Source organism: Grampus griseus (genome assembly GCF_964374135.1).
Source record: "Grampus griseus genome assembly, chromosome: 19".
NCBI classification, from domain to species: domain Eukaryota; kingdom Metazoa; phylum Chordata; class Mammalia; order Artiodactyla; family Delphinidae; genus Grampus; species Grampus griseus.
The window spans coordinates 39,794,756-39,849,072 of NC_139013.1; the positions used below are offsets into that span (position 1 = coordinate 39,794,756).

Genomic DNA, 54,317 nt, shown 5'->3' on the forward strand with positions numbered 1-54,317 from the left:
GGTCAGAGGCCGTGGCGACCTGAAGCTCCTGATTTCTGGGGTCAGCCAGGCTTCATGGGCTTGTCTGTTGCCAATGAAAGGGTAGGCTGGGGTCAAGCCAGGGAGAGCAGAGCATGGTTCAGGGCCAGCTGGTGGATGGAACAGCCCTTCCCCTGACTGTAAGGGGGCTCAGGCCCAGAGACACTCCTTCCCCCTCGGGCCTTGCTCTAACTCCCTCTTCCTCTCCCTCCACAGGCCTCCCCTTCAGTGCTGGTAATGGGCCCTTTATTGGGGTCCCCAGAACACCTGAGCTGTGGCTGGAGCGCTCAGATGAAATTTCACAAAAGGGACAGGGAAAACAAATAGGCCCAGCCAATCTGACTCATAGGATGTGACTTGCAGTTTGGATTCATGGGCCCCTCCAAGGTGGCAAAGGCCATCCTAAACGCCAACTTCAACCCATTCTAAAGACATCTACAACCCCTAGTGTCCAAATCTTAAGACATCCAGAGAGGTAACCAGTCCCTCCTCCTGCCTGCCAGGTCCTACTTTTCTGGGTGAAATCTTCAGTTTCTGGAGGTGTTGCAGGACCCTACCTTCTGCCACAGGGTATCCATGCCTTAACATGTCCAAAGCAGGACATCAGCACCCACACTCACAGGAAACCCACCAAAGTGGTGCAGAGCTTGTTCCATTCCAAGTGATAAGAGGACTCTTGGGTATAACAGAATTTCTGGGGAGTGAAATTGAGTCCCCAGCAACCCTCCACAGAGGCATGGCACTGTTGGGCTAGGGAGAGGCACTTGGGATGTCCCCTAAATTGTTTCTAATCCATCCCCATAGAATGGAGCAACCTGACTTCGTGAGGACGTTCAGTGGCTCAGCTGGAGCCCCAGGAACAAAGGTGTTTGCACAACAAGAACCACTGGACTGTCTGGAAATGACTCTCAACCTAGAAACTGCTCTTCCTGCTAAAGACCCAGGAGTTCTCAACCTGCTCATCCCTGCCACTCATGTTCTGTGCAAGTAAGAAGAGAGGCTACAGGAACTCTGGACATAGGCAAAAAGGTACAGCCTAGGACTCCCCTGGTGGCGCAGTGGTTAAGAATCTGCCTGCCAATGCAGGGCACACGGGTTTGAGCCCTGGTCCAGAAAGATTCCACATGCCGCGGAACAACTAAACCCATGCAGCACAACTACTGAGCCTGCGCTCTAGAGCCCACGAGCCACAACTACTGAAGCCCACGCGCCTAGAGCCCGTGCTCAGCAACAAGAGAAGCCACCGCAATGAGAAGCCCGCGCACCGCAACGAAGAGTAGCCCCCACTTGCCGCAACTAGAGAAAGCCCGTGTGCAGCAACGAAGACCCAATGCAGCCAAATAAATAAATAAAAAGATACAGCCTAGGGTAATCGGCACAGAGGTGAGATAAGGCGGTACCTGGCTTGACAGGTTCAAGGTGAGCTGAAGGTCAGCTCAAGAAAGGAGAGAGGGCTTCCCTGGTGGCACAGTGGTTGAGAATCTGCCTGCCAATGCAGGGGACACGGGTTCGAGCCCTGGTCTGGGAGGATCCCACATGCCGCGGAGCGACTGGGCCCGTGAGCCACAACTACTGAGCCTGCGCGTCTGGAGCCTGTGCTCCGCAACAAGAGAGGCCGCGATAGTGAGAGGCCCACGCACCGCGATGAAGAGAGGCCCCCACTTGCCGCAACTGGAGAAAGCCCTCGCACAGAAACGAAGACCCAACACAGCCATAAATAAATAAATAAAATTTAAAAAAAAAAAAAGAAAGGAGAGAGAGCTGCAGCTGCTCCCAGAGTTCTCTGGACTCACTCCTTTCTGTTTTTACCCCTCCTCATCTCCTATGCCTCCAGCTACAAAGAAGGTCTAGGAGGTGGAGGTATGGGAGCTGGGAGGGGAATGAGTCCTGTGGGGGAGCCATCATCTGGGGGTGTTGGATGGAAAGGATAACCTTCCAGCTTAAACCAGTCCCCCTGGGCGCAGTTCTCACCCAGGAACCAAGCCTTTGCCCATATGGGAGAAAGAACTCATAGGATGGCCCCTGCCAGCAACCCCACTTTTGCCCCTGTAGGCCCTGCATAAACTATCTCCACAAAGCCCTGGGTAGGAGTCCTCCTCCCCAACTCTAGCCAAAGCCAGACTTTGTGTCAGGATCTGTCATAGAGGTAAGTTTTCCTCTCTGCCTCATCCCTTTACCTGCTACAAGTTTACCCAGTGCCCCATAGCAAGACTCCCAGTCCATATATTTAACTCTCAGTAGAACATGTAACTAAACATTATCATCCCCGTTTTACAGATCAGAAAGCTTTAAGTGACTTAGCTTTGATTACTCAGCTAAAAAGGGGTTGGCCTGCTTTCCCTCCTTCCTCGCACGGCCCAGGGTTTGTTTTAGAGCTGGAGAAGAGGCATGGTTGGTGTGTGTGTGGGGGGGGGCACGCGTGCGTGCGCCTCGGGGACAGGGCTCAGCCCTAACGTGTCTTCCCACACACACCTCCTGCCTGTGGGAATCTTTCACCCACCCACAGAGCTCCCAGGGGTACAAAGACAAAATTAAGCAGCTGCTCCAGTGGGCTCAGTTGGCTGGTAGAGCTGTGCTGAGTGTCCTTATGCTTGTGGCCACATTTCTAAGTAGCCCATGAATCAAAGGAGAAATCACAAAGGAAACTAGAAATGTTTCAAACTGAATGATAATGAAATACATCAAAACTTAATGGGAGGGCTTCCCTGGTGGCGCAGGGGTTGAGAGTCCGCCTGCCGATGCAGGGGACAAGGGAAGATCCCACATGCCGCGGAGCAGCTGGGCCCATGAGCCATGGCCGCTGAGCCTGCGCGTCCGGAGCCTGTGCTCCGCAACGGGAGAGGCCACAACAGTGAGAGGCCCGCGTACCGCAAAAAAAAAAAAAAAAAAAAAACTTAATGGCATGCAGCTAAAGCAATGCATATTTAAGTGGATATATTAGAAAAGAAAAATGGTTGAAAATTAACTACGTAAGATTCTTCAAGTGGGGTGAAAACATTTTCAATAAACAGAGTGGGAGCAAGTGACTGTTTTACCTGTACTTTGCAGCCTTCACAAAAATTAATTTGAGATGGATCATCAACATAATTGTGAAGGCAAAACAAATAAAGATTCTAGGAAAAAAAAACAATATCTTAAAAAACAAAACAAAACAAAACAATATCTTTATAACCTTGGAGTAGGTAAAGATTTCTTAAATAAGACAAAGCGCTAACCATCAAAGACTGATAAATTTGACTTCATTAAAACTAAGAACTTGGACTTCCCTGGTGGCGCAGTGGTTAAGAATCCACCTGCAAATGCAGGGGACACGGGTTCAAGCCCTGGTCTGGGAAGATCCCACATGCCGCGGAGCAGCTAAGCCCATGCGCTACAACTACTGAAGCCCATGCTACCCAGAGCCTGTGCGCCGCAACTACTGAGCCTGCAGGCCTAGAGCCCATGCTCTGCAACAAGAAAAGCTACCGCAGTGAGAAGCCCGCACACCACAATGAAGAGTAGCCCCTGCTTGCCACAACTAGAGAAAGCCTGCACGCAGCAACAAAGACCCAATGCAGCCAAATAAATAAATAAATAAAATTTTTTAAAAAAGAACAAAACCAAGAACTTCTGGGAATTCCCTGGCGGTCCAGTGGTTAGGACTCAGTGCTCTCACTGCTGGGGCCCCAGGTTCTATCCCTTGGTGGGAGAACTAAGATCCTACAAGCTGCAGGGCCAAAAACACCCAAAACAAACAAACAACTAAGAACTTCTGGTCATTAATTAAAGATAATTAAGAAAGTGAAAAGCCACAAACTGGGAAAAGAACATTACAATGCATAGACTCAAAAAATGACTCATGCAGAATTACATAGTCATTAAGGAAAAAGGACTTGAACAGACCTGTCACAAAAAAGGATTTCCCAATGGCCAATAAGCATGTGGAAAGGTGCTCAATGTCACTAGAGAAATTTAATTCATAGAGAAATGGGAGTTAAAACCACAATGAGATACTACTATACGCTGACTAGAATGACTAAAAGGTTGACAGTACCAAGTGTTGGCGAGGATATGAAGTAACTAGAACTACTATACACTGACTAGATTGACTAAAAGATTGACAATACCAAGTGTTGGTGAGGATATGAAGTAACTAGAACCGGTAAGAGGTAAAAAGAAAACTGTGGGGACTTCCCTGGTGGCGCAATGGCTAAGAATCTGCCTGCCAATGCAGGGGACACAGGTTCAAGCCCTGGTCCGGGAAGATCCCACATGCTGTGGAGCAGCTAAGCCCGTGTGCCACAACTACTGAGCCTGTGCTCTAGAGCCCGCGAGCCACAACTACTGAGCCCATGTGCCACAACTACTGAAGCCCGCTTGCCTAGAGCCCATGCTCTGCAACAAGAGAAGCCACCACAATGAGAAGCCTGTCTGCCACGACGAAGAGTAGCCCCCGTTCACCGCAACTAGAGAAAGCCCATGTGCAGCGATGAAGACCCAACGCAGCCAAAACTAAATAAATTTTTATTAAAAAAAAAAACCGTGGTACAGCACAGGGAATATAGCCAATATTTTATAATAACTTTTTTTTTTAATATTTATTTATTTTTTGGCTGTGTCACGTCTTAGTTGCGGCATGTGGACTCTTAGCTGCGGCATGTGGGATCTAGTTCCCCAGTCAAGGATCGAACCCGGGCCCCCTGCATTGTGAGCATGGAGTCCTTCCTACTGGGCCACTAGAGAAGTCCCTATAATAACTTTAAATGGAGTATATTCTGTAAAAGTATTGAATCACCATGTTGTGTACCTGAAACTAATATAACATTGTAAATCAGCTATACTTTTATTTTTAAAAATCTCCTATAAGCCACTCCTGACCTGTGGGAATATAAACTGCCTGTGACAAGTACTAAACTCTTGATAAATATGTTATTATAGGTTGCAAGTTGAGTTTTCTGAGCATGGAGCTAGCTACTGGGAAGGCTTAGTAGGGCATGCATGGATACTAATTCCCCTAGCCAGTGTTGCTGGTCTGTATTGTATAGTATTATCTATCAATACATGTATACGTTTACAGGATACCATTAGAATTCACTGTATCTCCAACCTTTCAATTAATGTATTTTGGTTAGTAGTGATCTTAATACCTTAATTCAAAAGGAATCAGCAGAATCACTGTTGGGTAATTATAAAACCAAACTTTCTCAAGCATTCCGTTAAAAAATCTCAGAGGAGCTTCCCTGGTGGCGCAGTGGTTGAGAGTCCGCCTGCCGATGTAGGGGACACGGTTTCGTTCCCGGTCCGGGAATATCCCACATGCCGCGGAGCGGCTGCGCCCGTGAGCCATGGCCACTGAGCCTGCGCATCCGGAGCCTGTGCTCCGCAACGGGAGAGGTCACAACAGTGAGAGGCCCGCGTACCGCAAAAAAAAAAAAAAAAAAAAAAAAAAAAAAAAAAGGTCCACATCAAAAAAAATCTTTAAAAATAAAATAAAATAACATTTCCAGCACTGCAGAAGTCTTCCCAATTCCCCTCACTCAGTCAATAATGCCCCCAGAGTTAACCACTGTTCAGAGCTCCATCACCATTTATTACAGTTTTGTCTGGTTTTGAACATCATGTAAATGGAATCATACCATATTCACTCTTCTGTGGCTTGCACCTTTCAATGGCATTGAAAATGGTCGTTTCCCCAGCTTGCTATCAGGATATGTGTTCGTCTTGTCTCTTGTGACACTTGTTTTCTTCCCTGTCCTTGGGGGTGTCTTCAAGCTGTTGACTTCTGGGATTTGCAGATTTCACAATGTGATACTACTTATTTTTTTGTCTGTAGGTTATTTCTCCAGGGGCAAAGAAAATAATTTCCTAAAATCCATATGAATGTAAAGAAAAGCAGTTTGTTATTGGTTGTTGTTGGTTTTTTTTATAATGCAAAATAAAAATAGTAAAAAGAAAAAAATGGTATCAATGAGATGACAGCAGTTGTAATGAACAGAAAGCTCGATTCAAACTGTCTTAAATTATAAACACAGTTTATTGGCTCATTTAATTGAACAGTCCTGAAGTAGGGCTGGTTTCAGATGAAGTTTGATACAATGCCTTTTGATTTTATAAGGAGTTGATGTGGCAGACACAGCCGGTTGCCTTCCTAATACCTATTCCCCCCTCCTCCAAAAAAGAAGGCCATTTTTGTTTGGGGAAGTGCCTAGTTAAACAGACTAACTTTCTCAGATTCCCTAAGAGTTCATGGTGTCCCTGGGATACATTGTGACCCACAAGACTTACGTTGAGGGCTTCTGGGAAAGTTGCTTCTCTGGCAGAGGTGTCTCCCTTTTCTGCTTCTTTTCCCTTCAACTTTCTGCTGAGAATGTGAGTATAACGCTTACAGCTGTAGCCGCCAACTTGTGACCGTAAGGCAATGAGGCAACAACCTTGAGAATGGACTAGCTTGCTAAAGATGGTGGACAAGAGAAGCAGAGCATGCCTCCGCAACATTGTAAAGCAGTGGCACCAACCCTGGTCTGCCCACCTCCTGATATCTTATTGCATGAGACAAACATGAAACAAATATTTGTTTAAGCTACTGTTAAGTTTTTCTTTTACTTGAGACTAACCGCATTCCCCACTGATATCTTCAGTTTCTTTACATCTCTTGTGTACATCTCTTGTGGTAAATGCTTCATTCTAAGGCTTGTTTCCCTTTGTAGACACAAACTGGCTTCCAGCAGCCTCAGAAGCCTCCTGCTTCCTCGCTTGCATCCTACAGGAGAGATCTTTATCCTAGAATTCACTGGTCCTGGTTCTGAAAATCCTGCTGGCATCTACTGCTGGAGTCTGTGGCTAGAGAACTCACGGTGAGTTCCTCTGATCTGGGCAGGCCTGTTGGTCCTCCCTTGACCCCAGCTGAGCCCTTACAGACCCTGAGCATCCCTAAGATCAGCCTGTGAGTGACAAATGTCCTGACCTCCAGAGGCCTTGCCTCGTCTGTGGCCTTGGAGGTAGAGTATCACAAGGGACAGCACCTTCTGCCAAGGTCAGGGCCAAAAATCTGCCCTTGTAAGCCAGGTTTGGCTTTTGGCTTGGGCAGGTGTTGACTCTGGGCAAATTGCCAGCCCAGAAAAGAATGATTTTGGGTGTGAGATCTCATTCTTCCTCAGCACAGCCTTGAAAGCATGTGCTCAGGGTGTTCTGTTGCTAAGATAGCAGTTGGGCTGTGTTCAGATGGTGCAGAGAGAGCTTAAACTGCAGAGGGTCTGGGTATCATAACAGTCTTGTCTGAGGTCACAAAGTTTGTAAGTGGTGGAGCTGAGTCAAACTGAGAAGTGTGACATTCCACCGAAACCCCTCGCAACCAACCATGATGCTAAGACACAATGACACTTAGGGTCATATATATATTTTTGTTTGTTTGTTTATTTTTTAACTTGACTTTAAAAATATATATTTATTTATTTATTTTGGCTGCGCCAGGTCTTAGTTGCAGCACGTGGGATCTTCTTTTTTTTAGTTGTGGCATGCGGACTTTTTAGTTGCAGCATGCGCAGTTGTGACAAGCAGGATTTAATTCCCCAACCAGGGATCAAACCCAGGCCCCCTATATTGGGAGCATGGAGTCTTACCCACTGGACCACCTGGGAAGTCCCTATATATATTTTTAATACAGACCTCCTTTGATTGCATTGTAAGTACACAGGAATATTCTTCAGTTCCACAAAGAAATGTGCCTTCTCCCATTTTCCCTGAAGCGCATGACTCTTTGACCTCTCTTTTATTGTTATACTTATTTTGGAGACATGGGTACAGAGAAATAGTTCTCAACTTCAGCGTTGGCAATGGTTCAGGAGTAAGACTAAAAGCCACACACATACTCAATACTGGGGAGGTGTGGGGCGTGCTTGGCCTGAAAGGGGAAGCCATGGACACCAGGTGGAGATGTAGCCCCAGTGTTGCCAGAGCTTCAGATGTTTCAAGAAAAGCCAGAAAACTGAATTTTTATATGTTGCTTCAATGCTGGCTCAAAAAAAGCATTGTGCAGGTTCTCAAGTTCTCACTTCCAGTGTAACGGGAGAGAATTTTTGTCCTGGCAGTGGTTCTTTCTAGCCTGAAGTGCTGTGAGAACAGCAGTCAAGATTTCCTTCTTCCTGCACCACTGGTAGGAGGAAGGAAATACCACCTGGAGGAGGTGGTATTGGTATTTAAAGAGGGTTCCTAAAGGTGGATGGAGCGTTCTGAAAGGAATAAGGTAGGGAGTGACCTCAGTGCAGCTTTTGCCCAGTTGTTCATCACAGGAATGCTACTGGGCCCTGCAGTTTCCAGCATCACAACCCCCTGTCCCCCACTTGTCCACACCCTCAGCTTCCAGGTTCCAGCCTCGAGGGGTTCAGCCCACGTCTGCCCTTCAGTTTTCTTCTTCCTGGGAACCAAGGAACAAGGTGTCCTCCCATGGCCTCCCAGTGAACTGGGCTGGGGCCTGCTCCCTGGGGTTGGCAAAGGGAACCACTAGCTCTTGGGGCCTTCCCCTTGAACTCAGAAGGTAAGGCAGCAGAAAGAAGGGAGGAGGGCCTGAGGATTCCCCACTGGGTGAGAGTCACCCTCCCCAGGCCATGCCTACTTTTCAGAAAGGGTAAGCCAACTAGGCTGGCTGCCTAGACCCCATACTTAGGTGGGCGAGGTATGGGGGGCAGCTACCGTCTATCTTGTGAACTACATCATCATCCAGTTTCAACATCATAAATAGCACAGCAGCCTCATCTTATGGGCCCCCTGATGTGATGCAATAATCACCAATATAATATTCTTACCAAAATTGTTTAACGTGAATCTAATCTTGAGGAAGCAGTCAGGTAAATCCAGAATATGGTGCTAACAGGGAACTATATCCAATCTCCTGGGATAAACCATAATGGAAAAGAATATTAAAAAAAAAAGAATGTGTCTATGTATGTAAAACTGAGTCACTTTGCTGTACAGCAGAGATTGGCACAGCACTGTAAATCAACTGCACTTCAATAAAAAAGATAATAATAAAATATGGAAACAGAATGAGGTGCTAAAACTGGCCTGAACTCTTACAAAAAGTAATCAGACAAAAAGGCTGAGTATGGGGCAGAGAATACTCTTCTATATTAAAAGAGACTAAAAAGACCTAACAACCAAACATGTGAACCTGGCCTCCTGAACTGAAATAAAAATGCTGTAAAGGCATTCTTGAGACCAGTAGGGATGACACGACTGAATGGCTGCTTATTTCCTTGGATGTGATGTGGTGCTCTAATGGTGTAGAGTGGGGTCTCTCAGCCTCAACACTTTGGAGACAGATAATTCTCTCTTCTGGGACTTTAGCAGCATTTCTGGCCCCTGCCCTCTAGGTGTCAGGAGCACCGCTTCAGGTGCAACAAGTCGAAAAGTCAGAGATGGTTGAGAATTAGCAATGAAGGTTGCATCACATCATGAATTTACTAAAGAAACACCTTAAAATGGTTAAATGGTGAATTTTATCTTACGTGAATTTTTTCTCAATAAAAACTGTAATTTAAAAAATGTCAGGCTTCCCTGGTGGCGCAGTGGTTGAGAGTCCACCTGCCGATGTAGGGGACATGGGTTCGTGCCCCGGTCCGGGAAGATCCCACATGCCGCGGAGTGGCTGGGCCCGTGAGCCATGGACGCTGAGCCTGCGCGTCTGGAGCCTGTGCTCCGCAACGGGAGAGGCCAAACAGTGAGAGGCCCACGTACCACACACACACACACACACACACAAAAAGTCTCCGTTTGACATTGTCAAATAATCCCTGGGGGACAAAATCACCCCAAGTGAAACCACTGGTGCAGAGAGTACACTGCTGGGTGGGAAGGTTGGTGGGAGGGAGTGGGGCGGGAGAGGGAATGCAGGCCAAAGGATTGGGGAGGGAGATGTCTTGTTTGTAACTTACTTTCAAAGAGCAAATGTGGTAAAATGTTAACCGTTAGTGACACTAGGTGACAGGTGTGTGGGTTGTTCATTTGACTATTCTGTCAGCTTTCTATAGACTAATTTTTTTTCAAAACCAAAAGAAAAGAATTCAATTTGAAATTGTCTGTTTACAACATCCCATGACAGGTGCCAACTGTGCAGCCTCCCTTCAGGTACCGTTATCGGAAGTCCCTACATTGGTTGAGTTGCTCACATTCTTCTTGCTCCGAGGGACGACTTTCCTTACCTCACACACCTCTCTCTCTGCTCTCTCTCTCTGTCTTGCTCCCTTGCTTCCTCTCTCTGTCCCTCTTGCCCTATGTCACTCTAAGACTCCCTGAATATTTTGGCCCGTGCTGCACACCATGGAGAGAAAAGCATCCTATGAACCGTCATACACTCAGACTGGTGCTGATGATACGCTCTGTCAATTCCTTTGTGGTGAGTATTCTCTCCTGTGGTAGCTTTAAAACACGGTCACAAAACTCTTTAGCACTTGTTCCATTTAGAGACAGGGGTCTATGACCCCTCTCCTTGAATATGGACTCTGCAACTACTTAACCAATAAAATATGGTGGAAGTGACACTGTACTAGTTCCCAGATCTAGGCCTTAGAAAACTAGCATCTGCCATTTTCTGTCTCCTTTGAGATACTGCTCTTGGAACGCAGCTGTCACGCTGTGAGGAAGCCCCAGCCACCCTGTGGAGAGGCACATGTGGAGAGAAGCAGCATACAGCACCAACTTGAAAGCCATGTGAGTGAGTTATCTTGGAAGTGGATTCTCCTACTCCAGCTGTGTGTGTTAGGGGTTAGGGGTGCGGGGTGCAGAGCTGAGCTGTGCCTGCTGAGCTCTGCTCATTTTGTAGATTCGTGAGCAAACTACATGGCTGCTGTGTTTCTAAGTCACTAATTTTTGGAGTGGTTTGTTTGCAGTGATAGATAACTGATGCATCCCCTACTGGGGGGAAGGGCTTGAAAGGCAGGAAGTGGGCCAGCCCTCTAGCCCCATCGCTAGGACCTAGGTCAGCACTTGTTCCTTCAACAAGTATTTATTGAGTAGTCACCAAGTGCTAGACACTATACCAGGGATTGAGGAGTTAGCAGTGAATGAGGTGGACCTACCCTGCCTGGGGGGCACAGCTCAGGCACAGTAATGAGACAACTATAGCCTCAGCTTGAGAATGGGGGAGGGAGAACTGTCTTCCTGGGGGAGAGTATTTCTAAGCTGAGACCTGACTCAGGAAAAGGAGTCACCCATGCAGAGAAGCAAGGAAAGGGCAGATGGAACACCATGTGCCAGTTCTGGGTAAGGTTGCCAGATTTGGCAAATAAAAAAAAAATAAAATTAACACCCAGTTAAATTTGAACTTCAGATAAACAATGAATACTTTTTTAGTATATACATATACCCCTTGCAATATTGGGGACATTCTTTTTTTTTTCTTTCTTTCTTTTTTGCGGTATGCAGGCCTCTCATTGCTGTGGCCTCTCCCGTTGCAGAGCACAGGCTCCAGACTCGCAGGCCCAGCGGCCATGGCTCACAGGCCCAGCCGCTCCGCGGCATGTGGGATCCTCCTGGACCGGGGCACGAACCCGCGTCCCCTGCATCGGCAGGTGGACCCTCAACCACTGCGCCACCAGGGAAGCCCGGGGACATTCTTATACTAAAAAGTTATTCATTATTTATTTGAAATTCAAGTTTAACAGGGAGTCGAGGTATTTTATCTGGCAACCCTAGTTCTAGAGCAAAAAAAGACAGAGGAGAAAAAAAACCTCTTGATTTCAAGGGACTGTTCAGGAAGCCAGATGTAGCACACAAACAAGGCCTGGCATGAGAGGTAAAGTTGAGCAGGAGCAAGGTCAGAAAAGGTCAGCTTGGGACTTCCCTGGTGGCGCAGTGGTTTAGAATCTGCCTGCCAATGCAGGGGACATGGGTTCAAGCCCTGGTCCGGGAAGATCCCACATGCCACGGAGCAACTAAGCCCGTGCGCCACAACTACTGAGCCTGCGCTCTAGAGCCTGCGAGCTACAACTACTGAGCCCACATGCCACAACTACTGAAACCCACGTGCCTAGAGCCCATGCTCTGCAACAAAGAGAAGCCAACACAATGAGAAGCCCACGCACCGCATCGAAGAGTAGCCCCCGCTCACTGCAATTAGAGAAAGCCTGTGTGCAGTAACGAAAACCCAACGCAGCCAAAAATAAATAAATATTTTTAAAAAATAAAGAAAAATGGACCTTGCCAAGGTCCATTTTGAGTTTCACCCTGAAGCAGTGGGGAGCCATGGGAGGGTTTGGAGCAGGGGAGTGACAGACAGTTTTGTGTTTTAGATATTCTGGGCTACCATGTGAGAGGGATGGGAGCCTGTAGGCAGGGAAACCAGGAGGAGTCTCTTGCCCTGCAGTGCTCATACTCTGCATTGTTACCACAAAGCCATGAGAATGTTGCTGGACTAATCCTCCACTTTATATTTTTCTTTTCTACAATGTAAGTGTTTTAAGCTATAAATTTCTCCCTAATCACTGCCTCAGTATATCCCACAAATTTTATATGTTTAGTTTTTATTATCACTTCATAATATTTTCTAATTTCCTGTGAAATGTCTCCTCTGACCTACGGATCCTTTACGTGTGTTGTATGATTTCCAAATGTTTGAGATTTTTCTGTGAATCTCATCGTTATTCATTTTCATTTCCTTCCACCGTGGTCACAGAACATACTTGGCACATTCTTTGAATTTTATGAATATCGTTTGATGGGTGAACATATGGTCTATCATGGTGAAGGTAGCACGTTTGCTGGAAAAGAAAATGAACGCTGCAGCTGTTTAGTGTTCATAAATGTCCGTTACAGTCAGGGTAGTTGACAACGTTCTACTGTTCTTCTATGTATTTCCTTATTATTTAGTCCAGCTATTTTATTCTTTGATGTGTGGGGTATAAAAGTCTTCAATGATTATTATAGATTCGTCTAGTTCTTCCCTCTTCTGTCAGTTTTTTTCTTCAAATATTTTGAAGCTCTGTTACTACATATACACACATGTATGATTATTATGACTTCCCAGTGAATGATTTTATCCATATGGATTTCCCTGTTTAGCTTGGATAACACCCATTCTCTTGAAGTCTACCACGTCTGATATGACTATTGCCACTGTAGCTTTCCTAGGCTCACTGTCAGCTTGGCACATCTTTATCCATTCTTTACTTTCACCTTATTTATGTCTTTATATTTAAAGTGAGCATAATTATAGACAGCATATAGTTGGGTCTTACTTTTCTGTTCATCGGAGAATCTCTGCCCTTGACTTGGCATTGTAGTACACTTACATCTAATTATTACTCATATTATTGATACGGTTGATTTAGTTCCATGATTTTACTATTCACTTTCTGTTTTTCCACTGTTTTTGTGCCTCTGTTCCTGTTTGGGTTTTGGAGGAAGAATACAAAATTCTCTTGTATTCTCACTGTTCCATTTATCAGGTGATATGGAAGGTTGCTAATTTCGAGTGATTTCTAGAACGAGAGTGGACTCTGCAGCAGGTCCAGGCTACAGTATGAGCAGTCCTGCCACTTATGTCAAACAATCAGGTAGATTCCATCACAGAGAAAGATGCTGTGGGGAGCCTTGGGCAAGCCCCAACAGGAGAGTCACAAGGACTCTCTTCTACAACATTAGAAGAGAAATTGCTGACCTTGGTTATTGACTGAGTTCATGACTGTGGGTCATCATGTGAACATGTGGCTAGACCTGCTTGTCATGAACTGGGTGCTGGCCGACACACAAAATCATTAGGTTGGCCAGGCCAAGCAGCGAGTCCGTCATTAATTAGATGTTGTATATCCCAGCTCAAGCTTAGGCAGATCCAAATAGTATAAGTAATCTCTATCAACAGGTGGCTCAAATACCAATGGCGCCTAACACTGTTGCACTGATACCTATCGCTCATCACACACCCATGCGTCAGGTGGGGTACCCAGCAAACGGCTCATAGAGGGAGAAAGCCCAAGCTTGGTTCAAGGACGTGTTGTTTTGGTGTGAAAGAAACAAACTGAAAATGAACTGCTCTTGCATTGCACCCCCAGCTGTGGGGGGAAATCTTCCCAGTGGAGAAAAGTTTGAGCAGTGCACCTAGACAGAGGTGAAAGCGGGACCTGCTTCACAGGCCTGAGAGCTGTTTAGTCACACAGGGCAACCTGCTCGAAAGGGTCCCACACTTGTTTAATGCCCTGCTGTCACCACCTTGAAATTCATGATCATTCTGAACAAGGTGCTCTACCTTTTTATTTTGCACTGAATCCCATAAAATATGTCCTGGGTAAAAGGTTCCAAGACCAGTGTAGAATAGCAGAATAGGGGACCCACAGTAGATAAGACTACCTTGACTGGTATGTGCCATGATACCCAAGTGTGTGTGTGTGTGTGTGTGTGTGTGTGTGTGTGTGTGTGTGTGTGTGTGTGTGTGTGTGTGTGTGTGTGTGTGTGCATACAGCCGTATGGTACTTATTAGGTCCTCAAAAATGATGACTGTTGTTACTCTTATGTTATTGATGATGACTATGAAGATGATAAGAGTTATTGGACTCCTCCAGCATCGTTTTTCAAACGTTGTTTAACCCTGGTTAATTCACTGTCCACAAGCCATCCTTCTGCTTTGTTGCACTGAAAGGAAAACAATGAAAAAATGCAAAGCATTTTTTATTCAAGCAGTGCCTTTGATAACCCTCAGGATTTTAACACAAATACATACCTAGCCTTTCAAACACCCACTAAGATTTTTGGACACCCTCATTCAACCCCCATCCAACCAGTTGCATCAGCGGTTCCTAAAATCCCACCCCACACCCCTCCCAGCTGCCACAGATTCTCTCAGAATTCACATGGACCGGCACCCACACTCACCCAGGTCATCTGAGTGAGTGTGGGTGATGTCTGTACAATTCCCCACCAGTTCAATGTGAAAACTCCTGCCAGGGACAGCTGATGTGCAAGCTGCAAACTCTATCATTTTCACTTGAAAATTTTTATCACAAATTAGAAATTATGCATGTGTGTGATTTCTAGTGCCTATGAAGGATGTGAAGGCTTGGCATCTTGAAAGGGCATTAGATACATTCCTGTAGTTTTCTAGATTTCCAGGGAGAGCCAGAGGTTGTGATTATGTGGAAGGTTAGCAAGGAAACAAAGGTGAATCTCTGCCATTGTGGAGTCTGGAGGTTGGGGATCTGAAAACTCTGAAAGCTCTGAAAATGCCTTAAGGTGAGCCCCTGGGGATACAAGGGCCCTGGTTTAAGGAGGGCTGCCTATGTCAAGGGGAAACCCAGCAATTCCACCGCCTCTCGTGATACAACAAATCTGGGGTTTTAGATTTTAAAAAGCCAGGGCCAAGAGAGGATGGGGATGAAGGACGGTGTCACCTGCTCCTTTCACATTTTCTGCAAGAAAGAAATCCTTGTGGAGACGCCTGGCTCAGTAAATGAGTCACTGGCTTTATAAGCCAAGAGAGATTGGAAAGCAGATTCCAGGAAACAAGCAAGGAGGAAGCTTGGGGAAGGTTTTCAGCTTTAGTGTGAAACTGTCAAGTCTCTATGCTCTTGTGGGAACTCAAGGAGAAAAACAACAGTGAGAAAGACTAGAGAAATAGCAAGGGACCAGACAGGGCTGAAGTGAGAGCCTGGGCATTTGGGCAATTTGGAATGACTGATGGAACCAACTCTGCAAATTATCCAGGCAGTTTCAGAGAGGGAGAAAATACCCCAGTGTTCCAAGGCCTACCGTCATTCCTAATGCAATAGTTGATATTTATGAGCATCCATCAAGTAACTGTGCTGGGCACTGGGCGTAGAGTAGTCCATGAGGCACCGTGGTCCCTGGTCCTACAGAACTCACAGCCGTTGAGTAAGTCATCATACTTGTGCCAAGTGACAAGGAGGAAGGTTCAGGGGTATGAGCCACTGTGGGAATCCTAGAAGGCTTCTTGACACCTAGGGTAGGATTGTCTAGACACACCGAAGGTCAGGCTAAATTTCAGGCAGAGGCCTGGATCAGAGAGAGCAGGGCTCCTTGGAAGAAATGAATGGCGAGCAGTTTGGGGGACAAAAGCACAAGAAAAGACTGGATGAATCCTTTCACTTCTCTCATTTCGGGTTATTTGCTTGCTTAGGAAATTTAGGGAGGTGCCTCTCCTAAGTGCCAGGCAGCCTATTTGGCACTTTGTTTATTTACAGAGCAATTCAATTCACCAGTGTTTACTGAGCTCCTTGAGCAAGTGAGCTGGCCCAGCCACGGAGCAGGCAGAGGGCACAGCAAGAGCGAAGGCCCAGTGGTGGGACCCCACAAAGAAGTCTCAGGGAAGAGCCAGGAGTCCCTTTGGGGCCGGAGTGGGATGGGGGAGCTGAGGCCTGAGGGAACACCAAGCTGATGTTCGGACCCCAGCCTGGTGGGGAGCAGGTTGAGTCCTGGAGAGACCCTTGCCCTGACAAGCCGAGGCCAGGTGGGGGAGGTCTCTCCTCAGCACATTCTCTTCTGTGTGACGCTGGAGATAATTAACCCAGGGGCCCTAACAGCTGCCACCACCCCCTTCAGGAATCCAAGTCCTCCCTGCATGACTTCTAGGCCACACTCCCGCTGCACAGCTCTGTGGGAGAAAGGAGTCTCATTAAACACTTTCATCAGATGTGCTGGCCTGGAGTCACCAGTCTGCTTTCTGGGACAGCCTCCGCCACCTCTCTGGGCTCCCAAGACCCCAGGCTGATGGCTGCCTTCCCCCCAGGCCAGAGGCCTGCCAACTCTCTGCTGGTCAAAGTCCTTCGGGCCCTCAAGGAGACTTACTCAACTCACAATGGCATCTGGGGGAGCAGGGGAGCCCTGGGAGGGAAGGTAAGAGTCTTGGTTCCCATCCCAGCCTGGCCACTGGTTCACTGGCCTCAGGCATGGCCTTGCTCTCTCTGCAACTTGATGACTTTTGAGATCTAGGACCTCTGAATCTGAGAACCAGGCACAGAGTCAGGTGACTCGACCTAGAGCTAGTCTTGGTGTGGGATCCCTGGAGAGGAGCAGGTGGCCCTTTAGGGAGGGGAGGCAGACAAGGTCTGTAATGTGCGAAGCACAGGGCATTGTGAGAGTGAAGAGGTTACTGACCTGGCCTGGGGTCCAGGGAGGTATCCCAGAGGAAGTGGTGTCTGAGCTGAGACCTAAAGGGTAGGCAGGAGTTACCAGGTGAAGGAAACAGAAAAAAGATGCACAGAACAGCCTGTGCAAAGATATGGAGGCGTGGGAAAGCAGGATGTATTCACGGAACAAAGAAGTTCAGTCTGGCTGAGCTAGGACCTCATGGGGAGGAACTGGCCAGAGATGAAGGGCCAGCAGGGAAGTGAGAAGGGACAGGGTTTAATATGCAGAAGCCATCAAGCGGCTCTGTAGAGAATGGACCAGGCCGGGTGAAACCAAGAACACTAAGAGGCCAGAAAGGAGGTGCAGATGGTGCCCTGGCCAAGGGGCAGAGAAGATGGGGCAACTTGATGGCCAAAGAGGTGTCAGGGGAAAGGCCACCCAGACTAACCTGAGAACCTGGGAGGGAGAGCAGTTCTGAGGAGAAGAGATGGGGTCGACTTTATACAGTGAGTTTGGGATGCCCAAGGGTCATCTTAAGTGGGGAAATGGCACAAGAGATGGGGAGCGAAGACTCAAGGCATCACTGTGGGAACAGAAACAAGGCCCTGGCAGCTGTCAGGATGGCCTGGAGAAAAGAATCAAGGATGAGGGAAGGGGACCCAGCACCCTGAGGAGCCCACAGAGGGGCATGAAGAGATATAGCCAGAGAAGCAGCTAGAAATCCAAGAGGAGCAGTCACAGAAGCCAGAGGGAGTTTCAGAAGAGGGGGAAGATCATACGTGTTCAACACACGTGGATCAGGTCAAAGGCGGAGAGGACTGAAAAGTGGAGGGTCAGGGAACTTTTACAAAAAGGCCCAAGTCTGGAGGAGGTTTTAATGGTGGTGGTGGCCTTCCCTGTGACCATGATATGCAACCAGGTCTGAGTGTGAGCAGGACCGCTGCATAGGGCTGAAGAGGCTGTGCACTGCACAGTCCAGTGACTATCCATTCACAAAAATGTGGCTTGGGGTAAGTGGGCACCTCCTGGAGTTTGGAGGTATTTTGTGAAGCCTGTTACTGCAGTGTAGAGACTTCCCACGTGGTGGCGCCAAAGACCAAGACTATGTCTTGGGCTTGGCTGGGGCAGGGGTCAGTTTGAAGATCGTTAGCCTCCAGGTCATTATCCCATGTGTGGAGGGTATTGCCAAATGCCTAGTGACTAGGCCTTTCCCCACCTCGACACCCTGCACATCTCTGTCAGAACAGTTCGCATAGCGGTAGGAACTCAGAAGTAAACTACACACCACACACTGGAGCCTTTGCTAGGGGGCCTGGTGAAAGAGTCCCAGGCAAGCAACTCATCCCAGGATCTGGGAGAGGCACAGATGTCCCTCCCACTTGTTCCTTAGGAGAAGGGAGTCTCAGGAAGGAAGGAAGAACGCCTGGCCCAGCCGGAGAGACACAGTCACCCCACCCCAGCAAGGCCCTGCTCACAGGTGCCCCTGGAGGCCAAAGCTGGATCACCCAGGACAGTGGCAGAGATAGCCCCACCTGGGGGAGAGTCCCCAGGGAAGTCACCTGTCGAGCCTGGCGACTCTGGACTAGAAGCTTAAACCCACCTGGTGCAGGGGCGGGCCTGGTAATGCCTGAATACGTAATGGCCACGTATGATACGTTTATTAAAAACCATTCTTTGTATAAGTAAATACAAAGAAGAAAAGAAAGCCACGTGAAATTATGCCCAGAGATGATGGCCACTGCTGGGACAGGCCTCCTGACAGCTCTCCAGGGCAATGGATACAGGTTTGACCGGAGGAGACTCCTGCTACAGGAGCACGGGTGTCTGTTCTGGTGCTTTCCCCCAGTCCTCTGTGTCTGTTGTGTTGAGCACCTTTCCCTATTCAGAGATATAAAACCCTCACTCCCTACTCTGCCTGACCTGACTCTGCCACCTCTCAGACCTTACCTTCTTTCCCTCTATCCTAGCCCACATGACTCAAATACAGCAAGGTCATTCCCACCTCCAAGCTGTTCCCCCTGCCTGGAATACAGTGGTCCCTCGGTACCCTCTGGGGATTGGTTCCAGGACCCCCTCACGGATACCAAAATCTGTAGACGCTCAAGTCCCTGTATCAAATAACGCAGTGCAGTCAGCCCCCGCAGATACAGAGGGTCGACTGTACTCTTTCTCTGTATCATTTCGTGACTGTTTCCTTCTTGACATTCAGGTCTTGGCTTCAAAGTTACTGTCTCAAAGAGGCCTACGCTGACCACCCTGACTAAAGTAGCACCTTAGCCCCATCGCTCCAAATCGCATCACCCTGGTTTGTTTTCTCCACAGCTTTTCCTTCTCTCTGAAGTCATCTTACAGATATGTGAGCTTGGTTATTGTCTATTTCCTTGGGCTGGAGTGTGAACTCCTTGAGAGCAGAGACCTTGCCTATCTGGTCTGCCTCTGTGTCCCCAGCATCCAGAATGATGCCAGGCGCATAGTAAGATGCTCAATCCATGCCCCACATCCATTTTCAGTGGCCAGGGGTTATCTCAGGGCACACACGAACCTCCTTCACCCTCTGTCTCCCACTGATGGTCACCAGGACTGTGCCATCCCTTTACCTCTGATTGAGCAAGCCAGCAATCAGTGTCCTTAGACACATCTTTTCTTGCCTGGATACCTCTTCCTTTGGGATAAATTTCTTTCTTTTTTTAAAAAATATTTATTTATTTATTTGGCTGCATGGGGTCTTAGTTGCGGCACATGGGCTCCTCAGCTGTGGCATGCATGTGGGATCTAGTTCCCCGACCAGGGACCGAACCCAGGCCCCCTGCATTGGGAGCACAGAGTTTATCCACTGTGCCACCAGGAAAGTCCCTGAGATAAATTTCTTTTACTTTTTTTTAAATTTATTTATCTTTTTAATATAAATTTATTTATTTGTTTTTATTTTTGGCTGTGTTGGGTCTTCGTTGACCTGCGCGGGCTTTCTCTAGTTGTGGCGAGCGGGGGCTACTCTTCATTGCGGTGCGCAGACTTCTCATTGTTGTGGCTTCTCTTGTTGCAGAGCACGGGCTCTAATCTCGTGGGCTTCAGTAGTTGTGGCATGCGGGCTCAGTAGTTGTGGCTCGTGGGCTCTAGAGCACAGGCTCAGTAGTTGTGGCGCATGGGCTTAGTTGCTCCACGGCATGTGGGATCTTCCCGGACCAGGGCTCGAACCCGTGTCCCCTGCACTGGCAGGCAGATTCTTAACCACTGCACCACCAGGAAAGCCCTAAATTTCTTGAAGTGGAACTTCAGGGTGAAAAGGAGGGTTTGCACTTGACATCCTGATATATACTGAAAAAACTACTCTTAAATACTCAAACCAGTTCCCATTCTCTACAAAGCATCCACTTACACATCATGTCCATCACTGCCAATCTCAGAGGGCAAAAAAAAGTCTCTTGTTTACATTTGCATTGTGTTGATTATTAATGAGACAGAGTACCTCTTAAAAGTGCAATTTTCGTGAGTGAATGGATGAGTGCAGTTAAAGCATCAGAAAAGAGAAGTGGCTACAGGAACCGCAAGGTGAGAGTGCTAAAGCCAAGACTTAAACGCGGGCAGCATCCCTGGCCCTTGCCCTTTGACACACACATTGGGCAGTAGAGGCCAGGCTGGGACTGGAGGCAGGTGGAGGTGGTGGCAGGTCCCGGCACACCCACAGACCCACACTTAGCCCCCTTCAAGCCTGCATCTGCCCCCACCACCCACTGAAGTGCCCTAGCGGAGCACAGTGCCCTGGTCCCTCTCACATTTGATCTCTTGGTAAGCCAGTTGACCATCATCGCCTCAAAAAGCTGTCTCTAGCCTGGATACCTCTTTCCTCTACCCACATGTCCACCTGCCTTCAGGACAGCTCCTCCTGGATGGATAGTCCCCAGACCCCTCAGATGCCACCTGCCGAAAGTGACCATATCACCTTCCCCTAACCTGATCCTCCAGGCCTCTCCACATCACTGAAAAACACCCGTCACCCAGGCCCGAAACTCTGGCATGATCTGGGATGCTTGCCTCTCTAGACCTCACATCCCATCGGTCACCCAGCCGTCCATTTTGCCTCCTGAACATCTCTTGAATGTTTCCATCTCTACTGCCTCAACTCTGGCGCAGGCCACCATGACCTTGGCCGGGAAATGATAGCTGCCTCTACCTGCCCCCCTCCAAGCACTGCCTCAATGACCTTTGCAAAGCACAGATATGGCCACAGAATTCCCCAGCTTAAAGCCCAGGCTCCCCATCACCCTCCATGCTCCTTAGCCAGTTCCCAAAGCCCCTCGTGGCTGACCTCATCCCCAACACATACACAATTCTCCCACCACATTAAGCTTCTGCTCCCCGCCAGCAAAGGAGGCTGCTCCTCCCTCCTGTACCTTGAACTCTGCTGTGCTCTCTGCCCCAGATGCTCCTCTAAAGACCTACCCCCTGCCTGCCTACGGAGCCTCAACAACTTGCCCCATTCCTACAAAGCCCTTCCTAACCAGGACACACCTTCTCTCACACACATAAATGTGCACACAGACACAATCACAGTCGCACATTCACACTGGTGACATAAGAGGTGTAGAGACTCAGGGATGACCTGCCCTAATTGACAGTGAGTCCCCAAGCGCAGGGACTGGGTAGCCTCACCTCTGTCCACCCTTCTGGAACCCCCAGGGCCGCGCACACACCAGGCTCCACGAAAGCTTGCTGAATATCTGGCAAATGAATGAATGAATGTGTACATCCTATCTGAGGCATGTGAGCACAGGTGCAGTAAGGGGCAGACTTTATTCTGTCCCGTCACAGGAAGCTGGGGGGTGACATTGCACACCAGAGAGCTGTAGCCATGGGGGCTGTGGGGTGGGGCGAGGGAAGCTTCTGTTTTTCTGCGTTTTGGGACTTGAACTGCGTTACTTTCAAAAGTGGAACTAGCTGCACCATGTGTGAGGAACTGGAGTTCACTATGGTTCTCAGCACCCTCTGCCATCTATTAGAGGGATTTTTTTTCCTCAGGCCAGAGCCCATCCCTTCAGGAATGTGAACTGCTCAAAGGTAGAAATGGTGATGATTCGGTGCTCTGCCCTAGCTCCCAGCCAGCACCAGCAGAGCGAATACTCAGGGAATGATGCCTGACTCAGACAGAGCCAAACTAATTAGGATTCGGTGAGCGGAATTGGAGCTCAGATGCTGCCCCTTCTTCTGATCATGGAAAGGCCCTGCCTTCCCTGAGCCTCAGATGGCGCCTCTGTGAAATGGGTGTCAGCTGTGTCCTTCCTCCCCTGGCTCACTGGTTGCTGTGGAGAGGCCTGGCAGGCCTCTAGCACCCCATGATCCTCGGAGGCTGTCACTCCCTCAAGGCCCCTGAACAGGGGGAGAGGGCCAGGTGAAGCCTCAGGTGTCCCGTCTGCTCACTGCAGCCCCATCCATGCCTGGCCCTGATGGAAAAAGGATGGGGAGCCAGGAGTGGTCACAGACAAGGACAATAGGCAGTGATGGGTACTCAGAAGGGGTGAGTGGGAAGCAAGAGGACACAGGTTTCTTGGAGGAGGTGACATTTGAGCTCTTTTCCAAGTGGATAAGGGAGAGGAGCATCCCAGGCAGAAAGGAGGCTGGGAGAAGAGACAGAGGCCAGAGAGTAGGGGCCATGTCCAGGGATCCGCAGGGAGGCTGGTGTAGTGGAAACAGAGCAGGAAGGGCTGGCAGGACAGGTGGGAGATGAGGAGGTGAGGTCATCTAAGGCCAGATCTCCTGGGTCTTGGAGGCCTCACTACAGAGTCTGGACGTATCCTGAGGGCATTGGGGAACCAATATGAACTGACTTATGATTTATTTTGTTTTTTTTGGGTTTTTTTGCGGTATGCGGGCCTCTCACCATTGTGGCCTCTCCCGTTGCGGAGCACAGGCTCCTGATGCGCAGGCTCAGCAGCCATGGCTCAGGGGCCCAGCCGCTCCGTGGCATGTGGGATCTTCCCCGACCGGGGCACAAACCCGTGTTCCCCGCATCAGCACGCGGACCCTCAACCACCGCGCCACCAGGGAAGCCTTGACTTATGATTTAAAAGATCACTTGAGGGAATTCCCTGGCGGTCCAGTAGTTAGGACTCCATGCTTCCACTGCAAGGAGCCCAGGTTTGATCCCTGGTTGGAGAGCTAAGATCCCACAAGCCACAAGATGTAGCCAAAAAAACCCCAAAAAGATCACTTGAGCTGTTGGGTGGACAACAACTGTAGGGTACAAAGGAGGCAGCAGGGAGGCCAGAAAAGACGGTGGCCCAGACCTGAGTACCAGCTGTGACAATGCAGAGATGTGGCCAGACGCTGGACAGAGAGACTGATTGACTGTGACGAGCAAGGGCGTTATCTATTACAATTGGGAATTTTCTGGAAGTGGAATTCCAGAATTCCAGGCCAAGAAAGAGTTCCTCAGACAGTAACCTGGTGAGTCCCCACAATCACCGCTGCCTCATCAGAGTCTCAAGCAATGGCACAGGGACAACTTTGTGCCACTGCCACCCCAGGGGCCAGCATGCTGCCCAGCCCTGAATGGTTAGTGGGTGTTTGTTGAGTGAATTAATAAACAACAGAGTTCTAATAGGGGGAGGTGAGATGCAGGGAGGGAACGAATCTGAAACATGTTAAGGAGGTAGAATCTACAGGACTAGGAGGCTGAATTAAGGTAGGGGTAGAGAGGGGGACGTCCAGGGTTCATGCATTTACTCATTCATTCAATCTCTCATTTGATAAATATTTCTTGAATTCCCACTATGAGCCAGGGACAGTGGTGATGAGGACATCTGTGGCCCCTGCCCCCACAGAGCTTAGAGACTCACAGTGAGGCAGGCTTAGGCGCGTGAGCACACACGGGCACACATGCTACCTGGTGGTGATGGGTGACATGAAGGCATGAGTCCATAGGACATGGGGACAGAGAGTACCAAGGAGAGGCTGTCTTCAGAGAAGGTGGTCAGAGGATGCCTTGCTGAGGAGATGACTTTCCAGGTGGGCAGGGTCCAATTGGTGCCAGTTTTGAGAGCTCCAGATAGGCCCAGCCTCACTCGGGTGGGAGCCTAGGTGGACAGTGATGCTTTGCAGAGATGAGAACAAAGGTGGTGAAGGTCATGAGATCTGGTGGGTCATCAGGGGCTCTGGAACAGGAGAGGGCTCTGGGCACAGGGGAAGGCTCAGGATGTTCAGCAGTGGACGGATGAAGTCCTGAGACTGGATGATATTTTAGGGTGGGGGCAAACAGAAAGAAGAACCCAGTCTCTGTAAGCAATCCCCAGGTCTACTGACTACAGAAAAGGGGGTGCTGTAAAGGAAGGCAAAGAGGAGGGGCTGGAGAGGGGGAGAACTGGGAGAGGGTGAGGTGTGTCTCTGGTAAGAGCTAGCGAGGGAGAGGATGTCAGTGCCCCCTGCTACCTCTAAAGGTGACAGACTACAGAGTGAAGCCTGAAGGGTGGGGTTGGAGAGGACCGGTGTTGTCTTATTGATGGCAGGGGTGGGGGAGTGGAGCTGGCCCTTTTACCCCAGTGTGAGGTCAGCTATCAGCTCCACCATAACCCACTCCAGGGGAGAGCCAGGATTCTAGCCCCTCATTGGAAAAGACTGGGTTCTGGCCCGCTTGGACAACATGTACCCAGACCTTGCCAGGGTCCTCACCCATGCTTCCAGAGCAAGGCCCGAGACTCCGCAGATGCCAGTACCCAGTGAGTGGTGACTGCGTGGCCTGGCTAAGAGCTCAGACTTACCGGTGTCAGATGGTGGCAGGAAGGACAGCCTGCCCCCACAGCAGGGAAACTGAGGCCGGCGGACGGGCAGGGCTCAGGGGCAGCGTCCAGACCCAGAAGGTGTCTGATGAGTAGCCTTCAGGCCTTCCTGTTCCCCTCTCTGAAACTGGCCCTGATCCTTTCCTCCAACCAACTCAACCCAGCAGTGGTCTCTCCAGGACCTGTTTCACATATGGGGGCCTGAAAGGTCTCTAGAGCCCACGGAATTCAAGGAGGGAGCAGGCAGGCGAGGCTCTCCGGTGCACCGGTTTTAGGGTCTGCATGGGAAGGAATGGTTCCTTCCTGCCTTTGCTAATGGTTCTCCGAAAGTCGCCCTATTCCGCATATGTATCCGGATCCCGAGCAATGAGAACTCCCACCGCCCGCGTGTTGTCCAGGGTTCCCCCCCCACCCCGCCCTGTCCTGCCTCGCCCCGCCCCGTCAAGCTGGTGGACGCCGCCAGCCACCGGCCTGCCCCGTTAGCCTAGAGGGCGGAGCGAGCCGTGAGCGCCTCCAGGGGTGCGGGAGCCGCGGGAGCGCAGGGGGTGGGGCCCAGCTGGCCAGGGGAGGAGCGGGGCGTCTGGGCTGCAGGCGGCGGAGCAGAGGGAGGGGCGGGCAGCAGCGGCGGTGACCGCGGCAGCTGCGGCGCGACCTAGCCGGGCAGCGACCAGTGCACGGAGAGTGCGAAGTCCGCGCAGCCCAGCGCAGCCATGTGAGTGTCCCCGCCGTTTCCGGGGGCCGCGGGCAGGGCGGGGGTCGGGTGCGGCGGTTCTGGTGCCTCCCCCCGCCTGGGGAGTCCCAGATCTGCTGCCCCGGCTGAGGCCCTGTCCCGTATCGCGCCATCCCCGGGACCCAGGCCTCGCGGTGTCGTTCCTCCCCTCCTCTCGGGCGCGGAGGACGCCCACAAAAGCCGCCGCCTCTGGGCCTGCCGCACCCGGCGCTGCCTCCTTCCCTCCCACGGCAAGGCCCAGGCGGCCTGTGCCCCGGGGCTCTGGGGTGGGCCAGGCCTGAGGGTGGGCCCTTGGCGCCAGCCTGGGCCCTGGCACGGACGCTCATCGGGAGCCCCACTGCCCTCGCCGCAGGAGAGACTGAGCTGGGAATGGGGAGAGGGCGACGAGGGGTGCAGGCCCGCCTCCGAGATGAGCTAATCTCTCTGGCCTCACCGGCTGGCCTAAGCCGCTTTGGGCCCCGACCCGAGGTGGCCGATCCGGCCTTGGGCTGGGCTGTTCGCCCAAATCTGGCGCGGCCCAGGCCGGAGAGGATAGCCCCGGCGCCGTAGGGGAACAGACCCTGTACCTGGAAATGAGAGGCTGGTGTGGGAATTCTGCAAGCAGCCAGGCCTGGGCAGCCTGCAGAACCAGTTTGGGTAAGGGGCTGCTCACCAGGGCAAGGGGTCTGGGTAAGCCTGGCTTCAGCACCCTGTGTCTCCTCTCCCCGTTAGGCCTGAGTCCAGCCTCCAAGACTGACCCATCTCAGCCAGTTCTGGGTTGCTTCTAATATATGTCCAGGCTGGCTGGCCGAGCACCTACTGTGTGCAGTCCAGTGTAACAATACGGTGGGCCATCTGTGGGGCTTGCCCTGGGCCTGCATCGCTCAGTGCCGGCACAGCCTTCTGAGGAGGGTTACCAGACGATCTGGCAAGTGCAGAAACTGGCCCAGAGAGGTTAAGTAATATTCTGAAGGTCACACAGCTGGTTTGGAGAGAGGTGGGAATTAGACCCAGATTTGAATTCTTGCCACTGCACTATCTGCTTCCCCGGCATGGAGGGTAGCGGCGGGGATGGGTGGGCGGGGAGAGAGATGAGAATTGGAGAGTGAGGTACAAAACCTCCCTGTCAAAAACAATAAACAAACAAAAACAACCCAACAAAAAAAACCTCTCTGTCCTGGGTCCTGTGGGGCAGCAGCTGCAGAGGGGTACCTGGAAATGGGTGGGGATGAGGGGAGCACACAGGGCGCTGGGCTGGGCCCTCCCCGGGTGGAAAAGCTGGCGGGGAGGACGCGGCTGAGTCACTGCGGGCCCCTCGCTGCAGCTCGGACTAGCGCCTCTGGCCAGGCCCGGCCCGGGGAAGGCCACAAGGCTTCCAGTGCGCCGCCGTCCGGGAATGTGACCAGCTGACCAGGGAGGGGGCCGGCAGGAAGTGAGGCCACCCGGCCGCCTCCGCCCGGTTCCGGGGTGGGGGGTCCCAGGCCGCACCGCGCCCCCCTCCCTCCCTGCTCCCGCAGCTGCGGCATGATGTCAGCAGCCGGGTTTGGGGCAGTTGCCATGGAGACAGGGGCAGGCTCAGGAGGGACCCCATTCTTCCTTGAAGCCGCCCCTTGCCCGGGTTATTTTTAGCGTCTGTTTACCTCAGTCCTGGGCAGCCCTGCGGTGGGGCGGGGCCGGACCGGAGACTCCCGGGAAAGCGGCTGGCCTGGCATACCACTGAGCTGGGCCGCACAGGTGGCGGGACCTCCTGACCCACGCAAGTGCACCAGTTTTGGCGTGTAGAGGGTATTAGAGGCCGCGGGATCTGGGGCCACGCAAGCGGGCAGAGTTCCATTCCTAGCTGCCCTGAGCTGGCTATGCTGCAGGCCCCATCACCCTTGAGACCTGGGTTCTTTCCCATGTCCAGAACAGACTTCAGGGCTGCCATAAGTCCAGATAATCCCCTGGCTCTTATCAGCCAGCCCCCACCAACACCAGTTGAGGTGGCCCCTCTCCCTTAGCTCAAGGGGTTCAGCTCTTTCCCTTCCCCCACCCCCAGCAGGGGAGATCCTGCCTATTCACCCCCTGGAATTGTCACTTAGATTGATATTCTAATGGTCATTTAGACCAACAGTTATACATCCTGGTCCCTGTGGCAGAAGCCCAGAGAAAGAAAATTGATGGGACACTCAGCCTACTCTGAGTCCAGCCCATCTACTCAGTTCCAGAATCCCAGGGAACCCCCACCCAGCCCCATTCTCAGAGGGCAGAAGCCCACCTGCTGATACAATCAGAAAGGAAGGAAGGGAAAAGGAAATTGTCTATGAGGTAGAGGAGTTGGGGTAGATAGAGACTTGAAATCTACCCCTCCAGCAGCTCAGGATCTACCTGTATCTGGGCAACCCAGTTCAGTCAGCCCCCAACTCATAATCAGCTCCTGCCTTCCTTCATTGCTTTGATGCAGGGCGCAGAGGGTACAGCAGTGAGCAAAGCAGACAGGCCTCAGCCCCCAGAGTTCACAATCTGGTTGGAAGACAGACCCTAAAGGGGAACTGACAACTGAGTTATGTGGCCTCAGGGATCAGAGAGAGGAAACTATGAGGCACCTTAAAGGGGGACCCAATCCAAGGCAGGCTTCTTTGAGGAAGAAGTAGTAGGGTAAGACTTGAAAAAAGAGAGGGAGCTGGTCAGGCTGAGAGTAGTGGGAAGAGGATATAGGATCAATGAGAGCTGCTGCTTAAATGCTGAAGAGCCTACAGGCATGGGGAGAATTCACAGTATCTGGAACAGAACAATCATGGGGGGAACAGAGGGGAGGAGGAAGGTATATGAGGGAAGGGACAGAGCCTGAAGGTCTTGTGGGTCATGTTAGAGAGTCTGGACTTTATCCTTGGGGTAGAGGAATGCCCATGGATGTTTCACAAGAGTTAGAATAGAGGGAAGTTAAAGATTTAGAGTCCTGGGGTTTGAATCCTGGCCCTACCACTTAACAGCTGTGTAATCTTGGGCAGATTAATAATTGTTAATAACATCAGTTAACATTTGTTGTGTGTTTACAGTGAGGTACTGTGTCCACCCCAACTTCTGTACTCCACATACAATTCTCCCTTCCCCGAACACTCCCAGTAGAGGAAGTATCTCATTTCATCATCCCAACAGCCCTGTGAGATAGTTGTTATTATTATTGTTGTTATCCTCATTTAACAGATGGATACCTGCAGCCCCAAAAGGTTAAGAAATGTCTCGCCCAAAGTCACACAGCCAGTTAGCCTCAGGTTTCTCACCTGTGAAGTGGGACTAGTAGGACACACCCCGTAGGTTTGTTGCCAGAATTAAATGAGATGATGTTTGTTAATTAAGCACAGTGCTTGGCATAGAAATCACTTGATAAAGGACAGTTTTTAGCATTGTCAGGTGACTGGAATTTCAAGAGGGGCAATGCTGTTGTTGAATAGATCATTGTGGGTTAGCATGGAGACAGGGAACCCATTAGGAAGCTGCTGTAGGGTTCTAGGTGAGAATTGGTGATGGCTTGGCCTTGAGTTCTAGCTATAGGGGTGGAGGTGAGGGGGCAGATTCCAGAGACGGCAGGAGTTGGGTGGCTGAGTAGATGTGGGGGTAACAGAGGCTGAGGGATCCACGATGATTCCTAGTTTCTGTCTTGAACAACTGGATAAATAGATGGTGGGGCTGTTGGGGAGAGGTTAAGACTGGGGAGAGTCAGGTTTGAGGAGGAAAGTGGTGACTTTAGTTTGGGGCCTTCAAACTTAGCACATCCCTAATAACCCACTCCACATTGTCACTCAGCTTCCAGGAGGTATCCAGCTGGATAAACAGGCCTGGTGCTCAGAAGAACGGTTTGGGCAAGGAAGAGACATGGAAGCTGGCAAACTTTAGATGGCATTAAGCTGTGGGAGATGTACGCAGCCCATGAGTGGGGAGGATGAGGCCCATTCAGGGATGGGGAGAAAGGCAGATCCTCTGGGAAAATAATAATGTGCAGCCAGAGCAATAGGTGGAAAGCCAGAGGCACGTTGTCTCTTGAAATCCAAGACAAGGAAAGGCTCAAGGAAGAGGAAGAGAACTACACAGTGAAAAGCTTTGCTGAGATCAAGCAGGATAAGGACCAAACATTGGACACTGGATTCAGCAATGGGGAAGTCACTGGTGACCTTGTCCAGACCAGTCAGGGGAGTACTGGGTATAGAAGCTGTACCAAGATAGGAAGAAGAGTGGGTGGGTTTGGAGAGGAAATGGAGGTAGACACCTCTTCAAGAAACTTGGCTCTAAAAGAGCCAAATAGGGTGAGGGGTAGGGTAGCTAGAAAGAGGCTGGGAGTCCACAGAGGGGTCATTTTTTTTTGTAGTTATTTATTTAAAGTTAACTTTATACTGAAATATAATATTCACACAGAAACGGTACATGTCCTAACTGTACAGCTCAGAAGACATTTTCACAAAGGAACACACCCATATAGGATCAGGAAATACAACCCAGATTAGGAAACAGAACATAATCAGTACCCTGTCAGCCCCCTTGCGCTCCCTTCCAGTCACTACTCCCCAGGGTAGTGTCACTACTATTAATAGTCACTACTATTCTGACTTTTGTCACCATAGATTAAGTTTAACTGTTTTTGAACTTTATATCAAGGAACTCAAACATATATTCTCTTTTGTGGTCTTGTTTTTTTCACTCAACATTATGTCTGTAGGATTCATCCACATCGTTGCATGTGGTTGTATATTGTCCATTCTTTTTGTTGTATAGCATTCCATTATCTACTGATGGGCATTTGGATGGTTTCCAAGGTTGTTTTCATCTTCTATGTGGGAGTGACTTGAGCTTGTTTGAGGCTTGTGGAGAAAGTTTGAAACACTCATCTTCCATGGAAAGGGAGAGAGATGGCTAAGGTCACACATGAGGATTTCCCGCATGGGAAACAAAAGCCTGGCTGAGGTTGAGATTTGCTCTTTTCCAGCCCAGCTGCTGTGCCAAGACCTCTGGCAGCTCCCGCCAGCCTGTGCACAGGTGCAGAGAAGGCAGGGGGTTAGGTTGCCCAGGGTTGGTTTCTGCCAGGTAATAGAGAAGCCCAGGGTGCTGGGGATATTGGTAGCAGGTGAGCAAGCTGGAGTGGTGGCTGCAGATCCAGGCTGGTGAGAAGGGTGTGCAAGGAAGGTAGAGAAGAGAAGGTAGGAGAGAACTGGCAGACAGAAAGGAAGCAGAGGCGGATTGTGAGCTCCGTGCAGGGCAATGTCTGTGCAATTCCAGCTGTTATCTCCAGAGACTTGCATAGGGTTGTCACTTGGTAAATAGTTGAATAAATGAGCTGAGGTCTCAAGAGGTCACAGGTAGAAGGCAGGTGAGGTGGGGGTGATGGAGATGTGGTTCTGATTTAGGAAAGGGTCATTCCAGAGCCAGGTGATGAGACTGAGGTGTTCCCATGGAGGGTGGCTGCACGGAGCAGAGAGGCCAGTGTTGGGTGGGCAATCCATGGGAATGCATAGCTGCCAGCATAGGGTGCACAGCATCCAGTCTTCAAGGAGGGAGGGGGAGAGAGCATTTCTCAAACTAGGATCCTTGGACATCTTGCATCTGAATCTGTAGGGGGGTGGTGGGCTGGTTGGAAATGCAGACCCCTGGGCCCACCCCAGCCTCTTGGGGAAAAAGTAAGCCCAGTGCAGCAGAATTGAGCATCAAGGAGCAAGAGTGTTTATGGGGTGGGGGAGCACCCAGGCCATCTGAGAGGATGAGATGCTCAATGGACCCTGAGTATGGTGGCCTTTATCCAGGCTAGAGTTGGATAGGGATAGTCAATAAAGAGATACTGGGGGCAAGAAAGGGCCAACAGCAAGGGGATTCAGCCCATGTGAGGTGGGGGCCAGAAGGATGGGGCCTCTGCCCTAGGATGCAGCTTCTGCCAGAGAGAAGGCCCTGATTGGGGAATGGGACCGGATCCTCTATCCTGTGGCCTGGGGGTAGAGAGGGTGTCCAGACTGAGCATCCCCTCTGAGGGTGGAGGGATGGGGGTGGTGCAGGGTGCTATGGGACTCTCTGCACCCAGTTGCTTCTCTTCCTTCTCTCGGTGGCAACACATAATATGGGGTTGATCCAGTCCCCCACTTTTAGCTCCTTCTCAGCCTCCAAACCCCCTCATGCTCAGTGCTTCTCTGCCGTCCTTTGGCACAGCCCCTACAGTTAGCACCCCCAGCCCTTCCTTCTACTCTCTCAGCCCCTGCTCTCTAGCCTTCACACACTCAGAACCCCAACTCTCAGCCCTCTGTCCAGCTCTCTCTCAGCACTCCTCAAAAGCCACACTGTGAGCCCCCTGTGCTAACTGCACCCAATTCAGCCCCACACGGTGTCCTCACTCTGTTTATCCCTCCATATTCACCGCCGCCCTCGACTCCCTTTACCCACACTCCTGACCCAGCCGAGAAGACCCCTGTCAGTCCCCTGCCTGTGGGGAACCTCCAGTCACCCCTCCCAGAGGCTGGGAGGGGGGCCAAGGGCCAGGTGCCCCCGTGGTCCGGCGGGTCCCGCCCCATCCCGGCGGGCTGAGTCAGGCGGCAGGAACTGGGCGGGGGGCGGCGCCAGGAGGAGCTGAAGCAGGAGCCAGAGTCGCTGGGAGCGAACGCGGAGCCCAGCCCGGCCGGCACCGAGTGGCCCTGGGCCGGCGGGGACACGGGGGGCAAGCACGGAGCTTGGAGGGCTGTCCCGGACTTACCATGAACTCCAAGAAGAGAGGTAGGACCTGGTCCGGGGCTGCGGAGGCTCCGGGGCTGGTCCCAGGGGGCTGCGGGCCGCGTTCTGTGGGCCTGGGGCGCGTGTTTCGCCGGAGCGGTGTGGGGGTCTACGGAGGATCTCTTCCTGCTAAGGTCACGGGCAAAGGCTGCTGTCTGTGACTCAGTTTCCCGGTTGGAGTCTCAGGAAGGTGGAGGGGGCGGGGCACTTCTCGGCACTGCCCCCCAACCTGGGAATCCCCCGGCTCTGGGCACCGGGAGGGCTCTGGCGTCTGGGCGCCTCGGAGCGGGTGGGGGCTGGAGGGGAGCAGCTTCCGCAGGGCGGCCGGTGTGGGGAGCCCAACCTGCACAGGCCGGGCCTGCCAGGCAGCTCCGCTGGGCTCAAAGCACGCACCCCGCCCCGCCCCGTGACCTCCTACGGCCTCTCGGGGTGTGGGCGTGGGAGCTCCTGGTCCACTTGGGGGGAGGAGGTCAGGGCAGGGCTGGGGAGCCCGCCCCACCCCCGGGTAAACAGGCGCTTCCGCACATTCTTTGCGCGCCCCTCCCCTTTCCTGCCCCTTCCCAGCCCGGGGAGGGTCCCAGTGCGACCCCCCTTCCTGCCCCGCGCAGCAGGCGGAGCCTGCACCTCTGCAGGAAGTGGGGGCGTAGCCGAGGCCACGCTGAGTCCGACACCGAGTCACCCGCGGCCGCCCTGTCATAAGCACCAGGGCTGCTGGGGTTCGGACTCCAGCCTCAGGCCGTGGCCGGCAGGACTGAGATACAGAGTCGGGGCCGCGGGGAGGGGGCTTCAAGGGCCTGATTGGCGCTGTACACCCTCACTCGCCACCCCCAGGGAGCCCTGCGCGGACTCATTCCATGATGTCCCTGTCGGTGCGGCCGCAGCGCCGCCTGCTCAGCGCCCGGGTCAATAGGAGCCAGTCCTTCGCAGGCGTCCTCGGCAGCCAGGAGCGGGGGCCCAGGTACGCGGCAGAGGGGGGCTTATGGGGTCAAGAGAGTCTGACCGGGTTGGAGTGTGCAAGTGAGGGCTTGGGGAATGACTTCTTGCCCCCTCCTGAGTGCAGTCTCTTCTTCAGGAGCTTCCCAGCCTTCAGTCCCCCGGGGCCCCCACGGAAGCCCCCAGCGCTCTCCCGAGTGTCCAAGATGTTTTCAGTGGCGCACCCGGCCCCCAAGGTCCCACAGCCTGAGCGGCTGGACCTGGTGTACACGACGCTCAAGCGAGGCCTGACGTAAGCAGTGCCCTCCCAATGCCTTGTCCCATGATCCCTCCCTAAGTCCTCATTCCCTTTCTGCTAGTAGGAACCTTCCCCAGCCTCACACCCTCTCCTCACTGCCTGTTCCCTGGGCAGGTAGAAGCTGGAGAGGTAAGATAACTCTTGTGGTCACCCCTTTCCCCAGGGCCTATTTGGAAGTGCACCAGCAGGAGCAGGAGAAACTCCAAAGACAGATAAGGGAGTCCAAGAGGAATTCTCGCCTGGTAAGTGAAGGGTTGGCATCCCGTATGCCCAGGATTAATATGCCCTTTGCTCTTGTGGTGTGGGGGACTGGGCAGCACCAGCCCTGGGTGACATCAGAGCTGTTTTCTGGGGTGATTTGGTCCAGGTGTGACTAGAAAAGGGGGTATCAGGGAAGGCTGGGGAGGTTCCTCTCCTCAGCTTTCCCAGGCTGCATGTACTTTGCCCGGGACCCAGTGCCTGTCCATGGGAGCTTCCAGTGGGTTGGGTCAAACCCCACAGACGTGGACAGCAGAAGATTATGTTGTAGTGGTACTGAGGGAGAGCCATGGTTCTTCCTGGGGAACAGGTCAGGGCTTCCCAGAGGAAGAAACATTTCTGCTGGGTCTTGAAGCATGAACAGGAGTTCCCTGGTAGAGGGAACCATGCATGAGGAGGCACAGAGCTCTCTTCCTAGGGGTTGTAGAAAAGGCAGTGGGCCAGGGGAGGGATCCCATGGAAGAGGTGGGGGGAAGAGTACTAGAGGGGCCTTGGGGACCAAATCTATGACACCAGCAAAGACCAGGCACGTGGGAAGGTAGGTCAGTCCCTGCTTTGACTGGAATGGCTGTGGACTGTGGTGTGAGAGGGAGGAAGGCTGTGATGAAAAGGAGCTAGGTAGGTCTGGGTGAGCAACTGCCCCTGCTGGAGTACTTCCCCTACCTCCTAATGCCCCCCTCATCTCTCCCCGCAGGGCTTCCTGTATGACTTAGACAAGGTGAGTGTATAGAGAATGGTGTTGAAAGAGGTTGGCTCAGGGGGAGGTAAAGGGCCCTGGGCCTCAGGCTTCTCCTAACGCACCTCTCCCCCAGCAAGTCAAGTCCATTGAACGCTTCCTACGACGGCTGGAGTTCCACGCCAGCAAGGTACTTGTGCAGCATGCGTGTGTGCATGCAGCGTGGGGTGGGGGATTGGGTATCACAGGGAGATGGGATGATGCTAGGCCCTGGGTGAGCAACCCCAGTAGTGAGTCTCAATCCCCCCTCTGCCACCCCACTCATCTGCCCAGATCGACGAGCTGTACGAGGCATACTGTGTCCAGCGGCGTCTCCGGGATGGCGCCTACAACATGGTCCGTGCCTACAGCACCGGCTCCCCAGGGAGCCGTGAGGCCCGGGACAGCCTGGCCGAGGCTACTCGGGGGCATCGGGAGTACACAGAGGTGAGGGATGTGTGCCTGTGAGGCAGAGGCACAGAGTGTGGCAGAGCTGGTGAGAGGGGACTGGTTCTTGACCTCCTCCTGTCCCTGCCCATCCCTCTCAGAGCATGTGCCTGCTGGAGAGTGAGCTGGAAGCACAGCTGGGCGAGTTCCATCTCCGGATGAAAGGTACCAAGTGGTGAGGCCGACTGGTGGCGGGGAGAGGGAGGTGTGTGCCTGAGACCCCTGGACCCAGCTCATCTACTTCTCCCCCACTCCCAGGGCTGGCCGGCTTCGCCAGGCTATGTGTGGGCGATCAGTATGAGGTAGGAGGATGGGCAGGGAAGGGCTGGGATGGCAGGGTCGCAACACCAAGGGCTGCTTCAACCTGCCTCTTCCCCTAGATCTGCATGAAATATGGGCGTCAGCGCTGGAAACTACGGGGCCGCATAGAGGGTAGTGGAAAGCAGGTGTGGGACAGTGAGGAAACCGTCTTTCTTCCTCTGCTCACGGAGTTCCTGTCCATCAAGGTGATGTCTCTGCCCAGAACCATAGGACACCAAGATCCTGTGGCTCTATGACCCTGTGAACCCCTTATGATCCTCATGACCCTGAGACCCTTACCCCTGTGACCCCCATCTGGTTCCATGGCCCTCTGTGAATGTGTGACCCCTTGACCTTCATGACCCTGTGATTTCCTTGTGACCTCCTGACCTTGTGAATATATGACCCCTGAACTCTCATGAGGCTGTGACTCCCACGACCTCAATGACTACAAATTTAGACCTCTGGTCCCCGTGCTCCCAGGCTGCTTCGAGCCTCCATGGCCCCATTACCCTGAGAACTCCATTCCCTGTAACTTCCTCATGGCCCAATGACCCTGTGACTGTCACATAACCTCTATGCAAATTCAGACCTCTGATCTCCCACAATCTCATGACCCCTACACCCTTGTGATCCCACCATGCATTCTTGGCTACAGGTGACAGAACTGAAGGGCCTGGCCAACCATGTGGTTGTAGGCAGCGTCTCCTGTGAGACCAAGGATCTGTTCGCTGCCCTGCCCCAGGTTGTAGCTGTGGACATTAATGACCTCGGCACCATCAAGCTCAGCCTGGAAGTCACGTGGAGGTTGGTGGGGCTGAGGGGCTTGGAGACGGGGCTGGGGCTTCATGTTAGCACCTTCTAACAGCTTTTTCCCTCTCCAGTCCCTTCGACAAGGATGACCAGCCCTCAGCCGCTTCTACTGTCAACAAGGCCTCCACAGTCACCAAGCGCTTCTCCACCTATAGCCAGAGCCCACCAGACACGCCCTCGCTTCGGGAACAGGCCTTCTATGTGAGTCACATCCCAGGCTCAGCTCCCCATCCAGGGGTTTGCTGGGGGTGATCCTGAGATGTCCTTTTCTCTCTCCTAGAATATGCTGAGGCGGCAGGAGGAGCTGGAGAATGGGACAGCGTGGTCCCTGTCGTCCGAATCTTCCGATGACTCCTCTAGCCCACAGCTCTCAGGCACTGCACGCCACTCCTCAGCCCCCAGGCCCCTGGTGCAGCAGCCTGAGCCTCTGCCCATCCAGGTTGCCTTCCGTAGGGCTGAGACCTCCACTTCTGGAACCGTGGATGAGGAGGGGGCCATGGCCCCAGCCCTGGCCAATGGGCATGCCCCCTACAGCCGGACTCTGAGCCATATCAGTGAGGCCAGTGTGGATGCTGCCCTGGCTGAGGCTTCAGTGGAGGCTGCAGGCCTAGAAAGTCTAGTCCAGGGACCCAGCCCACCTGCACATCCAGGTCCCACACATGGGGAGCACCCTAGTCCTGTCCCTTCTGCCCTGGACCCTGGCCATTCTGCCATAAGCCCCGCTCTCAGTACAACAGGCCCTGCCCACACATCTACAGACCCTGCCCCCTCCGCACACCTAGACTCAGTTAACAAGGCCATAAATTCTAGCTCTCCTGAATTGCCAGACCCCACCCACACCACTACAAGCGCCACCTCTAGTGTTGTAAGCCCTACCCATAGTGCTCCAAGCCTTACTCACACTACCACAGTTTCTACCCACAAGACTGTGGTCTCTACCATCACTATTACAGGCCCTACCCCCAGTACCACAGGGTCAGTCCAGACCACCACAAGTCCCACCCACAAGCCGATGCTTTCTACCGTCACTCCTGTAGCTCCTGTACCCAATACTACAGACCCAGTCCAGACCACCACAAGCCTCAGCCACACTGTCACAAACCTGACACACACTGTCACAAGCCCCACCAACAAACACGTGATCTCTACCCTCTCTACTGCAGGCCCTACCCCCAGTACCACACACCCAGCCCAGACTACCACAAGCCCCACCCACACTACTACTAGCCCCACCCATACTACTGCAAGCCCTACCCATACCACCATAAGCCCCACCCACACTGCTACAAGCCCTACCCATACCATAACAAGCCCCGCCCATACCATAATAAGCCCTGCCAACACTACTGCAAGCTCTACCCACACCACCACAAGCAGTACCCACACTACTGCAACCCCTACCCACACAGCCAGGATTTCAACTCACACCGCTACACCCAATGCTAAGGACCCAGTCCAGATCACCGGGAGTCCTACCCATTCTGTCACAAGTCCCACGCTTATAACTGTAAGCCCTTCCACTTTTCTAGACCTTGCCACGCTCTCCAACCCCTCTGCAAACACAGACCCTCCCCTCCCAGGCATCGACCCCCTGTCCTGTAGCTACCCAGCCTCCACTTCCTGCACTCAGGCAGACCCCATAGCCCTCAGCACCTCCCACCCAAGTCCTACTTGCTCCAGTTGGGAACCCCTCACAAGCCCTTCCCCAAAACTCCCAGAAGCCATCCGTCAGAGCCCAAGTCCCCCTCCCTCACCCCTAGCCCCTGTGCCCCAGCATTCAGACCCTAGAGTGGCCAGGGCTGCCCAGGCCCCAGTTCCAGGGGCAGCTGGAGGTGCTGGGGACAGGAAACTGGAAGAGGCACTGGGGGCCCTAATGGCTGCCCTGGATGACTATCGTGGCCAGTTTCCTGAGCTGCAGGGCCTGGAGCAGGAGGTGACCCGGCTGGAGAGTCTGCTTATGGTGAGGAGGGCTGGGCTGGTTTGCGGCAGCGCAGGGAGGGCAGCCAGGCAGGGGCGACAGCTCTGACGCCCTTCACAACCCCAGCAGAGACAAGGCCTGACTCGCAGCCGGGCCTCCAGTCTTAGCATCACTGTGGAGCATGCCCTGGAGAGCTTCAGCTTCCTCAATGAAGATGAAGACAATGACAGTCCTGGGGACAGGTGAGAGGGGCTAGGAGCGGGGGAAGAGGGGAGGTGAGTAGCTGGTGAAGGAGAAAGGCGAGAAAGGGGAACAGGTGAGGTGAGGCCAGGGGGAGCACGTAAAGAGAGCAGTAAGATGGGTGGTGGGCTCGAGGGAGGTGGGTGGGAGGGGATGGACTTGCTGGCGGGTACATCTGTGTTCATCTCTCCCACGTACTCCTCGTGTGTCCTTGTTGCTCATGTTTTCAATCCCATCTGTATCCCCAGTGCTTCTGGTCACCTTCCTCCTCATCCCTGCAGTGTCTGCCTCCTCCATCGGTCCCCACCAGCTCCTGAGCCTCCAGCTCCTCCTCTCTTCCTTGGCCTCACCTTGAACCTACCCTATGAACGAGCCTTTACTATGCCTCTCCATGCATCCTGTGCCCCCCAGCATCAACCCCCTCTGTCTGGACCCCAGCTTTCCCAGAGACCCTGGCCCCTTGGCTCTTTGTCCCAGAGTGGCCTTTGCCGATTCCCAGTTGAAGGTCATGCCCAGCCCCTCCTCCCTCCAGTGCTGCCTAGGTTATGGCCCCGTGCCCTGCGCCTCTTGGGCCGCAATCCCTTGCAGTCCACATTGCGTAGACCATCCCGCCTGCAACCCTACTCCCGCCCATCCCAGCCCCGGCGGCCCCAGAGGTCCCAGCAGTCCTAGCTGGAGGTAGCCCTGGGCAGACAGGCTCTGGAGACCCCTGCTACCACCTGCTGGTCCCAGCCCTTTCCTCCGTCTGGAAGTCCTCCGTGAACTTACCCATTGTCTGTTGTTTGTGCATGATGTGTTCTTCTGTTCTCGGATGGGGGGAACTTAATAAAAATACTCTGGTGACCAGATGATGATGTGTGCTCCTGGGGCGGTTGACCCCATTTTTCTCTCAGGCCCCCAAACAGCCCGGAGCCTGGGGCTGAGGACAGCCTCGACTCACCTAGTGCCCGACCCCTCAGCACAGAGTGTCCAGCTCTGGACACTGCCTTGGTCCAGCATCTGTACCACTGCAGCTGCCTCCTGCTGGTGAGGCTAGTGGTATTCCCCTACCCTTCCCTTGTAGCCCCTTCCCCCAGGGAGCCCTACACTTCAATCCTGGCCCTGCACACCTCCTCTGAATTCCACTCCCCAATGTCCCAGGGCCTGGCTCTTGCTGAATAGAACACCTCCCACACTCTGGCTCCCCCAAGTCTCTCCCGATGCATGCAGGGACTGGTAGTCCCTGGTCTCCACCCTCCCTAAGCTCTGTCTTGAGGTCTGAGCTACTTGGCCATCCCTATTCTCCAGAAACTGGGCACATTTGGGCCCCTGCGCTGCCAAGAGGCATGGGCCCTGGAGCGACTACTACGGGAGGCCCGAGTGCTCGAAGCAGTATGTGAGCTTAGCAGGCGATGGGAAATCCCTGCCACCTCTGCCCAGGAAGGTAAAAGCTGTGTGGGCTCTGCCTCATGTCTGCCCCAAAGTTCCTCCCTTGCCCTATCCCACCTATGCGCCTGTCTCCCCACCGGCCTGTCCTGTTGCTGACAGTTTCCTGCACCTCCTCACAGTGGTGCAGTTCTCGGCCTCCCGGCCCGGCTTCCTGATCTTCTGGGACCAATGTACAGAGGGACTCAGCCCCTTCATCTGCCCCGTGGAGCGGGTGCTCCTCACCTTCTGCAATCAGTACGGCGCCCGTCTCTCCCTGCGCCAGCCAGGCTTAGCTGAGGCTGGTGAGTGGGCTGCCTACCTCCCCCTTTGCTCTCCTTTCTCAGATCCCCAGTGATGGGACCTCAGGGAAAGCCAGGTCAGCCCACAGAGACATGCTGAGATGAGCACTGGGAAGAAACATCGAAGGCTCATGCCTCAGCACAAAAGGGCCCAGATTGGACCCTTTTGTGCTGGGTCCCTGCACCTGCACGTGGGGTGGGAGCACTCTTCCCGCTAAGGACCCAGGTCCATCCACACCCTGAGACCTGCGGCACTGCCTCCCACAGTGTGTGTCAAGTTCCTGGAGGATGCCCTGGGGCAGAAGCTGCCCCGGAGGCCCCAGTCAGGCCCTGGAGAGCAGCTCACCGTCTTCCAGTTCTGGAGTTACTTCGAAGCCTTGGACAGCTCCTCCATGGAGGCCTATGTGACCGAGACTGCCGAGGAGGGTGAGGCAGTAGCCCTGGTCACAAAGTGGCCTGATGCTATGGGTGGGTCTGAAAGTGTGAATTCAGGACATGAAGGTACAAAAGAACCCACCCCGGGAGGCTCTTTGCCCTGCCAGCTTGTTCCAACTGACACCCCCCCCGCCCGGCTTCCTTTTTTCAGTGTTACTGGTGCGGAATCTGAACTCAGATGACCAGGCTGTGGTGCTGAAAGCCCTGAGGTTGGCACCTGAGGGGCGGCTTCGAAGGGATGGGCTCCGGGCCCTCAGCTCCCTGCTTGTCCATGGCAACAACAAGGTCATGGCTGCTGTCAGCACTCAGCTGCGGAGCCTGTCACTGGGCCCTGCCTTCCGGGAAAGGGTAAGAGTCAGGCAGGGCTCCCTGAGGGCAAAGGCTGGGGTCCCAGGCTCCCAGTGTCTGGCTAAGTCTGCCTTCCCACCCTTAACCAGGCTCTACTCTGCTTCCTGGACCAGCTCGAGGATGAGGATGTGCAGACGAGAGTGGCTGGCTGCTTGGCCCTGGGCTGCATCAAGGTGACCCCTTTCTCTCCCCTCCCAGCTCCCCAAGCCCTGGGTCCTGAGCCTTTCTCACCTGCTGCACTGGGCCCACCTCAATGCTCTCTCCCCCGATAGGCTCCTGAAGGCATTGAGCCCCTGGTGTACCTGTGCCAAACGGACACAGAAGCCGTGAGGGAAGCAGCTCGGCAGAGCCTGCAGCAATGCGGTGAGACTGGGGAATCGGAGATATGGGTCAAGTTGAGTTCTATGACATTTTGGCTGCTGGGAATAGGGGTGAGATGGGGTCAGGGGTGAGGTGGGGTCAGGGCGGGGCTGGGGCCTCTCCTGATCCCATCTTTATCCGTTACAGGAGAAGAGGGACAGTCTGCCCATCGACGGCTGGAGGAGTCACTGGATGCCCTGCCCCGCATCTTCGGGCCCGGCAGCATGGCCAGCACGGCATTTTAAACTCCCCACCCACCGGCCCCCAGTGCCCCTTCCCCCCACTTTCAGGGCTTACCAGGCACTGGCAGGGAGGGTGAGGGCTGGCTCCAGACACTCCTCCCTCACAGATTCCTATCAATGAAAATCTAATATATTCTCCTTTTGTCCTCGGGGTGGGTAGAGTCAGTGCCGCAGTCAAGTGCCTCCCAGCCTCGGCTCAGCACACTTGCCATAGATCGGTGTCCCGGGCCTGGCCGTCCTGCCTCTGCCCTGCCACGTCCCTTGGTTTTGTATTTTATTTACAGAGTTTTACAGAAAATAAAAAAGCAAAATGCCTTTCCTACGTAGCCTGGACTGGTGCACTACTGACCTTCTGCTCCAGCACACTCTGGCTGTGGCCCTGACACTAGTGTGTCCACACTCCAGCTGTGACAATGCCATGTGCTTTTGCCCTGGAAATCCAGATGGAAGAGAGCTCAGAGGCTGGAACTGCGCTTGGAAAAGAGGGCAGAGGAAGAGGGTGGTGGAGTGTTGCTGAGGAGGCCCGGGCTGCAGGTGGGTGTACCCTGGGCCTGGAAGCTGTGGGCCTAGACTGGAGCCAAACTGTGGAGTTGGCCTAGAGAAGGCCCAAAGGGTGCCAGTCCTGGGAATGGCTCCCTGGCAGCCAGCTCACTTGGCCAGGAGGCAAAGAGGAAGCAGGCAGGAAAAGGTGTGGTGGTGGCTGGAGCTTCTGGCCACCAGGGAGCAGCAGAACCCTGTCAGGGAATGCCAGGCTTCTGGGTCTTCGCCTCAGCCCAGGCAGCTTCCTACAGAAGGGGCTGAGCACAAGGAGCTCCTTGAGCGCTGGGTAGTTGAGAGGAGATTCTTGCCGAGGGGAAGAGCTGGGGCCTGGGAGGCAGGAGACCCGGATGGCTGCCCTGTGACTCTAAACAGAAGGTCCCTCCTCTCCCTGAGCCACCTCCTCTCCGTAATAACAAACGTGACTAAACCCTGTGACCTCCCCACAGCTGGCAGGCTTGTGCTGCTTCAGGAAAGAGGGCTCTAGGGAGAGGGCTCACGTGAGTTTATTAACCCCAGAAAGTTAAGTGTTCAATGGGAGGAGGCTGAGGGTGGGGGGACTTCAGCATGGCAGGCCTGTTCTAAGGAGGGCCCGAGGGAGGCCCACACTCAAGGCTGGAGAAACAGGTCTGCCACCCTTCCCCTCTCCCTCCAGAGCTTTCAGTGGAGACGGTGCAAGAGCAGGGCCTTCCCCACTCCCTGAGCCCACTCTGGCGTCCCAGTACCTGTGGCTGTAGCACAGCAGCGTGACACCCTGGGGGGAGTCTGTGTCCCTGCACTCGGGTAGAGCCAATGAGATGCCCAACAGTCCCCCCTGGGGGGTGACCCAGATCCCCAGAGAGCCCTGCCCCCCTGTGTTTTAGAGCTGTGTATGAAGAGGTTTGGCCGGGCCCTTAACCACCTGCTGGGGAAGCCAAGCTGAGCAGAAAAAAAAAACGGTAACAGGAAGGAGCACAGGAAACACCTGGGTGTGGATGCAGGTGGCTCATTCCAGTTGGGTGGGGGCAGGCTGACAGCCCTCAGCGCGTCGGCGCAGCGCTGTGCTCCCTCTGTGACTGGGTGGCATGGGAGGGATAGTGTAGCTCAGTTTTGGGGTGGTCGGCTGGAGTGGTAGGGGAGGGGAAGGCAAACAAACGATAGAGACCAAGACTACCCAAAGCTGGCCACAGCCTGGGCCTGCCGCAGGGGCCCCTGCATCAGGGCTGCAGTCCCAGGACCACCCCTAGGAGCCCCTCAGGCCTGAGGCCCCATGAGAGGTCCCCCAGTAGGGCAGGACTGTCCACTGACATCCAAAGCGTGGCCTGTGTGGTGGGCAAAGAGGAAGTGAACACTGGCTGACCATGTCCTGTGAAAGTGCAGGCGGGGGTGACTGGACTAGCACAAGTTCATGGCTTAACCCACAGAAGAAGACAGAGCCTGGGCAAGAAATGTAGGATGGGAAAATTTCCCAGCCAGGGGTCAACTGGGACTGTCACTGGAAATCTGAGTGGCTCTACATCTCTGCATTCCAATTCTGGGAAGGGATAAGGTACCTAACTCTGTCCTCTACAAGGAGAGTCCTGAATCCCGAGCCTCATATTCAGCTCTAGGTGAGGGTGGATATGAAGGTCAGAGGGTGCAGGAGCTAGAATTAGGGCACTATGAGGTACAGCCGAAGGACTATCAAAGGCCAAGACAAAAAGAGCCTCGGGCCTTTGCCCCACTAACCCTACCCAGCTCAGAGCAGTGTGAACCAACCCCAGAACAGCCACTGAACCCCTCTCCATCAGTGACTTGAAGTCAGGCTGGATGGCCTCCTATACCCTGGCTCAGGCCCATGTCTGTGAGATGGTGGGGGGCAGGGAGAGCCCTTGTCCTCCCTTCTGTACACCTTGCCCTCCCCCAATACACATAGCCTCACATAGGTCTTCCCACAGGGCAAAGCTGCTCCGAGCACACCTCCTATCTCCTACCCTGCTGTCACACAGGTCTGGGGAGGCACTCACTCCCGCGACTCTGGACAGTTGAGAGCCTGCTGTCTCCAGTGATGGGAGGTTGATGACACCATCGGGAGTCAAATGCATCAGAGCAGGGAAAGCCTGTCCCCAGCTGTCCTGTGGAGCCTGTGCCAGCCTCTTGAGGGGACAGAAGGAAGTGGGCCTCCAAGTTCTGTGACACACTGCGAAGCACCCCATCAATCAGGTCCATCAAGGCCACAGCCATGCCTTGGCCACCATCGTTGGGGGTCTCCCCGGAAGAAACTAATAAGCATGCACTGCAAAAGGACCAGGCTGAGGTAGTCCAGGATAAAATTTATTGTGTTGGTGGTCCCTGCAGGCTCCCCCAACTCCCCTCGTTTCCTTTTGCCCTCCTCCAACCTTACCTTTCCTCCAGTCTCCCACTCTTCTTCCTCATGTAGTCAAAGCTGCAGAGAACCAAAAAAAAAAAAAAAGAAAGAAAAAAAAAGGCATGTTGGTAAATGCAAAGAAGCAGATGGGTTGGCACGTGGGAAGAGAACTGCTTCTTTGTCTCGCCTACAGAGCGGGGGTGACTTCCTTATGTGCTTCTGCCTGGTGTGTGGGTACAATCTGCTGAACCCTAGGCATATGACATGCTCCCCCCAACCCCAAACAGCCCTGGAGTGCCCTATTTAGGCCATCCATCACCCATGGACAGAAGGCTCTTGGCTTGGCTGCCAGACCTGGCTCTTCTGGGCCTACGTAATACAGAAGGGTGAGCTTGGGAAGGACTCCGGGCCTATACAAACAGCTCAGGAAGAACGTCTATCATTTGGAAAATAAGACTGTCATTGACCTGCGAGAAGGGGCCTCTTGTTTCAGAAGGCTGCAATGGGGTGTGCAGTGGGGTCACAGTTTAAGTTTAATGTCAATGGTCACGTCTCACTTATCTCTGAAGACACCCAGGGCATATGGGTCTTCAATAAGTACTGACTTGGAGCAGCTGAATAAGCAGATGAATTGCCATGCTAACACCAACGTTTGTAGCTATTTCCTCTGAATCTCCTTACAACTTTCTCCTCCACCTCCTCCTCAGGCATCCTCTTATAAACATCACTCCACAGGATTCCATTCTAGGCCCTTTTCTCCTCTCTTTTGAAACACACTCCCTGAACCACCTCATCCATTTCTCTGGCTTCCATCTATACGCTGAGGCTGTGTGCCAGTGATTCACACGGCTCTCTCACCTCCCAACCCCCATATCCAACTGGTGACTGGACACCTTTTGAACAGCATTCTCAAAATCAAACTTATCTCAAAACCTGTTTCTCCTCCAGAACTTCTGGAGAAAGTACTCAGGTACTAAGCCACGCAACTGGGCCTCACCCTTGACTCTTTCCCTGTCCCCTCTTCCCAGCCATCAGAATCTTCTCAATTAAATGCCTTAAATATTTCTAAATTCTGTCTCCTTCTCTTTATCCCCATTGGCACCACTCAGTTTCAGGACATGTTGACCTCTCTCCTAAACACTAAAACTGCCCCCTCACAGGCTCCCTGCCTCTGATCTTGCCCTTCCGTCCATTCTCCATGGTGCGAAGTGATTTCTAAAAACATAAACCCACCACTACAGTTTCTCTTAGGGAAAATTCCAGCCCCCTCAACCTGGCTCACAAAGGCTTTTAAGTGTGTTCCTCTCTCCAGCCTCACTTCTGCCACCTAACTTCTCAGTCTGCACTGGACCTCACCGAACCACCCGCAGGGCTTGCGTGCCCCTCTGTGGTACACTCTTCCCACTCCTCATCTTGCCTTGCTAATGCCTGGTTACCTGATAGGCTTCAACCTAGACATCACAAATTTCTTCAGGAAGCTTCCCTTCCACTGGGCTCCTGTCACAGAAGCATGCATTTCCCCTAGTACAGTACTAGGGGAATCACACCCCATTGCAATTGCTCATTTACTTTGTACCCTCCAATATATACATCCATAAGTATTTGCTGACTAGTCTACTAGGTAACAGGTACCACCCAAGTCTGCAAAAGATGATTGGTTGCCTTGCTTGTAGAGCTCGGTCCAAGTGTTTTGCTTCGTTTTTAAACAGCTTTATTGAGATTTAGTCCACGTACCATGAAATTCACCCATTTAAAATGTGCAATTCAGTAGTGGCTTTTAGTATATTTACAGAGTTGTACAATCATCACAATCAATTTTAGAGATTTCATCAACCCCAAAAGAAACTTGGCACTCTTTAGGTATCATCCCTGGGACCTCTACATCCCCTTCCCTTTCCCGGCCCCCAGACCCCGAGGCAACCACTAATCTACTGTAACCACAGATCCTATAGATTTGCCTATTCTAGACATTTTTTTTTTTTGGCCGCACCATGCAGCATGTGGGTCTTAGTTCCCCAACCAGGGATCGAACCCGCACCCCCTGCAGTGGAAGCGTGGACTCTTAACCACTGGACCGCCAGGGAGGTCCCTGGATGTTTCTTATAAATGAAATCAGGTTAGGTCTTCCCAACTTACCCAATTGTAAGATTCACCAGAGAACTTCCGTGGAGATTCAAATTCAGAGGCCAGGGAATCTGTATTTTAAACACGTGCTCCAGGCAGTTCTCTATTTAATCAGGCTGCATCTGCCTTTACTGTTCCCAGCGAAAGTGGGTCAAGAAATAGCTTTTGATGAATACCGCTAAAACTTAACATGATCTGAAAACATTTTGAACATGAAAGGACAGTGTATGTTTAATGCAGAAAAAGCCTGGATACTCAAAATACTCCCCAGAGTCCCCCATGAAACATAGCTCTTCAGAGTGCACTTTTACTGGGACTTCCCTGGTAGCGCAATGGTTAAGAATCCGCCTGCCAATGCTCGGGGACACGGTTCAAGCCCTTGTCCAGGAAGACCCCACATGCCGTGGAGCAACTAAGCCCGTGCGCCATAACTACTGAGCCTGTGCTCTAGAGTACGCAAGCCACAACTACTGAAGCCCACGCACCTAGAGCCCGTGCTCCGCAGCAAGAGAAGCCACCGTGATGAGAAGCTCGCACACCGCAACAGAGAGTAGCACCTCTCGCTGCAACTAGAGAAAGCCTGTGCACAGCAACAAAGACCCAATGCAGCCAAAATATAAATTAATTTTTTTTAAATGCACTTTTGGGCTTCCCTGGTGGCGCAGTGGTTGAGAGTCCGCCTGCCGATGCAGGGGACGCGGGTTCATGCCCCAGTCCGGGAAGATCCCACATGCCACAGAGCGGCTGGGCCCGTGAGCCATGGCCGCTGAGCCTGTGCTCCGCAACGGGAAGGCCACAACAGTGAGAGGCCCACGTATCGCAAAAAAAAAAAAAAAATGCACTTTTACCACGGGGATCTCAAATAAGGAATGGAATGGAAGCCTGAGCAGGGGACAATATAGGGAGGGAGAACTGAGATCAGACCAGTGGAGGCGGCAAGCAAGTTGCATCCACAGGGGCCAGAGGGGGCAGTTAGAAAGGGGCTTGTGGAGTGGCTGAGGAGTTTGGGATTTACCCCCAGAACACTGTGGAGTCATCCATGGGCTTGAAGCAGGGGAATTTTGTGATCACATCTGTGCTTTGGAAAGGTTGCTTTGGCAGTTGTGTGGAGGGAGGAAGCAGGGAGCAGTGAGGAGTCTGCGGCTGTGGTCAGAGTGACAGTGCCTGAGCCAGGTTGGAGGCAGTGGAGATAGAGAGGTTAGAGTGAAGGGATGTTCTGAAGGTAGAATGGACAGGATTTGGAGATTGATGGGATGTGGGAGATGAGAAAATGAAGCTCAGGTTCCTGGCCTGTGTGGTGGATGGGTTGTGTCATCTTTCACTGAAAAGGGGGAGCCCTAGAGAAGCAAATCGGGAGGAGAGTGACAAGGCTCATAAGGGTGGCCTGGGAGCCATCCAGGAGGAAGTGTCCAGAAAGAAGCTAGATACATAGAGCTGGGCAAGAAAAGAAGGGTGTAGGCTAGAGGCAGAACTTTGAGAGTCCTCCTTGCTTTACTGATATCCAGTGACCAATCTGTTCCTCCCACACATGCAGCCCATGCCTTTTACTTGCTTCTCCATCCTTGACTTTTACCTACTAATGCTCATGAGGTTTAGTGTCTCCAGACTAATATAAGACAAAACATAAGGCCCTTGAGGACTAGGGACATCATCTTTCTCCAGTATTACCCTAGCCTTGAGCATAGACCTGGGCATCGAGCAGTTATTCAGGTTACAGATTAATAAGTCATGATTCCAAATACCTCTGCTATCTGCTTTCCAAGTGGCTGGAATTTCCTCCATTAAAGCCCTTCCTGGGACTTCCCAGGCAGTCCAATGGTTAAGACTCCGCGCTTCCAATGCAGAGGGCGCAGGTTCAATCCCTTGTCAGAGAACTAAGATCCTAGCTGCGTGGTGTGCACCCCCAAAATAAATAAATAATAAACTAAAATAAAATTATGTTTTTAAAAAAAAGCTCTTCCTTTGGGTTAAGGCAATAGTGTCCTCCAACTTGCATTAAAGGGCAGACACCTTTTTACCCTTAAACAAATCACATAAAATTAGGAGAAGGGGGAGAAAGTGAGGGAGCAGAGAGGCCCAGAGCCTGCCTGATCGACCTACCTTCCTCTTTCCCCTCCCAAGCAGCCCCTGAGCTAAAGCATCATGTCCAGAGGATCCCTATAAAAATGGAAATGCTACCTAACAGTGAGGAGCCCTGAGCAGCCAGTGAAAGAACAGGAAGAGAGAGGGTGGGGCTGGAAGATCTGAGTACTCATTCTGGTTTTGCCAAGTTACTGGACGACTCTGAGCAAGTCACTTCATTTCTAGAGCTTAGAACAAAACTGTGGCTGGCTCTTCAAAAAGAACTGTGAACATCAGTTGAAAGAGCAGTCATGAAGGTTCTGCAAAGTGAAAAGTGTACAGATTAGATGGAATATTTAAGGGTGATCAATGTATACCTGAAAAATGCAGGTAAGAGCACAGAGAACAAAAGTGACCTACTTTTCGAATGTGAGATGTAGGCCCAAGCAAAGTCCTTCTTTTTTTTTTTTTTTTTTTTTTTGCAGTACGCGGGCCTCTCACTGTTGTGGTGTCTCCCTTTGCGGAGCACAGGCTCCGGATGCGCAGGCTCAGCGGCCATGGCTCACGGGCCCAGCCGCTCCGCAGCATGTGGGATCTTCCCGGACCGGGGCACAAACCCGTGTCCCCTGCATCGGCAGGCGGACTCTCAACCACTGCGCCACCAGGGAAGCCCCAAAGTCCTTATTTAGACTTTAAAGAGAAGTAGTTTGAGCTGAGAGGTAAAAAAATAAACAGGGTTTTTACAGGGGTCTGAAGGTTTTTACAGGCATGAAGGTGTTTTGCAAAGTGAAAAGTGTACAGATTAGATGGAATATTTAAGGGTGATCAATGCATACCTGAAAAATGCAGGTAAGAGCACAGAGAACAAAAGTGACCTACTTCTCAAATGTGAGATGTAGGCCCAAGCAAAGTCCTTCTTTAGACTTTAGAGAGCAGTAGTTTGAGCTGAGAGGTAAAAAATAAACAGCGTTTTTACAGGGATCTGAAGAAAGCAGACATCAATATGGAAAAAAATTCCTGTGGTCTGGGTAGGAGATGATGTAGAAGGGCAGGTCTTTAAAATTTAGGAGAAAGTGGTTGGCCTTGGCAGCTGACATTGAAAGCTTTCCAAACATCTTATAAGGTTTAGTATCACTACACCCTAGTTCAAAAGTATGGGATGACTTGCTGTCCCCCCAACACTCTTCTACCCTTTTATGTCCTTGATTATGGCTCTTCACCTTACACAGCTTTGCCTCGTTAATGCCTTCTGATCCTTTAACACCCAATTGAAATGAGATACTCCTGGGGAATGATTTGCTCCTTTATCTATGAGTTCATTTCTTCTCATTATAACAATTAACGCATTAAATGTTTTTTGGTTTTGTTTTCTAAATTTTGAGTTTAAGGGCAGGAAACACATCTTGGGTCATCTTTGTATCCCAGTGCCTAGAAAGGGAGCTGAACATAGCTGGTACTCAATAAATCTTTGCTGAATTGGAATATATCTCACACATGTCCTCAACAGACACAGAGAAATGGGAGTGTTCAGGTGTAGATTTACATCTTACCCCCAAAGTGGGCAGGAAGTGTCTTGCCCATTGTTACTTAGAAAATCAGCACATCTCTCCTCCATTTGTTGATTCTCTTGCTTAATGAGTTCCAAAAAACACATAAATGATCAAGATTATTGCAAGCTTTACCTGGGGGCAATAGTGGGAGCTAAGGAAGATGTTGGAAATAGCATTGTTCTCCTGAGAATTACAGCACAAAGTACACTTTTCTTGGAAAGAATGGCTTCCAGGCCAAGGAACGCTTAGTCAGTAAGTAATTCTATTAATTAATCTAGAAAGACCATGTCCATCAGAAGGTAGATTTGGGAGTGAGGGTAGGTTACTAAGAAGCATAAAAATAAAAGAAATAATAATGATAGTTTACATTTATTGTATGATTACTGCTGCCTAGAACTATGCCTGAAGTTTTACTTGCATTTTCTCATTCAGTCCTTAGTAAAGTACAATTATCATCCTATCTTATGGAGAAGAAACCTGCAGTTGAGTCGTTACTAATTCACCCAAGATCACACAGCTAATAAGGAGCCAAGACAAGATTCAAATGGCAGACAATCTGACTCCAGCATCACAGAGGATGATATTAAACATTTAAGTTATATAAATTACATCTCAACCTAATGAACTGCTTACCAAAGCTTTCTAGTAATATGGCTTCCCAGGAGGCTCTCCTATAGGGAGAGAATATGCCTTTTGCCAGCATGTGAGCACCAGTCCACTTCCCAGTTTAGTCACTTGGCTTATCCATCAAGCTCCTGTGCACCTGATGAGTCCCTAAGGAAGGAAGCCACTCTTGAGGCTGAGGGCCAGATCCTAGAACGTGGTGACTTCACCAGTGCCATGTGGTAAGCTGACAGCCTTCTGCTGATAATGCCCTGAACTCCTGTGGACTACAAACCTGAGATAGTCCACGGGAAGAACACTTCCTTAAATCACTTGGTGCTTTTAAGTCACAGCAGTTCTCGTTGGTGACGCAGTCCGGGATAGTACTGCAGGGAACAAACCTGTCCTTATTTTTATCATCCCAACTGTTCCACAGGCTCTCATCATATTACTTTTCTTTCTCACCTTGTTTCTATCCAGCATGAAACAGCCTATCCTATTGGTTTGGCTTTCCGTTCCTTGGTCTTTGGAGCCAATTTCATGAAGTAGGACACATCACCATTTCCTGCAAGAAGAAAACATTTCCTTTTGTTCCTTCCTAGTGATCCTCAGCATTTTCTCAGCCATGTAAGAGCAGCATATGGGAATCTTTGTCTTCAGAGAGCAGGCTCCAAGGCAACTTGGACCCCATTCCTGGTTTCTAACTGATGCCTCAGAGGTCATATAGTTGTAATTATAGTTGATATAATATAAATATAGTAGTTGTCTTAGTCCATTCAGGCTGCTGTAACAAAATACCACTGACTGGGTGGCTTATAAACAGCAGATGTTTACTGTTCACAGTTCTGGAGGCTGGAAAATCTGAGGTCAAGGCACCAACATGGTCATATTCTGGTGAAGGCCCTTTTCCTGGTTCATAGCTGTGCCTTCTTGCCATGTCCTCACATGGTGGAAGGGGCTAGGAGCTCTATGAAACTTCTTTTATAAGGCACTAGCCCCATTTATGAGGGTTCTGCCCTCAGGACTTAAGCACCTCCCAAAGGCCCCACTTACTAATACCATCACATCTAGCATTAGGATTTCAACATACGAATTTTGGGGAGGACACATATTCAGACCTTAGCAGTTGTAAATATAATTGTAAATACAATTGAGGGTTTTTGCCATCTAAATGCATTGCCTTGGACTTCTTTGGTGGTCCAGTGGGTAAGACTCTGTGCTCTCAATGCACGGGGCCCGGATTCCATCCCTGGTTGGGGAACTAGATCCTGTATGCATGCCACAACTAAGAGTCTGCATGCCGCAACTAAAAAGGATCCTGCATGCCGCAACTAAGACTGGGCGCAGCCAAACTAAATAAATCAATAAATAAATACATTGCCTTATATTTAAACACATGAATGCTTTAGAGGTGTGGAGAAAAGGGAACCCTCTTGCACTGTTGATGGGAATGTAAGTTGATACAGCCACTATGGAGAACAGTATGGAGTTTCCTTAAAGAACTAAAAATAGAATTACCATATGACCCAGCAATCCCACTACTGGGCATATACCCTGAGAAAACCATAATTCAAAAAGACACATGCACCCCAATGTTCATTGCAGCACTATTTACAATAGCCAGGTCATGGAAGCAACCTAAATGCCCATCAACAGACTAATGGATAAAGAAGATGTGGTACATAGACACAATGGAATATTACTCAGCCATAAAAAGGAACGAAATTGGGTCATTTGTAGAGATGTGGATGGATCTAGAGACTGTCATACAGAGTGAATATATATATATATATGCATATATGTGGAACCTAGAAAATGGTACAGATGAACCGGTTTGCCGAGCAGAAATTGAGACACAGAAGTAGAGAAAAAACATATGGACACCAAGGGGGGGAAAGCGGGTGTGGGGGGGAGGTTGTGGGGTGATGAATTGGGAGATTGGGATTGACATGTATACACTGATGTGGATAAAATGGATGACTAGTATGAAAAAAAAATAAACATAAAGAAGACATTCTTTTTTTAAAAAATAAATTTATTTATTTATTTTTGGCTGCGTTGGGCATTTGTTGCTGCACGCGGGCTTCCTCTAGTTGCAGCGAGCGGGCGCTATTCTTCATTGTGGTGCGTGGGCTTCCCATTGCGCTGGCTTCTTTTTGTTGCGGAGCACGGGCCCTAGGTGTGCCGGCTTCAGTAGTTGTGGCTCGCGGGCTCTAGAGCACAGGCTCAGTAGTTGTGGCGCACGGGCTTAGCTGCTCCGCGGCATGTAGGATCTTCCCGGACCAAGGCTTAAACCCATGTCCCTGCATTGGCAGGCAGATTCTTAACTGCTGCGCCACCAGGGAAGTACTAGAAGACACTCTTGAAGCTTAAAGATAAGACGGTTTGAGGCAAGGTCTTAGAAAGCGAATTAGTCAGATTATTAAAGGTACCAGAAAGAAAAGAAGCTAAGCATTAAAGTGTAAGTCAGCTTTGTTTCCAGTACATAGTTCCTAAGTATACCAGGAGCTGTTTGGAGTGGAGGGCTGAAAAAAATGCAAAATGCAAATATTCCAGAGGTGTCTGGTAATTTTTCTCTAAGTTTGCCTTTTCTTTATGCTTGAGTCCTCAGGTGTACATAAGAGACTACTGGAATAATTTGGTTTCTAGAAAAAGGGATCACAGGTAAATTTTCCAGATACTTCACACATTTCTAGAATAGTAAATAATCTCATAAGGCAAGTACCTATTACTAGAAATCAGAAAACTTGGGTGTTGGTGCTGAGAAACCAAATTATCCCTTTTCTTCATGTCTGTACCCAAGCAGCTGAATGTTGCTTAGAGAAAAACCGCACACTGGGCCAACTGGTTTAACTTTAAACTCATGATCACAAACTTCAAATGGGTACCCCATACCACCAAGGCAGTGCCACTAGGAAAACTGCAAGCTTGCTTTCTCTCTCCCCTGCATTTGCACCCATCTTCACCCTTGTTACCCTAATTCCTACAGTGGAAGCATCCTGTTTCTATCCAGGGTCAATCCTCCCAGTTTCCTTATATCCTCCCATGAACTTCACCCTGGTTTAAGTCAAGCAAGTGAATTCCCTGGCAGGCCAGTGGTTAAGCTCTTTCACTCCTGTGGGCCTGGGTTCAATCCCTGGTCAAGGAACTAAGATCCTGCAAGCCCTGTGGCGCAGGAAAAAAAAAAAAAAAAAAAAGTCAAGCAAGGCTTCGCTCTCCTGTATCACACTCCCAATGACAAATAAACATGCTCTAGAACCCTTTCATCTTTTAGAACATGCTCTAGAATTCTTTCATCCTCTCTTAACCCCATATCCTTCCACATTTATCCCTGAATTTGCTCCCTTCGCAGCTAAGCTTCTCTCATGTTGCCTATGTGTGCTGTCTCTATTTCCTCACTTTCCTGTTCACTCTTCAACCCATTCTAGTCAGGTCCACACCTCTGATTTACCAACATGAATCAAGCCAAAGTCACCAATGATAATCTCGTCTTCCAAGGTGACCAATTCAATATATCCATGTTTCTGGCCCAAGTTTACCCCTCAGCAGCACTAAACACAGTTGACCATTCCCCTCCTACCTGAATCCTTCTCTGCCCTTGGATTCCAAATTCAACACTGTGGACTTCCTTCTGTCTTCCTGGCTGTTCCTTCTCAGTCTCCTTCTCCATTACCCTATCTCTAAATGCTGGAGTGCCTAGGATTTGGCCTTGGAACTTCTCTTCACTCTTTCCTCCAAGTCAGAGGTCTTATAAACTGACAGCCCCCACGTGTGGCTTAATCAGCTCATGCAGTTTTAAAACATCTGATTTAGTTGCCAACACCTGGAGATTTTA

General features: G+C 51.5%; 1 protein-coding gene across 2 annotated transcripts; it reads left to right on the forward strand.

Annotated features, from left to right (window-relative positions):
• The first annotated feature begins 25,447 nt into the window (after positions 1-25,447).
• On the forward strand, positions 25,448-41,607 carry RIPOR1 (RHO family interacting cell polarization regulator 1). Of its 2 annotated transcripts, none has more exons than XM_082677540.1 (22): positions 25,448-25,548; positions 33,100-33,226; positions 33,341-33,493; positions 33,663-33,741; positions 34,452-34,475; positions 34,570-34,623; positions 34,767-34,919; positions 35,021-35,084; positions 35,178-35,221; positions 35,300-35,425; positions 35,878-36,026; positions 36,104-36,233; positions 36,313-37,992; positions 38,077-38,192; positions 39,084-39,216; positions 39,478-39,613; positions 39,738-39,899; positions 40,164-40,322; positions 40,483-40,679; positions 40,769-40,852; positions 40,952-41,042; positions 41,187-41,607. In XM_082677540.1, exons 2-22 carry the CDS (start codon positions 33,123-33,125, stop codon positions 41,282-41,284), a joined length of 3,936 nt encoding a protein of 1,311 aa, XP_082533666.1. In that variant the 5' UTR covers positions 25,448-25,548; positions 33,100-33,122; the 3' UTR covers positions 41,285-41,607. The 2 variants fall into 2 exon arrangements, with proteins under 2 accessions (XP_082533666.1, XP_082533667.1); XM_082677541.1 differs by lacking the exon at positions 25,448-25,548 and adding an exon at positions 32,138-32,271.
• Positions 41,608-54,317: the final 12,710 nt, after the last annotated feature.

Bases quoted from the DNA above. Each gene is read 5' to 3' on its own strand.
- RIPOR1 (XM_082677541.1), top strand. The intron at 38,193-39,083 runs GTGAGAGGGGCT...TTTTTCTCTCAG, and splicing joins AATGACAGTCCTGGGGACAG to GCCCCCAAACAGCCCGGAGC. The intron at 39,900-40,163 runs GTGAGTGGGCTG...TGCCTCCCACAG, and splicing joins GCCAGGCTTAGCTGAGGCTG to TGTGTGTCAAGTTCCTGGAG.